Genomic DNA, 72089 nt, shown 5'->3' with positions numbered 1-72089 from the left:
CAGTTTCACAGCAGTGCCCCATTCAAGACAGTGTCTGGAGATTCAAGACAGCGCCTGGAGATTCAAGACAGCGCCTGGAGATTCAAGGCAGCATCTGGAGATTCAAGACAGCGTCTGGAGATTCAAGACAGCGTCTGGAGATTCAAGACAGCATCTGAAGTACAAATTGCCACTCCTACCTCAAACTCACCAGCTATAAATTAGAAGAACTTGTGAACCTCCTTCTCTTTCTCCTCCTCTTCCTCACTTCCTCCTCCTCCAGCTCAATAGCCAGCTACAGGAGCTCAGGACTCATAGCACGTTCTTATAAGACTAACTGTTTATGATAAAGGACAGCTGAGGACAGGGGATACAAGAGTTGGGGGAAGTTGGGAGTAGTATATGCGTGCACAACCTGGACATTCTCTGAGCCATCCTTGGGGCTTTTGGGAAGCATTTATGATGTCTGCATGAGTTGCTATGCCATCCACCAAGTAAGTCAATCCCCGGTCTCCTCCTTCCCAAGGAAAGGATGGTGATGAAAGTCCCATCCCTAATGTCTGGAGCTTTCCAAGAGCTACCCAGTCAACAGAAACTTAGCTAGGGCTGAAAGATGTTACTGTGAGTAACACGATCTGCCTTACCGTTACCCTCCCACCATAAGGCTTGCAGATAACTCGGCTTTTAGGAGTTGAGGGCCAGAGAAACAGACCAAAGGTGTTTGGTGTACGGGCACATGGGTGTGCAGGCACATACATATCTATTGTCATGCAGTTGTGCAGACACAGAGGCACACATCACACACTCAATATGTACACACACAGGCAGGCACCTGTCCCACACACAATATGCATGCACATAGGCACCCATCCTTTATACAGGTGCGCAGGCACACAGCTGTGCAGGTACACAGGTATGCAGGTACACAGGCACACATTCCCTCCACAGTATGCACGCACACAGTCACCCATCCTTTAAACAGGTGTGCAGATACACAGGTGTGCAGGTACACAGGTGTGCAGGTACACAGGTGTGCAGGTACACAGGTGTGCAGGCACACAGGTGTGCAGGTACACAGGTGTGCAGGCACACAGGTGTGCAGGCACACAGGTGTGCAGGCACACAGGCACACATCCCCTCCACAGTATGCATGCACACAGTCACCCATCCTTTATACAGGTGTGCAGATACACAGGTGTGCAGGTACACAGGTGTGCAGGTACACAGGCACACATCCCCCACACAGTACTCATGCACAAAGGCACCAATCCTTTATACATGTGTGTAGGCATACAGCTGTGCAGGCACACAAGTGTGCAGGTAAACAGGTGTGCAGGTACACGGGTGTGCAGGTACACAGGTGTGCAGGTACATGGGTGTGCAGGTACACGGGTGTGCAGGTACACAGGTGTGCAGGTACATGGGTGTGCAGGTATACAGGCACACATCCCCTCCACAGTATGCACGCACACAGTCACCCATCCTTTATACAGGTGTGCAGATACACAGGTGTGCAGGTACACAGGTGTGCAGGTACACAGGCACACATCCCCCACACAGTACTCATGCACAAAGGCACCAATCCTTTATACATGTGTGTAGGCATACAGCTGTGTAGGCACACAAGTGTGCAGGTAAACAGGTGTGCAGGTACACAGGTGTACAGGTACACAGGTGTGCAGGTACATGGGTGTGTAGGTACACAGGCACACATCCCCTCCATAGTATGCATGCACACAGTCACCCATTCTTTATACAGGTGTGCAGATACACAGGTGTGCAGGTACACAGGTGTGCAGGTACACAGACACACATCCCACACACAATATGCATGCACAAAGGCACCAATCCTTTATACATGTGTGTAGGCACACAGCTGTGCAGGCACACAAGTGTGCAGGTACACAGCTGTGCAGGTACACAGCTGTGCAGCTACACAGGTGTGCAGGCACACAGGTGTGCAGATATACGGGTGTCAGGTACACAGACACACATCCCCCACACAGTATGCACCCACAAAGGCACCCATCCTTTATTTGGTGTGCAGGTACACAGGTGTGCAGGCACACACATACCCATTTCTCACACCAGTGTGCAGGCACACAGGTACCCATTCCCCACAGGCAGACCCTATATCTGAAACAGAAGCAGGCTTTCTAAAGGCACACCTTGAGGTTCTCGGCTTGCCTGTCAGTATGACTGTTCTAGCCTTCAGTCATGCCAGGCACATGTCATAGACCATGGAGCTCAGGATCAGAGTTAGACTGCCCACAAACAGATGTGGTGAGTCACATCCAGCACCAGTCATCTGTCATGCCCTTTAAGATCACTTTGTCCCCATGGGGGTTCGAGCTCTGCTGGCTGCTACCACTCGGGTTCATCCCGAGAGTTCTATGCTTCCCAGCTCCTGGGCCTTACCTTTACCTCACACCACCACGACCACACCTGTCAGCTTCCTGAACCTTCCCTAGCACCCTGGCCTCTGACCTCTTCAAACACTTTCCTTCCTTATAACTTCAAATGCTTTTTTTTCGAAGATTAAAATAACACATTCTGACACCTTTTTTTCCCAAATGGGATCCGCAGCCACAAACACTGAGATGTATTTCAACATTTTTCCAACTGTGTGCCATTGTTTAATAGTTAATGCATCTGGCCGTTGCTCCAGAACTTCAAAGTCTTTAAGAATTTTCTGAATGATGGAGAGTTTTTCATTATTCACTAAAAAACCAGCTTTGGTTTCCAAGGGAGGGGCTGGCCAGGATCAGGATGGAAAGTCCGGGGACATGATTAAAGGGTTGGGATGTTCAGCATCACGCCCTGGGCTCTAGGGAGGGAGAGAATAGATCCTGTGACCAGTGATTTCATCCATCCTTCAGTCCTGTCTAGGAAATGAAACCCTCAATAAAAACCCCGAAACCAGACTCCAGGAAGCGCCACAGATGAAGTCATGACGCTCCCTGCCCATCTCCCTCACCTAAGATCTCGGGCCATCCAGCTCTTCAGCCGACTGTTCCCTTAGATCTTGTAGGATAAAAATGCAATTAATGTTTTCTTAGTCCTGAATTATTCAGGGGAATTAGCAAACTTGAGCACGGGCCATGAAAATCCTGCATTGCTCCTTCTTCTGTTACTTTCACAAGATATCCAAGGGTGGACAATTTTATTGAGAATAGAGGTGTATTTGGCTTATGGTTCTGGATGCTAGGAAGACCAAGAGGATGGGATGGAAAGCTTCTAAACACCTGGAGGATGGGACCTTTTACCCAGGCCATATGACATGGCAGAGACACCACTAGATGAGGAGGAACACTTGTGCTATGTCTGACGTCTCTTCTTGCGAAGCCATAAATCCATCATGGCTCACCATCCTGTGATCTCATCTAATTAAAGTTACCTTCAAATAAAAATCTCATGTTAAAATACGAAACTGGAGACTAAGATGCCAACACAGGAACTTCTGAGGGACACATTTTAACCCGGATACAAAGCCAAGTGAGAGGAAAATGAAGTCAGCCTGGAGATATTTGCAGGTAGCATTTCCAGGAAATGATAACCCTGAGGGCACCCTGACCTTCAGTGTGTAGGATGTGACATTAACTCCAGGTAGTCAGTGTGGGCATTGAGCTGATGGACTCTGCCCTTTACTTGCGTTGGGTCTCTACCAGATAGCCGGAGAGGTCAGCGGGATGGTAGGATAGCCAGTCGGTGTCGGCAGAGACTGCAAACCTAATCTCTGGAATACTAGTAATAGATGGAGGTTCGGGTTATAGATCAGATCACGTGGGCCAGGGACTCCTTATTGACAGAGTACCTTAGTGAGACTTGACACCATTAGAATCTGAGAATTCCTGAACTTCTCAAAGCCCCTGTGCCAGGTAGAGGCAAGCACAGATTGAGAAGGGAACCACTCCCCTTCCCATCCCTGGCATCCGCCTGGGCTTCCTCCTGGCATCCCTCATCAATGTCTGGGCTCCGATCTGGTCCATGCCATCCGCTCAGTACCGAGCTCGGCTTTCTCCCTTACTGTCACATACTCTTCGAGAACGCAGAGCCACGTGTTTCTTTGAGCCGCCCATCTCCCCGGGGCGGACTTACGATATCCCCAGTTTGTCGTTGTTATTAATGGCACATTGTGCTGAAAACCTTTGTCTCTGGAGCGCTTACCGGGTTTGTTTTTAATATCCCGAGCTTCCCAGAGGTTAGATCGCTCAGCCTGTCTGCACAGATGGCTGCGGAGCACCAGATGAAGAGCCGGCCTCTGGTTGCCTGAGAGACCACGTTTCTATACCTTCTCTGGCAGTGGTGTTTATTTTTTTAAACTTTGTTAACTTGATAGGTCAAAATGGTATGTAATTATTTTAATTTTATTTATCCCATCCCCAATGTTGCAGGAAATCTGCCCAAGTGTCTGTTTACTAATTGCATTTCCTGTGTGAATTCTTGGCTCATGACCCTCAACCCTTGGGGTTGGAAGAACATGCCATTTTGCTGTGCAATTAACTCCTTGCCTGCAAATTTGCAAAATAAAGAATATATTTTAATCCTTTTACTATAAAACCATGTTATTTTTTATTGTGTCAGTACTTAAAATGATAATCTGGCCAAAATATGGACCACTTTTCTTCCTGGTCATTTATTCAATTATTTTGAAATTTAGAAGGATCATCTCCAGGGACTGGATGCTTGGGGTTTTGTTTTCTTTTGGAGATAGATAATTTAAGATGTCCTTCTTTAAGCCATCTGGGTATATTTTGGTGTGTGGTATGAAGTCATCTAAACAAATTATTTTCCTAAATGTCATTGTTCCAAAATTATCAACTGAAGAAATTTTCCCTTCCTGTCTTCTGTCCTGGGATAGTAGCTCTAGGCACCCTCCGAAGACGATGCCAATGTCAGAATCATCCATGGCCAAGCCTGTGTCCCACAGCTCAGCAGGATGTTCCGGCCTCCCGGAGTTTGTGAACAACCACAACTAGCAACACACAGGAAGAGCTGGGGGAGAGCTCAATGGGAGAGAGCACTTGCTGCTCTAGCCTGAAGGCCCTAGGACCCAAATAAAAGGCTAGGTGTGGCCACATATGTATATGTGACCCCAGGATTGGGAGGACAGAGGGTCACTGGAGCTTACTGGCTTCCACCCTGGTTCCAGGTTTGGTGAGAGACCCTGTCTCAAGGGAACAAGAAAGAGAGCATAGAGCAGGATATCTAGTATTTTTTGCAGCCTTCCATATGTACATGAGCACAGGCACACACATGTATACACACATACATATACATATTCACAGATGTGTATATGCACACACAAAGCATATATATGTATATATACACACACACACATATATATGTATACACACACAGAGAAAATATGCAAGAGCTGGACATAACTGTGTCCTTGTGGTCCCAGCTACTCTGGAAGTTTGTGGTGGGGAGGACACTTGAGATCAGGAGCTCAAGGCTAGCCTGTGCAGCCTAGTTAGACCCATATCTCAAAAACAAAACAAAACAACAAAAATCAAATCAGAAACACCCGGATGCAGAATGAGGTGAGTCTGCAAGGGGCAGCTCCAAACATCCCCAGATCATGGAGAAGAGCCCTGACTAACACACAAGAAAAAACAGAAACCACACTAATCAAGACCAGTCACTAACCCAGCAATAGCCACTACTCACAGAAACAGTGACCATGGCTGTCACCCACAGGTGCTGACATGTCAGGGTCAGGGGCATTGAGGTTTGGTCATTTTGTGCCCATTTTGCAAGTAAGGAAAGTGGTACTCAGAGAATCTACAAAAGCTGACCCAAGTCACACTTCTGTGGGGTGAGTTTCAGTGCTGGAGACTGATGGGGACAATCTCTCCTGTGTGTTGCATCAAAAGCTCAGGTTTTATCTGGAGTTCCTAGGGCTCAGTCTTGGCAGGGTTGGCAAAGTGGTCTCTTTCCAGCCTGTGTAGACCCCTCATCCATCAACCCAGTTGGCTTCTGCCTACCAGGAAATGACCACAAAGCTCTGGTCATCTGAGCTGCTTACTTCAGCATTCTCCTGTCTACATATGTACCAGGTGTCCCAAACCATCATTTGGCCTTATGGTCTCTCATCCGAGGGCTTCCAGAAATCCCTGAGGTAGCCCTCACCCACCCACTTCTACCTCCCAATACCCCTATATTTGATAACCAGCTAGGGAAGCCCCTCCTCAGGAAGCTTGGGACCGTCCACCTCAGATAGGTGTCTTTCCAGCAACTCTATGATCAAGTATATACGTAGCAGTTCATGACCTCCCCTTCTATAGATGGCACCTCCTCACAGACAGAGGCTGTCATGCCTTCTATGTTCCCAACCCTAAAATTTTCTGTAATGATACAAAGAGAATGAATGAATGGATGGATGGATGGATGAATGAATGAATGAGTGAATGCAAAAGGGAAACTGGTTTGAACCACACCTCCTAGGCTTCTACAACCCATGCTCTCCTGATAAGCTTGAAAAGTGTGTGGGTCCTCAGTGCCACCTCGCCGAACACAGGGGTCCTCACTGCATTCTTCTGTGTATGTGGGCACACCCCTGGGACCCTTCTATTCTTTCTTGAACTTAGATCATAGAGTCTGCTCCCCTGAAAGTAAACCGTAAATTATTTCGCTGTCCGGCCATTAAACACAGAACATTTGTGCAAACACCCTCTTCGTCCAAGTCCTCAATGCCTCCAGGGTCTTTGAAACACCGAGACTCTGACAAGTCCTGGGCTAACAACCCGAGCTAGACAAGCAGGAATGCTTGCGTGTAGAGGCTAGGGAACCCATTCAGGAAACGCAAGGAATCCTGGGCATTTGGAGGAGCCTCAGAGGGAGGGAACGCCGAGGGCTCTCGCTCATCTTCCCTGGCGCATGCGTGGGGAAGCTGGAAGTTGTCTGTCATCATGGAAGAGGAGATGAGCATGGGCTCTGTACCTCGCACGTAGGAGGGCAGAGGCCAAGTGCAGCCTCGGGGGGGGGGGGGGGGGGGACCGCAGCCTTTGGAAAGTGCCCACAGAGCTGCTGGCTACGATTTGGGACAGGTGCGAGCATCTTTCCGTCCTGTTAGTCTTAGCAGGGAGACTACACTGGCAGCCTGCGCTTGCCCAGAAAGGGTGGTGGGGCCTCATGTGACAGGAGAAACATGAATTAGTATTGGAGATCTTGACTTTGGAAGGCTGTGAAATGGGCGGGAGAGCCCGTGTGTCCGAGTGGGGAGATACAGTGCATTCTTGGTCAGTGAAGGACAAACTGAAGATCTTGCCTGGGTTCTCTGAGCTTCTCAAAGTGCATTTTTCTCACCAACATGGAGTGCAGTATAATGAGATCAGAAGTGGCCTCTAAGACCCACCACTTTCTTCCATTTGTGGCAATGGAAGGCTTCTAAAAATATCTACCCATTTCACACGAGCTATGTAAAAATAACAGCTTAAGAATGGCCACGCCGATGAACTGAAATTTTCTTGGGGGAAAATCTCATGTGCCAAATATAAATTTAAAAGAGGAATGACCTCAGGCAGGGTCAAGTTAGGGTGTTTTTTTCAGGGCTCTGAGGATAGCGGGTATTTGAAAATGCTACATGCAGGCTCACCTCTTTCCTACCTATGGGTGTTTCTGGTTTTGTTTGCTTTTTGGTTTTGAGATGGGGAATCTCACTAGTTTGCCTGGGTTGGAATGGAACTCTTGGGTTCAGGTGATCCCTGATCTCAGGGCTCCAGACCACAAGCACACACCTGTACCTGACTCTGTGAGTACTGTAAGTGTGTGTGTGCCTGCTTGTGCACACATATCTGTGTTGTATGTATATGTGTGTGCCTGTGCTCATATACATATGGAGGCCTGCAGAGAACACTAGATGTCTTTCGTATCCCTTGAGACAGGGTCTTTCACCAAACCTGGAATCAGACTGGCGGCCAGCAAGTTCCAGTGACTCTCTGTCCCCCCCAGTCCTGGTGTCACGTATGCATATGTGGCCACACCTAGCTTTTAATTTGGGTTCCAGGGCCCTCAGGCTTGAGCAGCAAGTGCTCTCTCCCATTGAGCTCTCCCCCAGCTCTTCCTGTGTGTTGCTAGTTGTGGTTGTTCACAAACTCTGGGAAGCTGGAGCACCCTGGTGATCTGTGGGACACAGGCCAGGCCATGGATGATTCTGCCACCAGACATGGTTTTGGGACAACAAGCAGAAGAACACCCAGAATGCCCACAACCACCCACTATTGTTCTGAATACAGCAGCAGGACTCCACAGAGTGGGAAATCTGACTTCTTGTCAATGCACCTTCGGGAGCCTTGGTAACCACCTGCTGTGTTTTGCCGCCTGAATCCATAAGCCAGTTGTTAGCAAATGCTCCCTTTCCCCTTGGCGCTGAATGTGTGTCCCTACCAACGTCAAGGGCCTTGAGGTCTCAGAGTGGCAGCCTCATTAGCAGCCTTTCCCTGCCAGCTCCCCAATCAAGGACCGTCATTAATTTCCTTTCCAATGTTGAGCTCATGGCCCAGCCAACCTTGCCTCCCATTCTCATCCACAAAGAATTTGATTAAGGACAGATTAGCCCGAGCTCAGCTTCCCTTCGCAGCCCAAGGGGCAGAAAGTTCCTAAGCTCTGCTGCACGACACATCCTGTTGGCACTATGGGAACCTGACGGTCCCTGGAGCTCGGTGCTCACCCGCCGTCCTATTCAGGAAGTTATGCTGTCCTTCCCGGTGCTCTGGCTGGAAATACCATGGAAATTCCATCACCTAAAAACCCCCAATGCCTTCCACCGAGTTTCACTCAGTAGGCAGAACACTCATCTTATCTTGCTTGGAAAATACACTTCACTCTACAGAAAGGTCATGGGAATAAGAGATTGCAGCATTCAAAATATTGAAAGATGGCAGACAACACAGGTTGGAAGGACTTTATTTGAAGACAAGAACTTTTGGATTTCAGAGTGTTTTTTTTTAATTGCACATAAATAGCAAAATAGCTTAGGTATGGAACCAGGTAAAACACAATCCATTTATATTTCCTTTATCTGAAACTATTTCTGTATGCTATGTAAGCCTGCCTTTTAGCTATGACCCAGCTCCCTAGGTTGATCCTGGCAATTTCTGTTAATGCACATCATGTCTGTGCTTGAAGCATTTCCATTTTTTTTTAATTTTAGATTTTGAATTAGGAATGTTCAACGTCTATCTACGGACCAACCCATGACTCCTGATTCCCTGTGGGAAGCCTGGGACAAGTTTCACAGTCCACAAGGACCATTCACAGAGTCAAGATGGACCTCTTCCTCCTTTTCCTCTTGGCTGTAGGTCATCTGGCGAGTTAGACGCATGGCAACCTATTCCCTCTTAGGTCCTCCAATCAGTGTTCCCAAGCATGAAGTCTGGCCTGGTTGCATGCGTAGATAACTACAGCCTTGGGAAAGCAGTGACTGTCCCATCAGGACACGCTTCTTACCGCATTGGTTGCATACTTTGGAAAGTACTGTTTCTTTCCTTCGAATCAGAACAAGGAACGGGGACCAGAGCATCCTGGCTTCTGGCAGGAGCTAAGAAAAGCTGACCCTTTTCTAAATTCACTTGAACAGCAGGCATTACAGGATGCATGACATGTGTCAGACATTTTTTTTATGATGCGTGTGGATTTGAAGAAATGCCTAATAAGAGATGTTTATCGCCCCTGTGATGTCCCTTCCCCACGCTGGCTCCTCTTAGCTCCACTGTCTTGCCTCAGAATAGGACCAGCCACTGGAAAGGACAATTAAACAGCAAACCTCGTGAAAGCTTTAATTCTGAAACCGATGTCATTCCCTTGGGTCCTGGGAAGCTGGACATAGACACATAGACGTAAGTGACATTCTGTGTGCACACTTCATTGCCCAATCTTTCCCCAGCAGGCTTGCTCTGGACCTTGGTTCTGCCTTGAGCATGCTGAGGTCTTGGGAGTGAACTCATTCTTACCCTGGTCTCCAAAGGCAGTGTCCACGATGACTCCGTCATGCAGTCTGCTATCACCTAGCTGATCTCCTCCAGGTGTCAATGATGGTGCCACTCAGCCACTCAACGCGGACATTCCATATACTGTCCTTTGGCTTCCGGATAAAGCCCTGAGTGGCCCAGCCCCCCACCCCCTCTCTGTTCAGGCCTAAACAGAAGGCCTGATCCAAGTCCATCCTGGCAGTGAACTCAGTTGCTGGATCTATGGAGCAGGTGGTAACCTAGGAGGTCACAAGGGAGCACTGTATGGGAGATGCTGACAGCGTGCAGCAGGTGATTGTCATGGGTGGGGACGGAACAGGAGACAAGAACTAGAGATGCCCCGAGAGTCTGAAATGAGGCTTAGGCGGCAACTGGAACCTGGGGACAGAAAGGAAGGGTCTTCGTGACTCTGAGCAGGGTGGTGAGGGGCCACCCACTACAGCCACATAAGCGTGACCTGAGACATTAGCAGCACCTCCATATCCCAACCTAACTGTAGGTGTCAGGTAGCTCTCTGGCCATCACCTGCCAGCTTACTGGGTTAGGAAGGAGCCACTGTGGAGATCTGGAACTGAGCAGCAGAGAGACTTTAAGGCAAGTCGTCATCCTAAAGCGCAGCGTAACTCCGAGTCAGCCTTTCCAGCCACCCAGTCAGTTGGTCTTATTTTACTGTGAGCTATAACTTATACGTGAAGGCACCGAAAGGAAAATTTGCTAAGACATCTACTCAAAGATGCAGGGCCACTATCCTTGACGGTCCCGGATGCAACAGGGAATCTTTGGCAGATCTGACCCATGCTGATCTTGAGAAGAGGGGAAAATGATGAAGATGAACGTGCCATGAAGGGGGGGGGGGGGAAGTCAACAGTCTTTGCATAGTGAAGACAACTGGCTGCTTAAGAAACCCGACACTAAACTGACTGGACAGCTGCTTGCTAAAGTAACAGGTCACACTGCAGAGGTCAAGGCCTGGGGCCCGACCTTTCAGTGACACCGGCAAGCTATGCTGGGAGACGAAAACGCTGTCTGTCTGTGTACTTGAAGGGGGTGTTGAGGGGGTTGGTGACGACTAACTTCGTCACTTACCCAGTTACGAAACTGTTACAGGGTTATGGACCCATCCGTGCAAACTTCAACACCGTTTGTCATACATTGGACCTAGGAATAGACAGAAACAAGAATCAGAGCAATGAAAGACAGGATCCGTTCAGAGTCAGCCCCGGCAGCTCGAACCCATTCTCTTTGTTATAGTTTTTACAAAGTCACATGAAATTACTATGATGCTAAGATCAGTTACTGAAAGCCCTCTTCCACCATCCCAGCGAATTTAATCCTTTTGACAACTCCTTTCACTTGAACTCATGTGTGTAAACACACAGTTCTGGTGTAGTGGGACACCCATGGTTTGGTAACAACACTAGACACCAAACAGGACATTCCCCTGGTGCAGTGGGACACCCAGGATTTGGAAACAACACTAGACACCAAAAGGAACTTCTATGACACTGGGTGGAAGTCGCAGTTGCAAGATTCTACTGGCACAAGGGTCCACAGAGTGACTCCATCTTCTCTTGCTTGCCTCTCTGACAAATGTATTCATTTTCTCATACAAATGTACAGCCCTGGCCTGATGCCTTCCCAGAGCAATTCTGCTCTTTAAAATCATAGAGTAGTGCTACTAAATCAGAAAGTTCGTGGTTGGTAAAGCTATGTTGCCTTACAAAAATATTCCTTCTAAGTTCCATAGTAACAAAGTAAGCCGGGTGTGTCTTTTCACCACAACTATAGTGTAGGGTTTTTAGTTCTTTGTTGTTTTCCTGACATGATAGAGGTCAAGCACTATCTATTGATCCGAGCTTGTTCCTAAAAGAATTATAAAATATCAAAGTACAAGAAGAACAAGACAGAAGCCATTTGGGACGCCATGATCAGACCCTTCCAGACTTATCTCTGCACCTACTTGCAGCGATTAAGTAGGACTTGCTCATGGAAGCAGGCTTGCAGCTTTCTCAAGACCCTATCATAGACATCTTTTTACTTAGCCCCTCGGGAGCATGCTCAGAAACCGTCAGGAACTTTATCCTCCATTCCTGAGGGGCTTTTTATATAACACTCTCAACCTTCGTGTTCACTGTCCTAAGACTTGCGCCTCAGCCTTTGGCCAGCATTCCTGGTTGTTTTCTCAGTGTGGATGGCTGCAGAATGATTTTAGGTCCAAAGTTTTGCCACTTCGCTGATATGACACATTTGCCCTGGGAAGTAGTCTATCATTCCATGAGGGCTGTGTTTCTCAGACTTCATGGAGGCTGGGTACAATACATGTTCTCAACTTTCTCCAGTGTAAGAGGTAAAGACCAGAGGAGGAGCTGGAGTAATGGCTCAGCGGTTAAGAGCAAGATTCGGGTTTCCAAACCCATCATGGGCAGATCCCAATTCTCTGTAACTCCAGCTTCAGGGGATCCAAAGCCTCTGGCCTCTGCGGGCACCTGTGGTTACGTGCACAGCACAGTCATACAGATAGGATTTAAAGAAAAAGAGGACTGTCTTCTGAGTTTGTATGTCTCTGGTTTTTGGAAGAAATCAGTACTTTAATGTTTACTAGCTATGTTAATTCATTATTTTATGAATACCTTATTTTTCAAAATTCCTCGATATTTCGAGAAAGTCCCTGTTATTTATTCTAATTGCTGTCATACAGGCTGAAAGTTTCCACAAGGCACACTTACTTCTCATTTTCCACCAATCAGCTTAGCATCTAGCTGCTTCTAGTTTTTGTAGTTTAAAAAAGCACTGATAACTGTCCCCTGGTAAATTCCAACCATGGTATCATGTTTGCAAACATCACATTTAGAGGCAAATCTGTTTTACTATTAAAATGCTGTTTGAAAACGTTTCACTGTGTTATGGTTTCATTTCAAAAGCATCTTTCTGTCATTAATCCAGTGGGACTACATCTGGCTCGTCAGCTAAGGAGCTAGTCCACCAGCTAACCAGTGACTTCATCGCCATTTCGGATAACGCATTCAGCAATTATTTAAATATTACTAAGACAGATGGAGAGATAGGCTCGAATTTACTTGGGGTGACGTGACTAGTGCCTTCAAATATTTTGCCTTTTCTCTTGTGGAAGAGCAGTTAGCGAAGTCTGCCTGGCCCTTGAGAGCAGAACTTGGAGTTCAGGCATGGAAGGAAGTGACACCAAGAATCATGAAAAACTGACCCATTTGTGGAGAGGACAGTAAGAGACCCCCACGTGGACTCCAGACAGTCACCTTGGCAGGGTTGTCTCCACCCCAAAGCGGACCTATGAGAGCTCCCCTGGCCTTCCAAGGGAAGGCAGCTAACTAGCAGTGACGTCATTGCACTGGTGATAGATGTGTCTGGTTCATCGTGGGCACCCTGACCCCAACTCTGCCCCATGTGAGAAGACAGCCCAGACCCTGGTGGCAGCTGTCCGTTCTCTCATGGCTGGGAATCTGGGAAAGTATTTGCTCTGTTTATTTTGGGCCAGCAAAGTCGCATCTTGTTTGTGCGTAGATGTTTAGCAACAGAGAGATGGGGAAGTCTAAATTTAATAAATACTAAAAATACCGTTGTTCCAATGTGAAATACGATTGGCATTTTCCCACCTGGTGGACTGCTGGGGACATGCATCCCCGGATCCCACAACATGAAGACTGGCGTGAGTTTTTTCATCTCAGGAATTTTTCTCTGGTCTGGAGCCTGGCATTTCTTCCATGAGTCCAGTATGCTCAGTGATCTCATCTATTTAAGGGTATGACACTGTGTCCCTAGAATTTCAAATATAGACAAAATGCCCCTGGTTGATGTTCTCAGCAAATCCAAGAGAACTAGTTAATACTGCCCTGACAAAGAAGTTATGGCAGCCCAGGCCTTTCTCGCAGCTCAGGACCCCTTGTGGCTCCCACTGAGATCCTAGGAGCTCAGTTGGGCCTCAGACATGATCTCCATGCCCGTGGAAACATCTCCCTACAGTCAGGAAAGAGGGAAGGGAGAAGAGCTTGAATAGTCTACAGTAAGGGGGAAGGGAATGAAGTGTGGATGGGGTGGGAATGAAAGACCTGATCCCGTGGCCCACTTGACCATTAAATAGGTTGATTTGTTGTAATTAGCTATGATCAACATCCCCCCAGGTGGCCAAGGAGCTTCCTCGGGCAGGTGAGCAAGCCTTTTGGGCCACCGTTTTGACTTTCCTCACCTGGAACCAGGGAATGATAGAGAGGGGGTCACTGTGAGAAGTAAATGTCTCTGTTTCTCCTGCACACGCACACACACGTGTGCAGTGTTTTTGTTTGGTTCGCATTCAGACTTATCCAGAATACAGAACAGCTGTGTATGGGTAGGTGAAGAATGGCTGGGACACTCTTCTCAAAGCCCCACCTCTTCGGTTTATTTGGGTTTACATCTTCAGAGGTTTTTACTTGGCCTGTTGCTCTTGGGCTTGCAGCAAGTTATCACATCCAGGATCCCGGTGGGAGGACTTGGTGGAGTAAGCAGTCAGAATGTGAAAAGAGAGTGGAAGACTAGGGGTCCTGGGGTCCCAACACCTCTTCAAGGACTCTTTGCCATTGTTCTAGCCTCTTCCCACTAGAACGTACTTTAACATTTCTTCTTATTCCTGTTGGACTCGGAATCACACCTTTAAACAGGGCACCATGTTAGAACTGCTGATCCAACCATGGTACTTCTGGAACATGAGCAGCACAAGGAACAGCAGAGACATCAGAGCAAAGCCAGTGCTGGTGTGGAGCACCAGAGAGAAGCAGTGTGGAGCACTAGGGAGAAGCAGTGTGAAGCATCAGAGAGCAGCGGTGTGGAGCACCAGGGAGCAGCAGTGTGGAGCACCAGAGAGAAGCGGTGTGGAGCACCAGGGAGCAGTGGTGTGGAGCACCAGGGAGCAGCGGTGAGGAGCATCAGGGAGCAGCGGTGTGGAGCTCCAGAGAGAAGCAGTGTGGAACACCAGGAAACAGTGGTGTGGAGGACCAGAGAGAAGCAGTGTGGAGCACCAAGGAGCAGTGGTGTGGAGCACCAGGGTGCAGTGGTGTGGAGCACCAGGGAGCAGCCATATAGAGCACCAGAGAGAAGTAGTGTGGAGCATCAGGGAGCAGCGGTGCAGAACTTCAGGGAAGAATAGAGACTCTGGGCCTAGGCTTTCCTGGATTTTTATCTGAGATTTTTGCCCCTTGATATCAGAGGAAATAGGGGCTGAGACCAGACCACAAATGGCACTATGTAACTGTTTTCCTGTTGGAAACATTTGTGTGCTATAGTGATGGATGGGAGGAAAGCATGGAGGGGCTAGGGCCAACTGCAGGACGAGGCTCTATGTTTACCTAAGCCAGATGCAGGCCAGACAGAACTACATCTCTCACAGGAATGACTGCCCTGCATCTATATGTCTTTTTCCTAGGCTGTGTCCATATCTTCTCTGTGACCCCAGGTACATTCCTGTTCAGATTCATCAGGTCACCTCAGGCCTGAGCAGGAAGCCTGACTCTGTAACCCATGAGGCTGACTCTCCTGTTGTACCAGACGGTTTGTCCTGGTCCCATATCTCTCGTGCCAGACCCACACCCACTTCCATCTGAGCTCCATTCCCAGCCTGGCTTCTTGCCCTGCTTCCCTTCCTCTGAACTTGGCTGTTTGCATCTGACCTCTTGGCAAGGTCAGTGGCTGGAACCCACACAACCCTCTTCCAGGGCTGCTGGTGAAGTCAGTCAGGATGGCCTGGTTAAATTTCAATTGAGCTTGAAGAAAACCTGAGTCACACTTTGACTGGAAGTCTCTCCTGCTTATCTGAAATTTTGATTTACCTGGGTAGCCTGGATCCATATTATCCAACTCTGCCGTGTTCTCATTCTGGGTTCGATGAAACTACGTACCTGCACTGGACACAGCTCCCAGCCCCTGAATTCCCAAGAATGGACTTCATGAAAGATAGCTGCACCCCCTCATCCTTGTTTTCGAAGGACCGTCACCCTGTTATATCAACCTGCCAAAGTGGAGGTTGGTCCGTCTCTGCCTCCCAATCTTCCTCCCATTCAGCATGGATGGAGCTGGCTCTGGCCCCAGTAACTGACACATGCCCATTAGAAATGTCCAGGGTTCCAGGTGGACACCAGTCTCCGGTGGCCTCATGTCTGGAAGTTCACAGGATCCCATCAGAGCCAGAGACTCAGCACCTTCGTGTTTCTCGAGAACTGCCGGGACCCATTTTCATCTCCTAGACGGGAGCTTGCCTCAAAGGTAGGATGTTCCCACAGAGCTGTGTAGAGTGGGAACCTGTGGGCGGAAGAAGAAACGCAGCTCATGCTCCGCTCGACCTCTGAAGGCTGCAGGAGGCTACAACGGTGGAGAGGAGAGACTTAAGAAAGAGTGTTCACCCAAGGCCAACTCTGGGACCATGAGCCATGTGTATTACGATGGGGGTACTGGATGAATGGAAATGTAACCGAGCATTCATGCCTGGGTCCCACGCCGCAGGTGAGAAGGATGCAGCTTCTGGAAGTTTGTCAGGGGGACTTAAGAGTTCACGCTTCACCCGTGGCTTATGCTTAGACCAGCACGCGAAATGCAGATTTGGGCCAGGCACGTAGAAGCAGGCCAGACCTGGAAATTGGGTGTGCTTTAGCCATATAAATTTTCCTGACAGCCACAGGGAGTGTGCTGACACAATCCACAGCTGTGGGCCTCTGATGGGTGGCCTTATTTCTCCTGGAAGGGACAGTAAGGCCGTGGCAGAGGAGAAAAGTCAACACTAGTGAAAGGGGGCACCAAGGTTTGTCACAGCTGCTTCCCAGGCCTGGCCACCCGGCATGGGCACTCCTGAAGGTCTGCAGAACTGGCAGTCTTTGGTGTTAAAAATCTCAGCAAACTGATCTGCATGACTCTGAACCCATGACATCTCCTTCTTTCCAGTGAGATCACAGATGTTACTCTAAGCCCACGACCATGCCGAGCAACTGAGGATGAATTCAGAGAAGCATCCTTCCAGTGGTTATATTGCAGATAGACAAAACAAACAAACACTCATATAAGCAAATAGCAGCAACAACCAGGCCTGCGGGGGTCCTTGCTGCCAGGCTTATGTGGAAGATGCAGGCTTGCTGGTTGCCTGCTTCTAGTTGTCCGTCCCTGCCTCAGTACCATTGAATTAAACTCGAGGTTAGCTGGAGTTGACAGTAATAATGAGTCAGAACATCCCTGTCGCCATTTTAACACTATGCTGGACAGCCTCATCCCAAAATACCATCCGTAGAACAGAAGAATCCTATGGGACACACCCAGTGGCTGAAGGAGAATGTGTGTTGGGGGTGGTGCCCATGGCCTGGAAACCAGAGAGTGAAAAGGAAAGGTCAGCTCCAGGGAGGTCTGCAGTCTCCATGGTGACATCTCAAGTGACACAGAGGTCACGGAAGGTTGCACTTAAGAGCCACAAAGCAGGGCGGCCAGAGTCTCTGGGAGAAGGTCAAAGGAGGTAACCGAGCAGGAAAATCAGCCGGGGCACAGTCTGGGAAGGGACCGCAGCCAAATGAGCTCCCAACCTTGCCCTTCTTTTCTATGGGAATCTGTGTTTGGGAATCTGTTTCCCCATGACATCTTCGCTCTGGAGGGCTTGCTTACCCAGACCCTTTGGCCTAAATGTAGGCATGGCCCTTTGTCACAGTTCTGTCTGAAAGTAGCCCCATTGCTTTCAGTTGGTGGCTTCCCTGGGATCTTTTGTGGCATCCACAGTAGCCACGCCCACTCTGTGTTTCAAAGGAAAGGGGCCAAGCTGACAGGAACAGCCTGTATCTTTGCACACTCCTCCCTGAGTACATAATTGAGCCCTCAGGCTACAATTATAAGAGGTGTTTGCTGCTTCCTTTGCTGTGGGTTGCATGTGATTTGTCCCCAGAGGGTCACGTCTTTAAAGGTGGTGGGACCTTGAAGAGACAAGCCTAGAGGAAGAGAGTGAGGTCATGGAAGCTTTGCTCTCTGAAAAGATTAGCTTGGGTCTCATGGGCCTAACTAGTTCCCACTATTGTGCGACCACAAGGCTCTCAATGGGACAGAGCGGGCATGAGATTCAGGTTCTTGAGACTGCACAACAAGACATTATTACTTATTATTTTTTAACATTGACTGAATGATTGTATGTATATATGCATGCTTGCCCAGAGTGGTAGAATCACACCATTAAGTGGGTTCTGGGGATGGAACTCAGGTGGTCAGGCATGGCAGCAAGTACGTCAATAGCTGAGCCATCTCGCTGGCCCTATTATTATTTTTTAAATATTTATTATATTTTTTATGTATGTGCTTGAGTGTGTGTGTGTGTGTGTGTGTGTGTGTGTGTACTCTGTGTATGTGCTGGTGTCCGTGGAGGCTAAAGTAGGGCACTGGATTCCTGGGAGCTGGAGTTAGAAGCATTTAGGAGCCTCTCGATATGGGTGCTAGGATCCGAGTTCTGGTCCTCTGAAAGAGCAGGAAGTGGTGGTCAGAAAGTGTTCTAGGACTGTGAAGAGACACCAAGACCATGGCAACTCTTAAGAAAGAAAGTATTTAATTGGGTCTCACTCACAGTCTCAGAGGGTCAGTTCATTATCATCATTGCAAGGAGCGGCACACAGGACGTGGTATGGAGAAGTGGCACACTTGACATGGTACAGAGAGGTAGCACACATGGAGAAAGAACACACATGATGTGCTATGGAGAAGCAGCTGAGAGCTCTACATCTGATCCATAGGCAGCAGGAAAAAAAGAGGGAACCTCTGTTGCTGGGTGGCCCCCTTGAAACCTCAAAGCCCACCCCCAATGACATGCTTCCTCTATTAAGGCCACACCTACCCCAACAAGGCCACATCTCCTAATCCATTTCCTGCTGACCAAGCATTTAAATATATGAGCCTGTGAGGGTCATTCTTATTCAAGCCACCACATGATTTTTACCATTTAGGCATCCCTTTAACCCTTATAACTGAGCATAAGTGAACTTATTTTGAAAGTGCTCACCTTGAAGGTTTGAGAGAGGTTGCCTGCATCTGCCTCTTCCTGTCTTCCCCCTTCAAAGTATGGAATATATACATATTAGAGTACTACTCAGCAGTAAAAAACAACGACTTCTTGAGTTTTGCATGCAAATGGACGGAAATAGAAAACACTATCCTGAGTGAGGTAAGCCAGACCCAAAAAGAGGAACATGGGATGTACTCACTCATATTTGGTTTCTAGCCATAAATAAAGGACATTGAGCCTATAATTTGTGATCCTAGAGAAGCTAAATAAGAAGTTGAACCCAAAGAAAAACATATAGGCATCCTCCTGAATATTAACCTTCATCAGGTGATGAAAGGAGACAGAGACAGAGACCCACATTGGAGCACCGGACTGAAATCTCAAGATCCAAATCAGGAGCAGAAGGAGAGAGAGCACGAGCAAGGAACTCAGGACCGCGAGGGGTGCACCCACACACTGAGACAATGGGGATGTTCTACTGGGAACTCACCAAGACCAGCTGGCCTGGGTTTGGAAAAGCCTGGGATAAAACCGGACTCTCTGAACATAGTGGACAATGAGGACTACTGAGAACTCAAGAACAATGGCAGTGGGTTTTTGATCCTACTGCACGTACTGGCTTTGTGGGAGCCTAGGCAGTTTGGATGCTCACCTTACTAGACCTGGATGGAGGTGGGTGGTCCTTGAACTTCCCACAGGGCAGGGAACCCTGATTGCTCTTCGGGCTGACGAGGGAGGGGGACTTGATTGGGGGAGGGGGAGGGAAATGGGAGGCGGTGGTGGGGAAGAGACAGAAATCTTTAATAAATAAATAAATAAGACAATAATGACTGGTTCTCTCTGTCTCTCTGTCTGTCTGTCTGTCTGTCTGTCTCTCTCTCTCTCTCTCTCTCACACACACACACACACACACACACACACACACACACACACACACACACGGCACTGTTCTGACCTCTGCTCTCACCTCTCACTACCATACTTCCTTCCCTAACTCACTGCCCCGCCAACATCTAATTAGGGACCCCTTGAGTCCCTTGGACTCACCTGGTTGATCCAGGATAATCTCTTATTCTCAAAGCCCTTACTTTACCCTGTGCCTGGTTGGAATCACAGTCACAGGTTTGGGAACTAATGTGTGGGTATCTCTGGGAGAAGGTGATGGCGCTGCTGCTGATGTACCTCCTCATCGTCCTTGTCTTGCTCCTACTGGGAGCAAGAACGGCTCATTTTCATACCCCCACTTACCTAATCCTGGGTCTTTTTCATTGCTGAGACCAAATACCAACAGGAAGCAGCTAAAGGGAGGAAGCTTTCATTCTGACCTCATTTAGGAAAGGGTACACAGTCTGTTATGGTAGGGAAGTCACGGCAGCCAGAGTGTGAGTTGGCTGGCTGGTTACATTGCAATCAGGAAACAGGGCCAGGCTCTATCAAACCCTCAAGGTCCACCCCTCGTAATCTGCTTTTCCCAGCACTGCTCTGTCTCTGAAGGCTCCACAACCTCTCAAAGCAGCAGCGCTGACTGTGAATATTTCACAAGCAAACTACCATGGGAACTGTCATAAACTTCCGAGAAGTCGAGTCCCCCTGCTATTTGGGTTGTACTCTGTCATGCTCCTGAAGTGCAGGGAATGAAAGACTGACCTCAGGTGACCTCTTCCTACCCCACCCCCCAGGGCGGGCAAACCAGAACCTCTAGAGATCAGACCCTTTCAGGCTAAGAGAAGAGGATTGATAGGACCTGAGATGGATGCTCTCGTCCATATGCTGCCCTGGTTCCTCAGGATGCAGGAGGAAGAGCCTCGGGCAAATTTAACCCCCCTGGAGCAGACCCCAGACTGATCATTTCGTGTTCTAGATTCTGTGTTGATGCCCAGCTACTCTAAGGTCCACATCACAGACCACACCACAGGGTAAGAGGTGGGACTGGGCTAGATCCCAGTATCTAGAGGAGATGGCTCTGAAAGGCAGAACTACCCGAAAGGTAAGTGCTCTGGTTGCAACAATAGCTCAGGATTCTGTGCACATTTCCAAAGCTTTTGGTCCGGCCAGCATCTCTCTGAGGGCCGTAGTTCCGGGTGGGTATTGCCACACTTTCTCTCAGTACCACCCCCTTTCCACTCTGCTCTCTGATCTGTCTGTATTTAGTCCTGCTGGTTCCAACCACAAGGTAGGCATTTTGTTGTTGTTCTTGAGACTGGGTCTCACTATGTAGCATTGGGCTGGCCCACAGTTTGCTATGTAGATGAGGCTGACCCCAAACTCAGAGATTTGCCTGCCTCTGCCTCCTGAGTGCTGGGACTGAAGGTGTGTACCACCGCCACCAACTAAAATGGTAGTTTTTAAAAGAACTAAGCTGAGAGAGAATGGGATTTTAGTCCACATCGAAAAGTGCCCACAGGTAAAAAGCAGAATTCAAATGCAGCCACCAGAGCACAGGAAATCAACTCTGCAGACTTATAGGCCAGCTGGAGGTGTAGGGGACAGGGTTCCATTAGAGGCCCAGTACCCTCCTGGGCATCATGCTGATCCCCCCACACCCCAGTCCCTTTCTCTCTCTTGCTGGTCTTGCTCCTTGTGAGGTCCCTGGAGTTTTAAGTTGGAGAAACAGGAGACCCAGCCCCCCACCCCTTTTTTCATAGACAGATGATACAAGTTAAGCACACACAAGCCCAAGTCTGTAATTATCTGTCTCCTAGGGTCTCCTGCCACACTCCTGGGGAAAAAAAAGTTCCTACATCCTCCCTCACTGAGCCTTAGACTACACTGGGAGCTTCTAAGGACCTCAAATTGCAGCTTCCCTGAGCTGCCCTGCTTTGTGATGGAGGGAAAACAGAAAGCAACCACCTCAAAACCGAGTTCAGTATAATAACAGGCAAGCCTAACAGCAGGAAGATCTGTGGCACATTCAGCTCCTTGACTCCACAGAGCTTGGCTCAGCCTGGGCATCTGCTCCGAATCAGGGTCCCGGCCTTCTCAACCCCAGCTATCACTCCACTCAGTCACTGTCCCCCGAGGCTGCCAGAGACAGTACGTAGACCCATGAGCATCGCTGAGGTCCCCAAATATTTACATAAACAAGTGACTGTGGGATTTGGCCTGGGGATAGGAGCTTATGGATTCCCGTTCTAATTTGTGAAACAAGAATCAAGAAGGTGTCTAGCACAAAGGAATGTTGAGAAAAGTTAAAACATCCCCCTCCCCGCCCCAGGGCTGTGCAGAAAAACTGGCGAAGGGAGTGTGATAGATGCTTGTCCTTTGCAGGGTGTGTCAGAAAGCTGGGCCAGCTGCTCTGGATGGCTCCTAGGCCAATGTCGCTGCAGATCCTGGTATCCCCTTCATCTGCCTGGGGCACTGCATATGTAGAATGAGATGGTGGCAGGAATGAGTGTTGGTCACCAAAATCAGGTTCCCTTAAAGACTCCCCAAATACCTTGTGTATCCCTAACCATATGGAGGGCAAAGGGGAAGGAAGGAAAGCCCGCAGGGCCTGTAACTGCACCTTGAACTCCTTATGGGTTGTCTGTCTGTTCTTATCTTTCCGACTCAATCACACATTGTGCTCTCCCCTCGTCTACTTCGTCTACCGCTGGGTACATCTGTCTGCTGGGCAAGCCCAGCAGGGTTCCACATCACCTTGATGTCTCTTCCCTGGAGCAGACACCTGACAGAAAGGAACGTTTGGCTCACAGTTCCATCCTGCTGGGGTTCTGGCTGCCTTGGTGGGAGCTGGTTGTGCTTCCACCAGTCAGGAAACAAACCTGACTCTACTGAACATGGCTAGTCTACATGACCCCACCCCAGGCCGCAGTAACCTACTTCTACCAGCTACGCCACACCTCTCTAGGGTTCTATGAGTTCCCAAGCAACACCACCAGCTGGGAGCCTTGCAAGGGTCACTTCTCATTCAAGCTATAGCAGGCTGCTTCCCCATTGAAGATGATCAGTGTCTCTACCCCAGTGGTTGTCAACATTCCTAATGCTGTGACCCTTTGGTGCAGTTCCTTATGTGGTGATGACCTCCAACCATAAAATGATTTTGGTTGCTACTTCATAAAGACTTTTGTTACTGTTATGAATCATAAGATAAATATCTGGTTGGTCACCCCCATGGGGGGCACGACCCACAGTTTGAGAACTGATGTGGGAGTGTCATATATCAATCTGTTGATTTCATTGGTTAAGCAATAAAGAAACTGCTTGGTCCTCATAGGTTAACACATAGGTGGGAGGAGTAAATAGAACAGAATGCTGGGAGAAAGAAACTGAGTCAGGGAGTCGCCATGATTCTCCCACTCCAGGCAGATGCAGGTTAAGATCATTCCTGGTAAGCCAGCTCATGGGCTACACAGATTATAAGAAATGGGCTAGTCCAGGTGCGAGAGTTAGCCGAGAAAAGGCTAGATATAAGGGGCCAAGCAGTGTTTAAAAGAATACAGTTTCCGTGTAATTATTTCGGGGCATAAGCTAAAGCTAGCCGTGCAGGCGGCGGGGGTGCTGGGGACGCAGCCCCGCCGCTCCTATTTCAACAGAGAACCACTGAAGGTTGTGTGCCACAACCCCAGCTGGCTGTCCCTGTTGGAGTGAAGACAAAAGGGGGTTACATGTGGTGTTTTCTGTATGCCTGTTTCCCGAATGTGTAAACCATGCTGTTTTATTTTTCTATTGCTGTCTGCCAATCATTGTTAAACTGAGTGCCTTGCAGCAATAAACATCTTTGCCTACAGTGTCTGTGCACAGGGAAATCCTGAGACGCTTAGCCAGAAGGCTCTTGCCTGAGGCTGAAGGCAAGATGTTAGCATCTGAAGACTTGAATGGGCTTCCTCTCCCATGGGACACTTGGCAGGCAGTGCCATTCCTTGTGGCTGTTTGCTGGGGGCCTCAGTTTCTTGGCATTGGATGGTTCCATCCAGTCTCATAAGCAACTTTATGCTAGCAACTGGCTTCCCCAAAAGAGGACTCAAGAAAAAGCGAGGACCACACTTGGATGCCTGGGACAACCTGTCCTTGGGAGCCAAACGTCTCACTTCCGTTAAATTCTATTCAGGAGTAGGAAGAGGCATAAAGCACACCCCACATTCAGGGGGAGGGAGATCAAGCTAGATTCAACCATGCCCTGGCTTTGCAACCAGCAGACTGATGTATGGAGCCACATAGACTAAGAATCCACTGTGCCCCTTTGCTTTCTTGATCTCCAAGCTTCAGCTTTATCCGTAGAGAATGATAAGGGTCCTGGTGTTGTACCACACAGCTCTAACCTCAGCACTTGGCAATGGAGGCAGGAGGATCAGGAGTTCAAGGCCAGCTTCTGCTACACAGTGAACTTGCTTAGAAAACAAACAACAAAAGAGTTGTGAACAATAACAGCAGCAGAAGGAGGAACTGGGAGGGGAGAAGAAACAGAAAGGGAGAAAGAAGGAAGGGAGGGAAAGGAGGATAAGTGGGAGGGTGAGGAGGGAGAGGAGAAGGAGGAGGGAGAAAGAAAAGCTAAGGTAGGACAGTAGCTACGGTACAGCACCAGCACTGAGGGTTCTAATCTGCAGGTAGGTGGAGCAATTGCATCTAGAGCAGAGATACTGTGTCCTCCAAAACATGCGCAGATGCTATTCTTGGTGTTTTCTAAAGAATCCAGCATAGCAATGACTTGCACAGTGTCTAATGTGTTGCGTATTTGGAGTTGTATGCGGATCATCTGAAGTGCACAGGAGGGTGTGTTTTGGTTATATGTGGATGGGGGGTCTTTTGGAGACCCTAGAACCAACCTCCCTGGAGGCTCGGGCATCGCTGTACATTATCTAAGGCTTCCACCAAAGACCTCTTTATTGACATGTGATGGACATTGGGGCTTTGACTGAATCTCTAATCACCAAGTTTCCTCATTGATTTTAACCTCCTAGTCCTTTGGTGCTAGGAGGGGCTGGCAACGTAGCTGTAGCGCATTTGAAAACCCTCTGTTCTTGTCAGCACAAGACAGTTGGAGCTAGCAGCCTCTGCTGTTGGACATTCAGCCTTTACTCCCTCAGGCATTCTCCCCTTGCAGTATGCAAGGGAGGAGGCCATGACAACACCAGGGGCCCAGGCCTCTCTCTGGGAGGTCTTCCCATACGGACACTCAGCTATTGTCACTCTGGATTCTCCCAACTGTAAGGTCACCAACCATTGTCCAGGGGACATTGTGGGTTGGCAGGGGCTGTGCCCAAATATTCAGAACGCTGAATTTCAAATGCACCAAAGCTTCCTGTAGACACATTCCTTGTGCCCTTATTAAAGACAGAAAGATGCTTCCATTGCTTCAAATTCTTGCTGAAACAAATCGCTGCCTGATGCAACAAGAACGCCTGCCTGGCACAGTCGAATTTACAGAGTCGCAAAAGGAGGTGGGGCAGGGAGCAGAAAGCCCGTGCACACTTCGCTGAGAGCATCGTGTGGCTGTGAGTTGCAGGCACGTGGGAGCAATTAACATTCTTCTCTGAGCAGAAGGCAGCCCTGCGGTTGGTACCCCTTGGCGCCTGTTGCCATGAGTCAGGCTCCCCCCGAGTGTCTGCAGCCCATTTCCTGGTGACTGTGCCCTGTGCCCATCACCAACCATCCAAGTCTAACCTTTGCCACCTGGAGATAGCATGGACATGGCATTAGTGGTTCATGCTGGGTCCTCTGCGGTTTCTAAACTTGGATGCCTGCCCCAGAATCCTATGCACCCCTCCTAGCCCTGATTTTCTGAATGCCTCCTGGATCCTGAATTTTCCAGAAGTTGACATGAAAGCAGGAACCTGCCACCCTTGAGAAGCTCCTTAAAGAACTGGCAAAATTTTTCTCAGCTCAAAGAAAGATGAAGGGCTGCAGCGGTCATGCTAAATACATACAGGGCGAGGTCTCTTTCCAAGTTTACCACTAGTGATAACTTAGTACTAGCTGAGAGGATTACCCCCAAATATTTCAACATCAATCACATGATGTTTCTATGACATGGTGGAAGGTACTTGCTTCTCCCCCAAGGAGTGGCTTTTGCTGTAACACCGCAGAGAAAAACCCCAGGTTCTGACCCCTCAAAGAATCTGTAAAAGACAGAGCCACATTCTTAATGAGGGAACTCCTGTGCCTGTGTTCTTTAGTTGGGTATCTAGGCCTGGCCCGACCTCCAAACTTGGGATTCCCCTCTGTATGCTATGAATACCATTGGTTAATAAAGAAGCTGCTTTGGGCCTATTGCAGCACAGAATAGGGCAAGGGGGGAATTCAAGCAGATAAAAGAGGAGAGAGTAGGTGGAGTCAGAGAGAAGCCATGTAGCTGCCTCAGGAAACAGATGTGCCCAAAACTGTATCAGTAAACCACGAGCCTCGCGGTAAAATATAAAATAATAAAAATAGGTTAATTTAAGATGTAAGAGGTAGCTAGAAATATATGTAAACTAATAGGCCAAGCAGTGCTTTAATTAATACAGTTTCGGTGTGATTATTTTGGGTCTGGGTGGCTGGAAATAAATGAGCAGCCTCTAGCTATAAACTAGAACTTGGCAGAGCCTAGAACCCTGTCAAGCCATGGTCCAGGTTGGGTCTGAACCCCAGTCTGGTCTAGTCACGTTCATTAGGAAAGTAGTGATGGACAGTTTGACCATTCGTGTTCCATGGGCTATGTTAGCCATATTAGTGGAAATTAACTTGACCTGCCTAAGGAAAACCAAGAAGGCTGCCAAACTTTATTTCTACCTGTGTATGAGCAGTTGTCATAGGGAGACACTAACCCTGGAAATCAATGAGCTGGAAAGAATGTCTTTCCTTACCAGTGTGAGCTGGCTCCACCCAATCCTGTATGAGCCTGAGTGGGGCAGTCTCAAAAATTGTCAATTGGTGGGTGCCAATTGTCAACCTGGCAGAATCTAGAATCATATGGAAAAAAGGATCATGGGCATACATGTGGGTGATTATCTTGATTGTATTAACTGAAGTAGGAAGACCTGTCCACTATGGGCGGCACCATTCCATAGCACAAGGGAAAGGGAGCTGAGTGGCAGGATAAACCTGCTACTCCTGATGGTGCAATGTGGTTAGCTGCTTCAAACATGGCTTCCTCCCCATGGTAGAGTCAATCCTTGAGCTGTGGCCCCAAATATATTCTTCCTCCCTGAAGTTGCCTTTGATATGATAATTTATTAGAGCTACAGGTAAGGGAACTGAGACACAGGGTGAGTGCCCCTGCATTCATCTACTCTTGGACATCTGCATGCTGGCTCTGACCTTTGAACTCCCTAGATTTACACCATAATCCATTCACTTCTCAGGCTTTTGGACTTAGACTGAATAAAAGACCCAAGGAGTGTTACAAGGAGAGAGTCCCTTGTTTGTTCCGGCTGCCCAGCTATCTTACAAGTGAAATAACCACACAGAAACTTCAGTAATTAAATTACTGATTGCCCATTAGCTCTAACTTCTTATTGGCTAACTCTTACGTCTTGATTTATCCCATTTCTATTAATCTATGTATCACCATGTGGCTGTGGCTTACTAGCAAGATTCTAACCAGTGTCCGTCTCAAGCGGAGGATCCATGGCTTCTCTGACTCTGCCCTTCTTCCTCCCAGCATTCAGTTCTGTTTTCTCTGCCTACCTAAGTTCTGCCCTATCAACTAGTCAAAGGCAGTTTTTTTATTCATTAGCCAATGAAAGCAACACACAAACAGAAGGAACTCCTACACCATTCAGAGTTTCTGTCTCATATCGGAAGCCATCTGGCATGGGACAGAAGGAAGACTTTAGGAGATATTTACTTTCTTCATGCCTATCTTGTCTAGATCATGTTCTTCATTGCATATATGTTTGTATGAATGATGTTTAAGTTTTCCATGATGAACAATAGATTTTCCTACAGATCCTTTCCCTGCAGTAATCTTTGAAGTTTTCAGGAAGAAGGTGGGGCCCCACAGCAACCACTCCACCTAATTGAGATGACATAGTGATGTAGACAGTGCTATTATAAGACTGTTTTGGGTACCAGCTGCTGAAATGGTGCACCTTCTCATATTCTGACCAGAACTCCAAATGAGAACTTTGAAAAAAAAACCTATTGACTGATTGGAAATTGTTTGCAAATATATTAGACAGTAACTTTGGAACTTAACCACCACTTAATTTTTGCAGGATCCCATTAAGAGAACATCGCCCCCATGACAGCGGGAGGCAATTCTAGAAGATGACGCCCCCATCCCAAAAAAGTTTGTCCATAGGGTTAGGAACATTGTTTAGGGGTTGTTGATATTTACTTGTACTAGATAGAGGATTTGGGAAAAAACTATGTTTGTTCAAAAAAAGGGGAAGGGGGATAGTAATAGTGGGTAATAGAGTGAATACTTGTGAGCTGTTATTTATGGATAATTTATATTGGTATAGTTTTTGCATATTGATACAAGTTCAAATTATATTAGTTACTTTTGTTTACATTATTTGTACACCTATGCAAAGTTATTTTGTCAGATTATATATATGCATGTTTCTACCTCAGTTTAAGACATTTTTGTATATTGATACAACTTTTAGGGTATATTTCAATATTATTATAGGTCAATATTGTTCATGTTTGTTGTACATACAGTCAGATAAATTAGGTTCTTTAGACACATAGAGATTGTATTCTGTCTAGATAGGTATACTTCAACCATTTCAAGGATCTGTGGAATATGGCATTTAAATAACTTAGGGTTCTGTTGACATGAGATACGATTGCTTCTGACAGCACCAATCTATTCCTGAGAGGATGTTGAGCACCAAAGACACTCCACTTGGAGCTTGTTTTCTTCTTGGCAAAAAAGAAAACTGGCCTTTGGGCAAGGAACTGACAATGCCTCAACCACTGACAAGTTACAAGATATCAGGAAACGGGGAAGCAGGACTGTCAGATCTTGCCAAGACAGGGTAAAATGGTTCTGAAAATTTTCCTGCCTCTGAAAATGGTCTGTCAGTTACACTAGGCCTTAACCAAATTTGGTTGCTTCAGTGTTGCAAAATGAGACTTTGGGTGATTGCTCAGGTAGCTAATTGTCTCTGTCATATTTTGCTCGCTTTGCAAGCTACTTGATTGTACTTCCTGCCTGCTCAAGTAATATTATCTCCTTTCTCAGGCCTTTGATTGGGTTGAAGATTAGATAGTTGTAGTTACTATACTCTTATGATCTAGCCAAGCCATTTCCTATACAAGATTTAGACTCCATAGGTTAGAATGCTAATTAAAACATTTAGCATATGTTCCTTGCTTAATATTGTTTATGATGGTTGTAATTCTAATCTTATACTTGATATCTGTTCCTAGTGTATATAGTTTTGTATCGGGTTTGGAACTCTCTTACTTAAACAAAAGGGGGAGGTGCTGCGGGAGTTCCTTCTGCTCCTTCAGCCAATAGCCTTTAAGATACCAGCCCACTGGGGCGTGGTCTCTTATACTTGAAAAAGGAGCGGGAACCGTGTGTGCTCTCTCTCTCTTGCTACTGGCTCCTGTTCTGGCTGCTAGACTCTCTGTTTCCTGTTTGCGACGAGAGGGCTGTTGTCCCATGATCAGCTCCAAGGACTCTGTTGCATCTATGAGATAAAGTCAGGCCAATGGGCCTATAACACGGTGACAGCAGCTACCACCCGTGAACCATTTGTTGTGCTTCACATATCACACCCCAACTAGAACTGTGATTCTATGTGCCTCCCTCCTTTAAACTTCCCAGCAGTCTTTGAGGGAGTTGTTTGGCTGATTTCTGCTTAGCAAAGAGTGTTCTGTGTTGGTACTTACTGGTTCACTCTTCTCTACCCTGGCTGCTGGCCACACACACACACACACACACACTCAACATTTTCTCTTCCTTTACTCCCATGGAAGCTCCATGGTGCCTTCCCACTTCACAGGTAGAAACACTGGGAGAGTGAAAAAGACCAAAGACCACCACGGTTCATAAGCATGAAAGTTGAAGAACCCACCCCAGGCAGTGCTCCTCAGAGCACCTCCATAGCCACCCAAGTTCCTTGTGGGGTTCTCCCTCTGAAGGGCTCTGCTCTGATGAGCTCTCTGAAGGGGCCTGCTAACCATCATGAAGGGTTTCACCTGTGCAGGACATCAAATCAGTTCTCCTAGCTAGACTTGGTGGGAGTGCAGTGACCCCAGCCCAACTCTCCCTAGTGAACCAGTGTTGGTGTGTAGACTTAAGGAGAAGACTCGCCTCGCTTTATAGGGAGGGGGCTGGCTGATGGCTGACACAGAAAACTCTGAAGAATGACTGTATTTTAAACAGAGATTAAGCTCAATCCACAGGAGGGATGAGGGAGTGGGGGTCAGAGTGATACTGGGGACATCTGACATAATCACAACCTTATGTCCTGTGAGAATAGGAATAGTTTCCTTTTTTTTTACACAAGAACCCTGGAAACTGCTTCGGGGAATCGGCTTCAAACCCTGATTAAGTTAAACTCAATGTGTCAGAGGCAAAGGGAGCAAAAATGTGCCTCTGAGCATTGTGCGGCTCCCAGCATTCCTGGCCGTTAACCGTATTATATCGCCAAGAGATACTGTACGTAGAAAAAGAAAATTTCAGAGTCTCTTGGGTGAAACTAAATCCCCTAAAGATCATGGCATTCATGTTTCTTACGGTTTTCTAGGTAGGCTTGCAACCTGATCTCACACTGAGTGGATCACTGAAAGAACAAACCACTAAGAAGGAGGATGCATCCTTTTGCAGGCATTTGGTCTCAATTTTAACTGCGGAGTTTAGCAATGCTGAAACAGCTCTTTGCCCACCTTGTGCACAAGGCCTCATTCCCAGCGCCATTTTCAACACTCGCTAATAAGAGCTGTAATTTGGGTCTCATAAAAACCCCCTGCTCGTGCAATTGGACTTGGAAATGAACAACGACTGTATTGACATCGGCCTCCGGTCCTGTGACTGTTTCATGCACTTCCAACTTCCCAAGCATTTCTTTGTCAACTGGCATTGGATAATCGGCATGCAGAGTAGCCAGGAAATGACTCCATTTTTTTTTAACCTCATTATTCTGATCAGCATGGAATGGTACCTTTCCAGCTTCATCCTACAGCCTGAGTCACCGAAACACTGGCTCTCTCTGGAGGCTCTTCCACCTTCTAAACTATAGCCTCTGCATGAACGACTCCTCCTCAGGACGGGAAACAGTTGCTGAAGAGGACAAAGGCAATTCCAGGGAGCGACTGCACCTAGACTCCAAACAAAATGCTTAATAATGACATCACTAGCAAAAGGTCCTTGGGAAGCCAAGAATCATGACCCAGGATTGCCAGAATTAGCTTTTAAACCTCGAGGGTGAAAGCTGATTCGCTCTTGCTTTCTGAGGGGTCTGAGGGAACCTGAGCAGGCCTCTCATCTGTGGGCACGAGGTTTCAGTGGGCTTTCAAAGGAGCCCTGCCCCTCCCAGGAAGGCCCGAACCCTGGTAGAGGCTTTTATTTCCACGTCTTAGATGATTTACCAAGTGCCAGCTGCTTTTCCTAAATGAGGCCCAGCTGTAAACACACCCCCATGGTTTCGGAGGTGCCTGTGTCTCTTGTTCTGTCTGAGCCCCCGTGCCCCTCCCAGCAGCATTCTGCCCCACAAAGCGGAGCTCTTTCTGTTTCTCACACATAGCCGGACTGAAATCTGAGGTGCCCCTCACCTGCCACTTTCAATTGTCTTTGTGTATGTTCACGTGACCTACCTCCTTTTGTCTGGGCTTTCAACTTCCTTTGCTCATGGAACATAGCTGCCGCATCCCTGGGATAAAGAATGAGGTTCTGTACATGAGCCCCGTGCAGGTTCAGGCAGGAGAGCTGGGACTTGGGCTATCAAAATCACCCCAGCAAAGGAGAACAGGCCTTCTGCTCCTGCGGTGGAAAGGCGGAAAGGCACCCTGGCAGAGCAAAGCTTACGGCATTCCAACTCGGCTGACTTACAGATAACGGCAGCCTTATTTGTGAAACTAGTATAGGCAGACAGTTAGCTGTTTCTCCTTAATTAATGACTTGAAGTCTGAAGATAGGCAGTAATCAGTACAGGGACCTATATTTTAGCCATAAATGTCACGTTAACTGGACACTCCTCTGCTGCCCAAGCCATTCAGAGCTAATGCCTAGATTACCCACGCTCGTGGCAGCATGAACTTCCTCTTCCTCTGCCTCCATGTAATCTCTGATACCGGGTTTTGCACTTCGGCAGGCATGCCCGGTCAACACTAACGCTAAAGAACCTGGCCATGTTGCTTAAATGTTCGAGGAGAGCGTGAGTCCGGGTACATTGCCTGGGCACCGCCTTAGGTGTTATCCGGGGCTGAAGTCTTTTCTAAGTTCATGACTTGTTCAGTCATTGCCTGGCCTTACAGAGACCCTTTACAGTCGTGGTACACAAACAGACAGACCACTGTCTTGTTTGCTTAGCGTAGGTCATCCTAAGACACTGAAGTTCATTGAAAGTAGATTCCTGCCCAAGACAGGACTAGAGTTCATACCTGTATGCCATCTCCACTCCATCCCTCAGGCTGTGTAGGGGCCTTGGGCAGTCACGTAGGTGTCCGTGTCGATGTGTTATATCTATGTGTATGCTTGTGCACATGACTGCACGTGTGTGTGTGTGTGTGTGTGTGTGTATGTGTTGTGCAGGTCGGTGGTCAACCTCATGTGTCATTCCTCAGCAACCCTCTCCCTTGTTATTTTAAGACAGGGTCTCACAACGAAGTCTTGACTGTCCTGGGAATTACTACGTAGACCAGGCTACCCTCAAACTCTCAGCGATTTGTTCCTCTCTGCCCCTCCAGAGTGCTTGAATTAAAGGTATGTGCTACTATGCCTGACTATGTTCATGCCTTTGATGTGAGCGCTGGGAATCCAATCACAGGTCTTCATGTTTGTGTAGCATGCTTATTCCTGACTCAGCTCCCTGCCCCACCACACTAGATCTTGATGTCACTTAGGTTGGGGTAATGTTTTATGCCTTTAAAGCTCTGCTAGAGTCCAGTCAAGTACCCACAATGCCTTGTGAAGTGCTAGTGAGTGACTGCAGATGCGTGAGAAGCATAGCAAGCCCTGTTTAGCAAGACAAGTGAATAGTCCCAGCATTGGGTATAACAGTTAACACTGTTACCGGATATAACAGTGACCCCCCAGGTCTTCCCAGCCTCCAGCAGAAGACCTCAGGGGATTCTGATGGAATCTTTAATGTCTGGTTAAATAGCCAAGAACTTTGAACCCCAGTCTCTAATAATTAATGTCTAAAGCATGCCCTAAGTGCCAGAGGCTGACGTATATTTTTCAGTCTTGGTTCCCTGAAGAGTGAGAAAACAATTCTTTACAACTGTCCAGCACGGCTCTTTCCTCCAGGCTGGGCGCTCCGAGTCCTTCGCTCACTCAACAAAGCAAAACACGGTTGCCCCATTTGTCTTGGTTTCTAAACATTTGTCCATTTTGTTAGCCTCCCTCTGAACCAACTTTTTCACAGTGACCTTCATTTTGAGGGCCAGAACAGGACATGGTTTATGATAACCAAACTGCTGCCAAATATCATTAAGATGGTTGTTATGCTAAACCATGGTGGTGCTTTTTACTTCTCCCCAGAACACACTCCCATTTCTGTTCCTCAGATATGCGTGTATGACTTGTTCATCCCCGGACCCTGCTTACTACTTTAGTGAGTCATACTACGTCAAATTCTGATTGTGTTGCTTCCTGTTTAGGGGGGAAAAAACGTAGAACTTTCTGGAAAATCCATTTCCTTTTTCTTGTGCAATCTTTTTACCTATGTCTCCAGGCAGTGTGGGTACAGGGATGCTGCAGTGTAAGCTGGGAGAAGCCAAGTGATTCGCCAGAAGGTGCGGGGAAACTGGAGGGCTGGTATCAGCCCTGGAATGAAGCATAGGAAAGACTGACGGCTTCTCTGGTTGATGCATGACGTCACCTTTTCTAGGACACTTCCGCTCAGGTCAGGAGCTTCCCAGAAGTTCTTTGTAAGTGGCTATCTCCATGACGCATGTGGGGTGAGTTCACCGAGATGGTTCTTTCTTGTATTATCTTTCATGGTGAGCTAGGGATTTAATAATGTGTCTTAGATGGTGAGAGAACAAAGACTTCTTATACTTCAACATTGACATGGAGGCCTATTAATTCATTAATTCATTCATTCACTCACTTATTCACACCCTCCCTCATTCATTCATTCATCCGTCCTGCATACTGTTGTGTGTAAGATCTAAAGTAAGGTACCCCAACCAGAAGCTCATGATGGAGTGTCCCCAGCGACCTTGCTTCAAGTACATATGTCTTGGATCTGGATTCGCCATTATTCTTGGCTACATTAGCTTAGACTGCCTGATCACATGTAGGAAAGAGATACCCGGTGTGTCTCTGTGGCTATGTGTCTGCGTGTGATGTGCACACATGCACAAAGGGGCCAGAGGAGCACATTGGATGCCCTACGCCAGCATTTTCCATCTTATTCCCCTCAGATAGAGTCTCTCATTGAACCTGGAGCGAGGCTGGCAGTGGCAAGCCTCGAGTCTCCACTCCCACAGAGTTGGTGCTACAGGCACAAGAGCAGCCATGCCTGACTTTTCAGCAAGCATCTTGGGAATCTGAGCTCAGGTCATCGTGTTTGTATAGCAAGCACCGTCTCCCACCAAGCCATCTCCCCAGGCATTACCTGATTTTTTAAATGACCCTTTCTATTGAAAACAAAGCAGGCCACAAAATAAAACACTTTACTATTTAATTTGGAGCCAGATTTCTGCACAAAATGATGCTTTAAAATCAGTTACTATGACTATTATATAAAGCTTTGAATGAGAACTGGGTAACTGAAATTATAGTTTTGTGTGAACACAATTGAAGTGGGGGATTAAAGAAATGCAGGAACTTTCTCGGGGTATACACGGGGGACATCCTCATTCTCCATGGTTATTGAATCCAGATCGGGTAGGTAGAGGTTTTTGGTGGTGGAAGAGTCTGCTGTCACACCCTTGGTTTATAATAAAAGACCATGGCTAGTGATGCCGGGTCAGTGTGGGTCAGTACACTTGAAGCAATTTCTTCTGGATCAACATCTTGGAGTCCCAGGCTTGACTCATGAAATCATACTGAAAGCCGTGCGCCGGGAGTGCAGTTGTTAAAAGGGGGTGTGTGGACACAGTGGTTAAAGCATTTCTTTTTCTTTTTTAATTTCCTCAAAATAAGGATCTGGGAATAAAAAAGAAAACATCGGAGCAGCCATGAATCCTGAGATCGGTCAAGGAGCAAAGGACCTTCCACCTCCTATTTATGTGGGGTGCATGGCTGTTGGCACTTGACAGCTGTCGGGAGATCACGGTGTAATGGGATCCAAGGCTGGGGGCGTTGCTAGGAACAGGTGCAAAAGCAGTGTATGCTTATTGCATTTTGCAAGGCATGCACAGCCCCAGCGACTAGGGGTCTGCAAGTCGAAATCATTAGGGAGCTCTGGGGAATAAATTCCTTAATCTATCCTCTGTCTCTCCTTCTGTCTTCTCTCCTGATCCTTTTCTCTTTTCTCTTCTTCCCTTCCCACTTTCCCTCATTCCTTTTCCCCATCCATCCATCCATCCATCCATCCATCCATCCATCCATCATGTCATTCAGAAAAGAACCCCCACTATACTTCTTACGTATGTGGAGAATTTTACATAATTTACATTATGTGGAGATTGCAGAATGTTAACCTCTCTCTCTCTCTCTCTGTTGTGTGTGTGTGTGTGTGTGTGTGTGTACATATACCCACGTGTACTCACACTCCCGTGTACGATCAAAGAAAGGAGACCTTCTAGCTGGAATGAGACAATGGAAGACTAAAGATGTTTTCAGTTTGGTTCAGAGCAAGGATAAAAGGCCCTGGTGACTAGAGATGTAACGTGATATTAAAATCAACACAGAAAGAAAAACTCCTTAGCGTCAGGCGGGTTTCTGCATTCTTTGCAAAGTGAAAGATTATACCCGGCCCTTCTCAAGAATGCGGACGGAACACCAGTTTTTATTCTTGACTCGTTACTCGGCTCCTGTGCCACAGGCTAACCTGGTGAGCCTGGTATTTCAGTGTGTGTGTGTGTGTGTGTGTGTGTGTGTGTGTGTGTGTGTGTGGTTTCCAAAGAGCTTTTAAGCTTGTCTTTTCCTATGAATCTCAGTGCCTGGGTTGCTGTAGTATCCCTGCGTACTGACCATTCTAGTTGGACTTTGTGGGAAACCCACGCGCCACACGGTACTATTTTTCCTAAAGAGACGGTTTGCCACAAGGGAGAGCTGTCCGTAAGCATGGCCCGCTTTTGCCTGAGGTCACAAACTCTATGTTTTTCATACCAACCGTCCTTTCCCCTGAAATGTGTCAAGTGGAAACAAGACCCGCTCATTATTCCTCGGAGCTCACCTAAGGGATCTAACCCCGAGGTCTGGTCTGAGCAACCAGGGTCACATGTGGCCAAACGTAATCGAAAGGGCCCGTTGCATAAACACGCTCAGACTAGAGACTGCTGACAGCCACTGCTGACGGACCCTGAAATTAGTCAAGGTCAGTTCCAGCTCCCGGCTTCTGAAGCTCCCTGACTACCTGGAGGAGCTGCCTCAGGAATGCACTGACAGCCAAGGATGTGACCCCGTCTGCCACTCAGCTGCCTTTTCAAACAAACAAGTTCTTCCCGCTGTAGCTGCCCGTGTCTTCTGCCCTATCCTTTGAACCCATCACCATAAGCTGTCGCCCCAGAGGAAGTCACCCACTGGGGCTTCTCATTCCACTGGCGTGCGCAGATTTGCTCCTTCCAGGATGGAAGAGCAAATATTGGGAGTCCTTGCTGGACAAAGCAGGCAAGCCGCTGGGCCTTTGTCCTTGGACCTCGGGCAACAGAGCAGTGCTCCCTGTGAGAGGCACTGATGTCACAGTCATCCAAGTCTTCTGATTGTGTCTTGTCAGGGGGTGGAGCACAGAATGCCTCTGCTCTCAACTTCCCTTTCCTCTGAACCAATGGGGAGAAGCTCGACTCATCTGCCAAACACTTGGTTGGGCTAATGAGACTTAAGTGGAGAGTGTATGTTGACAACAGGAGAGCTGATTGCCTGTCTCATAGGAGCTGGGGACCTGATACCTAGGACAAGGCCATCACATGGGGCCAGAATCTGAGGGACAGGAAGGGCCCTGCAGACCTGGGGAAAAACAAGATGCAGAAAGACCAGGGCAAGATTCCAGGGTAACACCTGGGAGACAGAGGCTGCAGAAGGGAAAGCTATGTGCATGCGCGCATGAGCGTGTGCATGCTTGTGTATGTATATGTGTGTCTTTGTGTGTATGTATGTATTTGTGCCTCTGTGTGTGAACATGTGTGCATATATGTGTATGCATGTCTCTCTCTGTATATGTAAGCACGTATGTATGTCTCTGTGTGTTTACATGTAGCGGTTATGTGTGCTCTCTGTGTATGTGTATGTATGTGTGTGTCTGTGTGTGTATGTATGTCTCTGTGTATGTCTATGTTTTTATAACCGTGTATGCCTGTATATGTGTCTTTGTGTGTACGTATGTATGTCTCTATGTGTGTTTGTGTGTGTGTATGTGTTTCTCTGGCTATGTAAGTATGTCTGTGTGTGTGCATGCACACGTGTGCCCATGCACATGCATGCACATGCAATCACACTCGGTACAGATATTCTCTGATCACAACTCAGCTTTCCAGACTTCAGGCCCTGCTGAGCTATGAAGAGTTGCTTCCAATGAGATGTTTTAAGAATTTTGTTGTTGCTGTTGTGGCAATCCTCAGGATTGAACCCAAAGCCTCCTGGGTGTTAGGCAAGGGTTCTCCTACCACAGAGCACAGATGTTCTCAGAGCCATCATCATTGTCACCATCATCATCATCAAAGTTGTCCTTCGGCAATTCTGTACCCACATGAGGTGCATGTTCTGGTTACTGCCCCCATCCTCTCTTATTCCCTTCCTTCTCCTGTCTGCATCCCCTCCTCCCTGTTTGTCCTTTCCTCAGATTCCAGCCCTTTCTTTCAAACATATTTGAGATCCAGTCTTACTGTGGTCTTAAACTCACTCTGTCACCAGGCTGTCATTGAATTTTCAATCTTCCTGCCTCCGCCTCCCAAACAACGAGGATTACAGGCCAACAGCAATACCCCTGGACCTCAGAGGCTGCTTTGACTAAGGAATGTTCTACCGCTCCTACTCTTCCTACCTGAGCAACCTCAGGTCACGATGAACCATCTGTCCGGGTTCTTGAGCCACAGCAGTGTGAGCCTCTGACTGGATAGACGCCATTCTCTCTAGCTGCCAAAATGCTTCCAGATACCAAACGAGAGACTCATTTCCCCCCGAACGCACTGTCCAGAACTGCCAGGAAAGGGCTGCTGGGGAGCAGGAGCCCCGGGGCGATCACAGCAGACAGACACCTGTGCTCTATCAGGAAGCCCCTAGCCACCGGAGGGGAAATTCAGTCTGCTGGCCTGTCTGGTTGTACCTTCCAGTCACCTGCTGAGGAGGATGCCAGAAGTAGAAAGAATAATGATGTGTGTGAAGAAGGTCGAGGGCTCGCTGGCTTGCAGATGCTTCTGCAACCTCTGCGTGAAGGGGCGGTGTGTGTCTGGCGGCATGCGGCTGGAGCTGACCCAGGCTGCCCTGAGCTGTCTGCATCTGAGTCTCTCCTTCTAAGTGCATCTGTCTTCGTCATTGTGTGCTCTGAGTCTGAGAGCCTCAGAGGTTCTGGGGCTCCTTTGTTAGCCCATGGGGACATTCTTATCCCCCAACCATTACAAATGGGTTTTAAGTACTGACAAACGCTTTCCTATATTACTTATATTAAAGTATAGTTACTTTAAAGTTCCGTTAATATAATACCTTTTCTTTGATTATTTTTATTCCCTGCATAAAATTATGCCATCATGATATTTAATCACGGGATATTTTTTTTCTAATATATCTTAGAGAATTTAGGATCCAGAGGCCACAGGTGTGGTGGTATACACCTGCAATCCCAGCACTTGGGAGGTTGAGACCAGAGGGTCAGGAGTTCAAGCCAGCATGGGCTACATGAGACCCTGACTCAAATGACAAAAAGAAGGGGGCTGGAGATAGCTCGGCAGTTAAGAGTGCTCTCTGCTCCTGCAGAGGATCTGAGTTTGGTACCCAACACCCACATGGCAGCTCACAACCAACTATAACTCCGTTCCTTGGAAATCCGATGCCTTCTTAGGATCTCTATGGATACCAAGAAAACATGTGGTACACAGACGTTTATACGAGCAAACATTCACACGTACAAAATAAAAAAAAAAGATCTTTAAAACAAAACAAAACAAAAACCAAGGAATTAATAGAGGGCTTAAGGTACATGACAGGCTTGAGTCTGGAACTCTCTCTGTAATAGGCTTACTGGACTTTGACATTGGTTAATGCTGGCTTCATAAAGTGATTTGGAGATGTCCCTTCCTCCTCCTACTTCCTGAATGGCTGTGTAGGATTGCCATTACTACTCTAAATGTTATTTATATTTCTTTGAGATAAGGTCTCCCTTTGTAACCCCAACTGTTCTAAAATGTGCTAGATAGATCAGGTTGGCCTCAAACTCAAAGGGATCTACCTGTTTCTGCCTTCTGACTGCTGGAATTAAAGATGTGAGCCGCTCTGTCCAGCAAACTATGTTTCTTCATTAATTTCTACTTTAATTTGATCGTGGTTAAGCAATACATGACTTCAAATCTTTTGAAATGTTCTGGAACTTATTTTAACAGCAAACCCATAGCCCTTTGTGGAGAACGCTACAGTATGTCTGAATGGCAAGTGTCTTCCGTGGCTTTCTATAAGAGGCCATCACTGTCCACATTTAATGTGTCCAAACAACTTCTTATTTGAGCTTTATTTGCTGAAGGGTGAGTGGTCATATCTCCCAGTATGATTATGCCTATGTCTATTCATGGCTTTGGTTATCATAACTTTGGGCTGTGCACCATTGCAGATTCGGCCCCTTTCAGCCTTTTCTCCCCGCTCATGGTGTCCTGCTCTAGAGAATCCGCTCACCTGTGTCATTAGATTTAAAATGATCTTATTGTCTCTCCCTTTCCCTTTCATCTCCAGACACCTTATATCTGGTTCTTGCTTTCTCATGTCATCTGAAACCTCTTTTGTGTTCATGTGCTTAGCCCAGCGCTGTCTACCCGGGCATTCAAAGAGCTTTCAGTGGCAATGCTAATGTTCCCCGTCTAGACTGCCCAGGGTGGCAGCCACGAGCACAGGTCACTACCGAACACCGCTCATGATTCTAATTTGCCTGAGGCCTGGATTTAAATTTAAATATCAATGGATACAAATGTCTAACGACTACCACATGGAACAATGAAAGTTTAGATTAGTTACATTCCATGGACTTATTGATGCATTTGGGTTTAAGATTACCTTATCAATGTAAAATAATGACAGTTAAAATTTTAATATAATATGCTTAATGTAGATCATAAATACTACATTTTTATTTGTCTTCTGTTTGTTCATTTTTTCCCATTCCTGTCTTTTTCTCTTTGCCTTTTGTGATTCCATTTTATATGCATTCTTTTAGGATTAAAAAATATGTTTGGCAGGCCAGAGAAATGGCTGGATAGATGAAGACACTTGCTGTCAAGCCTGATGATTTGAATGATTTGAGGCTCGATGCCGAGTTCTACTCGGAAAGAAAGAACCGATTCCTGCAAGTTGTCCTTTGCCCTCCACACATGCCATGCACTGTGGCTAGTGTGTGCTCCCCAAACCACACAAAATAGATACATAAATAGAAAAAAAAGTTTGCTTCTGGGTAATATGTCACCTAAAGACAGACAGCTGTGCACCCAGCCTTTTGAGAATGTCCATTGCACGCAATGTTTATAAGTCACACAAACAAATGTCCTTATTTTTGTGACAAATGTTCAAATGTTGACAAAAGAAATATAAAGCAAAAAATTCAATCTCGATGTTTTGCATATATTTAAAGAGTTCTGGTGCTCTTCACTTCCAGTCCAAGTTGAAGTTGGTCCTTCATTGCTGGGTGGGGGGTGTAGGGGAAACACTCTCATCTCGATGGAAAGGAAGCGCTCCTGTCTTGATGGACACTAAGTGCTTACATCTGATAGAAAGGGAGAACTCTCATCTTGATTGACAGGAAATGCTTACATCTTGATGGACAGGGAGTGGTGGAGAAGAAGCAGGAAGGGGTCAGGGTAGGGCACAGCCCCTGATTTTGAACAGACTGTCAGAAGGGATGGACGGTGGGCTGGACAGGAGGAAGCAGGTCCCAAAGAGAAGGTTTGAAGGACGACTGTCGCCTTGGTCCCTTCATCCTGTTTCTACTCTCTGTTGTCTACCCCCCCCCTCCATGGTTTGAGCTGACCCACATCTCCTCCCCACCATGGCAGACTGATTCTCTGAAACAGTGAGAAAAGTGACCTTTTCTGCTCCACACAGAAGTCACCACTGTGATAACGGTCTGGAGAGTACAACCTAGCATTCCCCTCTCACAATAAGGCTTGCTAAGGCAGTGAAGGAAAGTGTTCCGCCCAGCAGGATGAACAGCTTCCTGTTTGTAGGAGGTACACTCGGGACACAGCACGCTGGGTCTACTTTTCCTCGCTACCGGTTTTTGACTTTCACCACCCACCCTCAGCTCCTTCTAGGTTATGATACTTTGCACAAATACACTGAACCCAGAAGGTACTTGACAGATATTTGCACATAAAACATGGAGGGAGGGAGGCAATCCAGCACCCAGTCTGGAGTTAGCAGAGCAGTGACAGGAATTTTCTCAACAGCAGATGACAAGGCTGATAATGACTGCTCTTCTGTGTCACATATCATGGTCTTTGGAGGGCAGCTAGTCTTCTCAAAAGTTTCTTTAAAGATGTGTTTATTTTATTTTGTGCACATGAGTGTTTTGCCTGCATGTATACGTGTGTGTGTGTGTGTGTGTGTATGTGTGTGTGTGTGTGCATGCACCACACACAGAGGTCAAAAGAGTCAGATTCCCTGGAACTGAGGTTATAGATAGTTGTGAGCCACCGTGTGGGTGCTGGGGATCGAACCCGGGTCCGTGGTAAAAGCAGCAATTGCTCCTAACTGCTGAGCCACCTCTCCACCCCAAGCCCTGTCATCTGATGCAGTCCTTCCCTTGCCCACAGACAGAATCACAAAGGAGCCCAGGCCCTGTTGATAAAGAGATCCCATTGCTGGGGAAGCCAGAAGTGACTGTCCAAGCCCTGGGCTCCTTGTAAGAGTTTCTACTCCCTGAGCTTGCTCCTCTGTGAGAAGTTTATAAAGCAACTATATTTCACATGGCAAGGCTCAGACTTCATGGGGCATAGCCATTTCCTTGGCCAATGAACATTTTCTGGATCAACAAATAAAGCAAAACTCACGAGGGAATGGAGGCCCTTCCTAGGCCACTGAGGTTTTCCTTCTGCAGCGACCGTGCCTGGACTCACGCGCAGGTTACAGGGAGTAAGACACAATAGAGCCAGCTCTGCTTCAGTTCTCCGTGAAGCATCTGACAGGGCTGAGCTAACCAGACAGGCATTTTTACTGGCTCTCCCCCCGCCCCCCCCCCCGCCTCCACCATGTTGAATTTTTTTTCAAATTGTTTGCGGGAATTGGCTGCATGAATTAAACAGCTTTCTCAGTGGCATGGTTTATGTTTTCTGGAGCCTGGGATTCTTCGGGCACTATTTTCACTCGCTGAGAGTAAACTATAGGCTGGAGACCAAAAGGCCTTTTCATTTTATCACCAAACTTGGAGAACCAGTCCTTGTCCCTCCTCCATTTATATCTGGTCTTAAGACGAAGTAATCGGGAAGAAATTTGAGGTGGTTTCAGGACACGACAAGGAGAATTTGTTCTAGCTTTCTAGACCATAATGAGAAGTCCAGGAAAATAACCGGCGGCTAGAACCCTGCGGGGACACAGAAACCCTTTCTCCTATGTCAGGAGGTGGGCTTCCAACGACTCCTCACCCCTAAATTCATGGACCCTCTCCCAGACAAAAGACAGTGTGTGCCAGGGTCAGGCAAGACCCCACCAGGACGCTGGTAGTTACGTGTCCACATGGTTCCTAAGTACCAGATTCAACCAGACCACGTGGACATTCCGTCATAGCTTTCTACTCAAAAATGTTTATCTTATGTTAAAAATGGCACTCAGGATTTTGCTAGAGAATGCATGCTGCAGTTTTTCTTTATATTTTTTATTTCCCTGTGGCCTTTAATAGTCCGTGAGAATGGATTCTGTATGGATTCATAATGTTCCACAGTCCGACTCTGTTGTGACTTACTTGGCATTTGTGCCAATTTTACTTTTCTTATTGTTAAAAACAGAAATATCAAGTGTCTTTGTACAAAAATCTTGGGCTGTAATCTTTTCTATATGTCTTTGGAAAGACATATCTCAAGAGATGCAGAATCAATTTCTTTTTTTTTTTTTTTTTTTTTTTTTTTTTTTTTTTGGTTTTTCGAGACAGGGTTTCTCTGTGGCTTTGGAGCCTGTCCTGGAACTAGCTCTGTAGACCAGGCTGGTCTCGAACTCACAGAGATCGCCTGCCTCTGCCTCCCGAGTGCTGGGATTAAAGGCGTGCGCCACCATCGCCCGGCTATGCAGAATCAATTTCATTAACTCTTTCAGCATATTGAAAAGTAATGCTAAAAAAAATGTGGAGACACACACCCAAGCAGCATGTCTTCCAAAGATTTATTTTTATTTGTGAGTGTGTGAGTCTCTCTGTACTGTCAGAGACGGGCTCCCCTGGAACTGGAGTTAGAGATGATTGTGAGCCTCCTGGCATGGGGGCTGGGGAATGAACCCAGGTCCTCTGCAAGATCAGCAATTGCCCTTAACCTCTGAACCATCTCTTCAGCTCCAAGTCAGCGTGTTAATTTACCAAGAAAAAAAAATCATCCAGTTTCTAGTGTAGCTCTCCAGAATCCAGTCTTCTGAAGTGTCTGCTTAAAGCCATAAACCACATTTCTCCTTGAAATTATCTCGAAGAAACAAAGTTTGCCCCAGAAACAGAAGGGATCCATCCACCCTCAAGTTGCCTGTTTACAAAAACACGCTTTAGCATGCTAAGCTGCATCGTGCACGGGGTCTCTGTGTGAGTATGACAGGATGGCCGCAGATGTCCAGGTCCTTCAGGCAAGCCTTTCCATGCACACAGGCCTCCAGGACATCTAAGCAGCTTTTGCTTTTGTTAGCGGTCTTAGACACGCCGCTGTCCGCTCACATTGCGATGGAGAAAAGAGTGCGTGCGGTTTCTGTTGTACTAACCCGAGGTAATCACTGGCTATGCAGGACGCGGCTTCCTATCTGGCTCGATCTTCCAGAGAAAGCAGAGGGCTCCAACAACAAGGAACTTGCTGGCTTCCCTGGGATAGGTTTGTTCTCTTGGCCTTGAAATTCCTCCTTCTTTATGTAATTTCCTTGCTAATGAAGACAAAAAAATAAATAAATACTTGTGAAGAAAGGAAGAGAGACAAGAGCAAATGACACTCATGCCCTTGGCAAGAGCTCTTGATTACAGTCAGGAAAGCCCGGGCTGACATTCCTGAAGAACCGGTGCCATGTGGCTGTCTTAGCAGTCTGGTTCTTTTCCGAAGAGGCATTTGAATGCAGGCATTTATGTGCTAGCAACCACAGTGTCAGAGGAAGAGCCACCTGTTTCTGTGACTCAACTGGAGTCAGACTTCAGACTTAAGGCAGTGGGGTAGCCACTTTTAGGCCTCCCCTTAATCCCATCCTCCCACACCCTATGATGCTGGGGCCACCCACTGTCAATCAGCAGGGATTGCCTACTCTTTAGAGCCCCCCACCACACACATACCACACACACACACACACACACACCACACAGACACACCACACAGACACACACATACACACACACACCACACAGACACACACACACCACATACACACCATACACCACCCACAGACACACACATACACACCACACACACCACACACACACACACCCACAAACACACCACACAACACACACACAAACACACCATACACACACCACACACAACACACACACATAACACACCACACACATACCACACATACCACACACACACACAACACACAGCACACATGCCACACATACACTACACACACACCACACACACACTCCACACCATACACACACACACACACACACACACACACACACACACACACTCCCCAGCAGCAAGCATTAGCATAGAGATATACAAAAGTTTCTGCTGGGACCTGGACTTCTGTCTGGGGTTGAGGGGCAAATTAAGCCAAACTCATGGCCTTATTTATCTCCCACCTGTCCTAGTGGTCTCCAGGGAAGAGGTCAGACGCGTTTGTCGCAATAAGCCAGTGCCGTGTTGTGCTTTGAATGCAGATATGAGAAAGCCTGCCAAGCTCTGCCTCCTGGTGTTTGCATTCTACAGGGAAGCACACAGAAAACATTTAACCATTTAACGAGGGAAACGTGGGGCTGGTTCCATAAGTCATGGGGTGAAATGAGCTACCTAGGACTATAGCAGAATGTGAACAGTCGGCCGGACATAGCTGCAAGATTGATGAACAAGGACTCGCTCGTGGGGTCATCTGGGACATGCGTGTTTTTCACACGGCCCTTCACAGGCCAGCACCCTGGCTATGTGGAGTCAAGGAGCACCAATAGGAGACAGTTAGGTAAAGATGGACTTAGGATTCGGGGTGGCTGTGGACTTGTTGTAAAGACTTGAGCAGCTCTTTGGAGGTTTGGAGCCCAGTAACCCTCATGGCCGTTTCCAGACCCCACAGAGGAGACTGGTGCTCAGTAGTGAGCTCCAGGCTGCCTGCGGGTCTCACTGTGGGAACCTCAGAGCCGAAAGCCTCTGGAACCCAAGCTCACCACTCGCAGGCCTACTGGATAGGTGGAAGTGGAGTGGCTCGGGGCTTCTAGGGGATTGGAACCTGATTCAAGCTTTGAGAAGAAGTCAAGGCTCCAGTCCCAAGGCTGTGAGACAGTGGCAGATACTGCTTGGTTAGAGTATAGGGATAGCCTAGGCTCACTGTCCAGACCACCTCACGTGGCCCATCTCCTTCCTAGCCTTGGCAACCACCTGCACTGAAAACAGCCAGTTTTAGGTTCAAAATGTTATTCCCAAACTCTGCGTTAGTCTCTCCACCAGAGGAAAAGGTGTGCAGCTACTTTGCTTTGTTTTATAGCTCTTTAGTGTTTCGGGTTTTCTATCTCCAGGGATGAAACAGTACCAGCTTCACGATTCTAGAAAATTCTACTTCTTGCAAATATCCCCCAGGAACAGAGACAAATAGAGCATATGCTGGTGCCACCGTGCATGGTTTATTTCCTATATAAACATGGCCGTCTGGTTCCCTCTGAGAGTGAGAACCCAGTGTGTCACCGCCATGCCAGGGCTGAGCTTCCTGGGCAGACAGGCAAGGTTAACAAGTTAACAAAATTTTATTTATCAGATGTCCAAGTCCGTTTCCTCTTCCCTGGCTCATAGTTATAATTATTCTTTATGAATGTTGGGCATTCCTTTAGATCCGACTTTCTCCTTCTCCTCTCCTATTTCCGGAAGCGATGCCACGGAAGGCGGGAAAGAGGGGCGTTCCCTGGAGATGGAGTTATTATCCGGGCCGTCAGGATTTTGACGCATGCGCAGGCAGCCCATGGGTGCTTCTGCTTTCAAGCCAAGGTGGCTGAGAAAGCCTGGCAGCCCCTGCCAGCCCAACCATGCCATCTGTAAGCTGGGCGCCTGAACCACTCCTGACCTCCGTGAAATGCCCTCGTCCCACCTGAGAAAATGGAGCAGCTTCTCTAAAGTCTCCTTTTTATGACAATCGATTGCAATAATACACGTGAAAGGTCTTTAAAACAGCCCGAACATAGCGGTGGCAAAGCAAGACACGAATCGATCTTCACGTTATCAACGACATGCCCTGGAAAGATGGGGAACGGCGGCTACACAAGCCAGACGCAGGGTGGAGCTCCATTTATCAGGCTCCCTGACTATTAGCGTGGGAGACTCAGAGTCTGGCCTGTGATGACGGAAGGCAGGGTGAGAGCGGAGCCTGTCTCTGAGCAGAACACGCTGCAGTGTGGGTGCCTGACGGGGGTGAATGAGGCTCTAGGGTGTCTAGAGTGACCTCCCTGTGATGAGACACCCAGAGCGATGCCCCCAGGCTCAGCCTTCCTCAGAGAGCGTCCCCCAAAGTTAGCATGCAGCCCATGCCTCTTATTGATAATCTTTCACTCCTATAGGTACCTGTGTTAACTCACCCGAGTTTTAAACTTTAGTCCAAAGAGGTGCAAAGAATTTAAATATGATGCCAGTTTTATAGTGTGTGAGTGTGTGTATATGTGTGAGTGTCTAAGCGAGCGTATGTGTGTACGTGATTGTGTGTCCAGGTATATATGTGACCGTGTGACTATGTGTGTGTGTGTGTGAATTTAAGTGAGTGTGGATGTAAGTGGCTGTGAATGTGTACACATGTGTAGTCCCAAATGTATAGCTGTGAGTGTGCCAATGCAGTTCGATAAGAAGTGGGGAGAACTGTCTATCTAAAAGTACAAAATAATCTCCTAAAAATATTACAACTGATAGATCTCCGAGAGTTGTATGGTCTAAATATGCAAAAACTCAACCATTTTCTCTTATTTGAAAAAATGAGCAATTGCAGAATAACACAGAAGGAGAATCAGTAACACAGAAGAAGAACAGTAACAATAACTCCGGAAGAGCGAGTGATAAATCTGATAAAGCAACGGCGGGGTCCGTGTGAGGCGAGTGTTTTATTCTGCTGAGAGAAGGAGCTACTGGGGGACGTTTTCTGTGAGTAAATGAGATAACATATCTTATTCTTGGAAGGGGAGACCCGGCTGTGTGAAGAAATAAATTACCCTAGATTGGGCTATCTATTCCATGAAGGATTAAGTAAGGCAGCAATGCGATCCTCTGGAATTTCTCGGCGTGGTGCTAAATCACACGTGGGAAAGTAAGTGTCCGAGCACAATCAGAGGGATAAGACTAATGAGGGTGAAGCTTCCCAGATACCACAATGCTGAGCGGTTCCAGAAAGATCGCTTCGCACCGGAACATGCACAGACGGGATCAGCGAGCTGCACACGCAAGCCAGAAAGAGGCTGCTCTGCCTGTGGGACCTCCGTAGGCTCTGGGCAGGGAGGCAGACGTTCCCAGAGAGGGCAAGGACTGGGAAAGCCAGTTGCAGAGCCGGAGGACCTCATCCAGCGGGGATGCCATTGTGCAGAGAGAGCAGCTGGGGACTTGGGGGAGGATGGATAAGCATTTGATGACAAGGATTAAATGTTTGCAAGGAGGAGGGGGCTGTGAGGGGGACTTTTTCTGAGCTTTGGAGGGGGGAATGGCTTGAGTGTTTTGAAAATGAAGAGACAAATATCTTTGTATACATGACCCAAACAAAAGCAAAAGCAAAAAGAAAGAGAGAGAGATTGATAGTGCAAAATTCCAAAAGCACTAGAACAGATCAATGTACTGCCAGGCGGGGGGAAATGGCTTTATAGATTGGATCAGCATATGCTTTATGTACATGCGTGAACATGTCGTAATGAAAGTCTTTACAATGTATAATTAATATGTGCTTACAAAAACATTTAAAATTTATATTATATTATAAATGGCATTAATCAAAGATGCATTAATTTATAGAAAACAGATGATTCTTAGGCTAGTTTTCTTTTTGTTCCTTCTTCACAAGGAAAAAAAATGACTTCGGAAAGACTTGTAGAAAATTAATGAAAAAAATAACAATAATAAGCACCAATTGCTGTTTCGACTTCTCCCAGTCCCTGGTAACCTCCTGCTCTCACTGCCTGAACTCAGAGTCCCTCATCCGGTTCACCTGTGTGTCAGGCTTGAGTGACCCTGCCATCGCTTGCTCCTCTGAAAGTTTTGTGCTGTCTATGATTGGACACAACAGACTTGTAGCGATCGTTGCCAGAACCGCTCCGTCCTGGCTCCGTATTCATTTACTCTGTTTGCCAATAGTAAATATTCCAGGGCTTGAATTGCTTATTTAGATTCATTGTCTGGTTATCTGCCATTTGCAGCGGTGGCTGGGGAGCTGCCGAAGATCCCAGTGCCTCTGGGTTTATTAAGGCTGTGGGTGGGTTGCCTTCAGAGAACTATGCGTCTGCATGGAAAGGACTGAATTGGGGGCCACTTTTCCTTGGCCTGGAGAGTTCTGGTGGCCCTCGCCATGAGAATATTGGGACAGGGAAGAGGAAACCTTCATGGTCACCTCACTTGATAGCAACTCTTGGCTTGGGGTACATATACATTTTCTATGTGGTTCCTTATCATTATATGGAGTTCATAAAACCACAGGGACACACACATGCGTGCGCACACGCACACACACACACGCACTACTGACTAAAGGCTACTCAATGTGACTATTATTATCCTTATTCTTTTTACTCTTGCAATTCAATGGCTTCATCAGGCTATGCCCTCACTGAATCTTCTCCTGAATGCAGGCATTGGTCTCACACGCAGATTCCACAGTACTTCTATTTGCAGACATTCTTTAATTATATTGTTAGCTCTCTGGAGTGTGTTGGTGTCTGTCCCATTCTCTGACTCTCCTGTGCTTTATTCAAATCCGCAAGCCAGCCAGGCACGGTCTCGAGAGTTTACTTGGGAGGTTTTCCTCCGTGCTATCTTCTTGTCTGTCTTGTGGAAATGAGTCACAATGGCTTCTGTAATTTGAAGGACATGTGCACCCAACAAACGCACATGCACAGGGGGCCTAAGGGAAGAGGGAGGTCACACAGGGCAGCGTGTGAGTGTTAGTCCAACACTACTCGTCACAAAAGAAAACCTGTGATATTTTCCGAGAACCCAAAAGGCCTCATTTTTGAGCCCAGTAACGTTATTTTTCACCTGTAAGTTCATCAAAGTCCTCAAAAATGCAATGGGAACTTCTGGGATAAAGTGACAGATTAGAAGCTAGCTCCATGTGACCCCGTGAATGAGAAGGGTCCAGGCAGCAGGCTCTGTCTGTTGAGTGTGCACGGTTGGGCCACCAGCCTGGTTTATGTGGAAAGGAACCCAGGACTTCATGCAATGCCAGGCAGATGCTCTAGCAACTGAGCTGCATCTCCAGCCCCAGATGCTTTTTTTGAAGACACGATGAGCATTTGTGGGACAGCTGAAACTCACACAGAAGCAGAAGGCTGTGGAAGTAGCGCCAGCCGAAGTCTTCTCCAGAGGTGAGCCATGCAGCCTGGTGAAAACAGACTCAAAGTCCTGTCCTCAAAACAAACCACATTCTCATGAACCCTAAATCCAGCCAGGGGCTGGTGTGATGCTTTCTGCTTGGAGGTCAGCGTTGGAGAAACACAATATCCGTTTTGCAATTCCCCATATCCTGGTGGTATTTAGCCAGGCATCATCTAGAAAGGTACCCTGTTGTAGGAGACTGAGCTCTTCTGGGGACCTAAAATCAAGGAGCAATTTTATCAAAGAGCCTGGGGACACCCTACCTCATTGCCTGGGTTGGAGGTGCAGTAAGAGACATTCAAAAAGAGGGGGAACCCTGAGCTCAGACATATTGCTAAGGCAGGCAGCGGGTGCTAGGGGTGTGCAGGATGAGGTGGCTGCTGACCCTGGTGGTTGGTGACCCTGCGTCTAGGTTAGTAGCTGAGGTTGCCATCAGATGGGGTCTGCTGTGGACTGCTCGGCTTCCAGATGTGATGCACGCCATGTTCTCTTCACTGCTGGAGGGACCAAAGGCTCTGAGCTCAGCTTCAGCCAGCACTCGACCTCTACGGCCTCCTTCCTCTGACAGAACATTCAGAGCTGGGCAGGTTCTGCAAGTGAACACTGAGAGCCACTGGCATTGCTGGGTCTCTCAGTTCTTGCCCTCCTGTATTGGAAGCTAGCAGTAAAGGTAAGCGACGGCGTGGCCACGCCTATCGGATACTGTGAAAGCCAACTTTTTGCAAGAATAAAAATTGTTCTAAGAGTTTTAAATCTATAACGCGGGAAGACAAAAGCTGGAGCTTACTATGAAGCGGCTGCCTAGCATCTCTTTGTCTTTGGCACAAGGCCGACTTTATTCTCAAAATTTTGTTTCTGGGATTAAAAAGAAAAAGAAAAGAAACACAATGACTCCTACCTGTGTTATCAAAAGCTATAAAATAAATCAACAGGGAAATGATGACAAATTATGAAGTTCTTAAATGATCATAAGATGAAGAAAGAAAAATAAACATGTAAAATGAAGCAAACAAAGCCAACTGTTGTCCCAAGCAGGAAGAAAGTTGCAGGAACAACTCTGTGCAGGAACAACTCTGTGTCCCCACATTCACGAAGGGGTCATAGGATTATCTCAGGAGAGGTCAAGTTCATGTGTGATGGAAAACAACAGAGAAAATGGTGAGAAAAACAACGATCTTTTTTACTCGTTCTTTGAGAGTTTCACATAATTAGTTTCAATCATATTCACTGCCCCCAGACTCCCCTCCCCAACAACATTCTTAACTCGTTTACTGATAGGTCATCCAGAAACATTGCATTTGCATAGCAGAATATGAGATGAGCTTCCTTGAATAAAAGGCAGAAAGTCATATGGGTTCATTGCTTCTGCAGCAGAACCCAGAACTCCAAGGCAAGGACACTTCCTCCTCGTTCCCACCCAAAACTCAAATAAATAAATAATAAGTCATAAGAAGAAAAGACTTCAAAACACCATTAGGATGATTTCCCAGCAACAATCAAGTTTTAGAAACTCACTTGTAAAATTCCTGCCAATAATACAGCAAAGCTTGCAAGAATCTGCGAATAAATCTCACAAAACATGACGAGGACTTTTATGGAGAAATTCTAACAGGATTTTTTTTTAAAAAATAACAACTAAACAAATGGAAATGCGGTGTGGGCTTACAAGTGGGACGGCCTTATAGAGATATCAAACTGCCGGAGGTTGACTTATGAAGTCCATGAAATTCCAGTCAAAACCCCATATGGTATTAAGTGAATCTTATTAGCTTTTATCATAAAATCCATATGGAAGAATAAAGGGCCAAGAAGAGTAGGGACATGGTCTGAAGAAAGAGGGAGGGGACTGACTATGGATCCCCGTTTTGTGACATCGTACTCAGAACGGGATGGCACCCGCACAGAGATGAGCAGAGACATCGCAGCCATCCTAGAGAGGCCTCTGCTGCAGCCTCAGTGCATGCGTCCCACCAGAGGCTCCCAGAGCAAACTGGATGTCAGCACAGCGGCACAAAGAGATGATTTGACTTTGGTATAGAGCCTTAAGAATCTTATCAGAGAAACAAAGTCAAACACACTCCCAACACCTTTCCCACGGTACACTGCAACAAGTTCACAGAGACACGTGAGCTATAAAAGTTCAAGATGTGTAGAAGGAAGAGCAGAACAATGGCCAAGTCTTTGAAGCTGTGTAGATAGGTGATCCTTCCCCCCAGCATGAGTGTCTCCAGAGTCACGTGGCCTCTTCTGTGACGTTAGTGCTGGCACTTCCTGCACTGCTGGCATTTCCCTGGCATGAGGTATGTTCTACAGAAAGCCTCACCGGGTTAGCCATGTCTTGCAGCAGCGTTTGTCAAAGGAGTATTTAGAAAACAGTGAGATAAGCATATGTGAAGTGATTTGCACACTTGTGCCATAGACTGCCACACACAGGGCTCCAAAGGTCTTAGCACTAGCCTGTCCATGGGAAGGGAGCGGGGGATGGAGACAGAAATGTCCAAATAGAAGAGTCAGATCGCTGAAAACCAATACCTGAGGAAAATTAGGAAATGCTATTGAATGGCATAGACTACGATGCTGGCAACTGGATCCAGGTTCATCCCCCAGAGAAATCTGTCTCATTTGTTGTGCTTTGGATGTAAAATTTCCCCCATAAGCTCACATTTTTAACACTCTGTTCCCAGCTGACTGTTGGAGACGGCTGGAAGATCTTAGGATGTGGAACCTTGCCGGAGGAAGGGAGTCAAGGGAGGGTGGGTCTTCTGCTTTCGTACTCCAGCCCTCCTTCCTGTCCACTCTCTGCTTCGTGACTCTGGATGCAGTGTGACCAGCCCACCTCCTACTTCCGCTCACGCCTTCCTTGCCTGTCGCCATGCTCTCCTTCCATGATGGACCATGTCCCTCTGGAACTGTGAGTCAAAGTAAGCCCTTCCTCCTGCAAACTGCTTTTGACAGATTTTTTTCTTACTACTACAGAAATGTAACCAAGACCCGCGTAAGTTCCATGCCATAGTCAACAATGAACTGTGGAGCAATCCCTAGCACCTTGTGATAGTAAGCTTCTATTCGTTTAGGTCAGTGAAGCTGAATGTTGAATATTCTGCTTTGTAAAATGTGTGTATGTATGTGTGTCTGTGCACATTCACATATGTTCCTGTGTGTGGTCAAAGGTCAACTTTGAATGTTACTCCTCCAGCCTTACTTTCCTTTTTGAGACAGCATGTCTCACTAAGACCTGGGACTAGCTTTTTGGGTTAGGCTGGCTCGCCGTCAAATTCTAGGGACCCATCTGGCGGCAATGGGATTACAAGCACACAGCACCATTCCAAGCTTTGTATGTGGGTTCTAGGAATCTAACATAAGTTCTCATCCTTGCATGACTAACACCTTACTGACTGTCATATTTAGTTTTAGGTGTCAGCTTGACAATAACAGTAGTGACCTGGGAAGAAGAAATATTAGCTGAAGAATTGTGGATTGGCCTAGAGCTGTGTCTGTTAAGCAATAGATGATTGACGTGAGAGGGTCCAACCCACTGTGAGTAGTTCCATCAGAAGGCAGCTGGGCCTGCAGGTTCCTGCCTCCGAGCTACCGCCTCAGGGTTCCTGCCTCCAGGCTCCTGCCTCCAGGATCCTGCCTCGGCTTTCCTTCACAGCGTACTGTAAGCTGTAAGCCACTTTCCTCCCCAATTTAGTTTTTGACAGTGTTTTGTTACAGCAACAAGAACCAAACTAAAACCATGATTGGGTCACCTCCCCCTACATCCAAGATGCTAATATCTGTAGTAATATGGGCGCTGCGGCGGGGCTGTGTTGCGTCCCCAAATCCCCAGCCACCTGGCTCGGCTAGCTTATGCCCCAAATAATTACACGGACACTGTATTCTTTTAAACACTGCTCTGGCCCATTTCTCATCATCTGTGTAGCGCCCCTAGGTGCGCTTACCGGGAAGATTCTAGCCTAAGTCCATCCTGGGTCGGAGCTGGGGCATGGTGTGCGTCTTCCCTGGAGCAGGTAGCATGGCGTCTCTCTTGCGTCTGCTCCGGAGAGGAGAGCTGTCGAGTCTGAGCTCGCTTCCTCTTCCTCCCGGCATTCTGTTCTGTTTACTCCACCCACCTAAGGGTGGGCCTATCCAATGGGCCTAGCAGTTTCTTTATTGCTTAGCTAATGAAATCAACAGATTGATATATGACACTCCCACATCAAATATCTATACATGTCATACTTGACAGATATTGCCTTTGTGATTAAAAACCATCATTATTAAGAAGCCTCGCTTTACTAAGAAGCAATACATGCAAATCACAGTGCTGAGAAATGTGAGCCAATGAGTCAAACATGTGATTAACATGGCAAGACTCCTCATTGGTGTGCTCCCCGCTCCTGCAGCAGAAGGCAAAAGAGTGCAGATGATCTGGATGGAGGCCGACAGAGTCCATAAATCTAAAGTCACTTGGCCCCATGGAACTGCTCGGTAGGATTTACACCAAAGGAGGAGGGATGTTTCCCAGTCAGAAAAGTAGAAATCAGAAGGTCTCTGTGTGCCTAAAGACAGAAATGTACTGAAACGGCAGAACCCCGCAGCGTGTGGCGGATGCTGAACTAAGTTAATTCTGATGGAAAATGTTTGGGATTTGTGGTTAGGCTGGAAAAGTGAATTTCGGTGCGGCTCAGCGGCCCAGATCATCTGGTGTGCGTGTGAATATGTCCTGTGCGCTCATCCACAGTGTGAGAGGGGCTCTAGATGAACAGAAAATGTCAAGTCAGCTAATGGTTCTGATACTTAACAGTTCCTGTATTTTCCCTTCTTTCTGCAATGCACCTACATTAGTTTGACAATGATTTAATTCTGTTTTCACGTATTTATTTGTGCCAAGAAATGTGTATGTGTGCACGTGTGTCTGTGCACATGTCTCTGTGTATGTACATGTTGTGTGTGTGTGCGCAAGTGTCTGGTGTGTGCTTGTGTGTGCATGTGACTGTGTGTATGTGCATGCAAGCACACACATTTTTCTCACTCTGTGTGTGTGCGTACCTGTGTGTATGTATGTGCATGTGTCTCTCTCTGTGTGTAGAACACCTTGCAGGAGTAGATTCTCCACTTCTTGTGGACTGAACTCAGGTCATCGCTCTTGTCAGAAATTTGCTTTATCCGGGGAACTGTACCAGGTCAAGATTGAATGCAGGAAGAAAGAGACTAGGTCTGCAGGTGGCTGACTATTTTTGGGGAGCCCTGCCCATCTCTGGAAATGTAAGCTGCTAGTACCCACCTGAGATCACATGACTGCGCCTGGTGACATCACATGACTGAGCCTGGTGGAATAATTTCCTCTGGCACATGCTACTTCTATTGACTCAGATGCTAAATGCCAGAGATAAGAGAATTCATTTCCAGAATCCATTTTTCTTATTGGACAAAAATATAGAAGAAAGGAAAAGAAAATGCGATTGTAAGGTATACAGGTGTGTATGAAAGAGTGAGTGAGTGAGTGTGTGTGTGTGTGTGTGCGCGTGCGCGCGCATATGTGTGTGAGAACTGCAATCCCAGCTGGACATGAACCACACATGAACTACTAGGGAGTAGCACCATTTCTATTATGAAAATAAAGGCACTAATTTGATAAGGGGATTGTGGAAGTGAGATGAAGGAATGGGGGTGCGGTTTCCTGGCCTGAAATTGACCACTGTTAATAGGATCCATGCATCACTCCTAGCCGCTGCCTCTGCCTATGAAAACAACAGAGGAGATGACGAGGGCCAGAGGGCTTAGCCTTCCAGGACATTCTTGTGACTTTTAAGGAGTGTGCAGCTTTGGAATTTATTGTTAGCAAAGAGCAAAGGGTTTTTACAAATACAGAATTTGTTGTGCACAGGTGTCTGTACAAACACCCAAGGCTAATACCCAGAGTGTTTATAGAAAGAGTCATCCCTGCACAAAGACCTCAGAACCTTTCTCAGTTCATGAGTACGTACTTACCAGCCGGCAGCTGGCAAACTCCCGACTTGACTGGGCACCTGTGCCACTCCATTCTACCGTGTTAGATTCTCAGGACTAAATTACAGGAGGGTTCTTCATTTCTCTAGAAAATGCGAGGGAGGAGGGGGTCATCTATTGTCAAATGACTGGCCCGATAAAGAATGTTTTCGTAGGTTAAAAATTAATCCTTTCAACACATTTTAGAATCTGCTCTCTTCTGACCTCTGATAGGCGTTTGGCTAGAGACCTAATTTAGTCTCGGGACCCACCGGTGGGGAGGGTATGTCTACGGGGAGTAGAGTTCCATGTGTGATCATGGTGAGTGGGCACCGAGAGAAAGACCTCTTCTAGGTGCTAGCTCTGCCTCAGGACATCATGGGTAAGGTGCTTTTAAGAGCTGTTCAGGGAAGCTCCCTCACAGACTCCGTACAGCCACATCTCCCTTCTCCCATCTGATCCGGAATGAGCTAGTGACTTGGCTGTGAGCGATGATCAAGATATATGTGACCTCGGCCCAGATCCTGAGAGATAAAATGCAGACAGGTCCAATTCTGACCACAGGGGACATGAATGGGAATGAGAAGCAACTCTCTACTGCGTGAGCCTCTAAGGTATAGGGGCTGTTGGTAACTCCAGCCTAGCCCAGTCCTGCTGTCTGATTTAGGGAGTAACCTGTGGGCTTCGATTTAGAGGGCATGGGGGCTTCAAAGTTCCAAAGACTCGAAGCTGCCTTCCTTAGACATGGAGGCTCTCCTCTGTGTTCACCCTCTTGGTGACTGTCTCTGCTCTTCCTCCACCACCTGTCAAGCACGGTGTGCGTCTCAGCCACTCACTCATCTCCTATCCAAATCATACCGACATTTTAGGAAAGGAACAAGAAAAGCTCTTATAAAAACAAACAGACAGACAGAACGTTGGAAGACCATGACATTTCAGTAGACAAGAGGCATCAACACACTCTGTGATGACAGCGGGCAGGTAGAAGAGACTTGGTCTAAAGGAACCTGGAGTAGCATTCGTTATTACACAGAATTTTCCAGAAGCTCTGCATCACAGGATGGAGATGGGAAAGGAAAAGAGAATTGTGCGAAGGCCCAACAGGGCAGTCGTCAGACCCACAGCTCCCTTCCCCCTCTAAGCATAGGCCTGCACCTCCAGCCTCCTGGGAGATGGAGATTCTGAGACCCCCGGGGGCCTCAGACACCTGCCAGACTAGACATGGAGCCTCATAGAAGCCTGGAGTCCCCTTTCTTGGATGCATAACAACAGGGGAGCCCGACTATCTGTGGATTGAATCAGCCACCTCATGGGTCATAAGCCCCCAGCTCGGATTCCCCAATGGTTTGCTCAGTTCTGGCAGACGCTGAATATAAGTTTACAAAATCGTTATGAATATGAGTTATTTCGGTGTGTGTTATTTCCTCTGGTCCTTTTCCTATATTTTTATCTAGTTTGTTAAACAAAGCTTCGGTGTGTATGTTCATCACTTATGTTAAAGTATCTTTTTAAAATAAGTTGCACAAGCTGCATCCTGAGTCATCTCATCTCTTCACATCCCTAGGTGGAAGGTTCAGAGTTCAAGTTCCTTCAAGCCACTGGGAACGCTGCTCTCAAGGGGACAGGGACTGAAAGGGGCGGGGCAGAAGTTTACCCGAGTTCCCAGGTTGACTGAGCATCCCCTTACTCAGAATACCCCCTAGATGTCCTTCTGCTGGGGTTACAGAGGACCGAAGTCCATTATTAGACCTAGGGTTCCTTCCATCTCAGAGTCCACCCCATGGACATGGTGTCTGTGAACCGCCTGATTTCTCTCAAAAGAAAAGCCACAGGAATTATTTCGTTGAAGGTGGGAACATATCATAACTGAGTCTTATTTTCCCTACACCCAAACTGATCCTTCCATGGTCCTTCAGTGGCCTGGATTTGAGGATTCCTCATGGGTAAAGTGCTGGAAGACAGACATATACCACACAGCTCTATACTGGACATATGGAAGCGTCGAGGTCCTCTTGATAGAACCTGGTGCTGTTATCCGTTCTGGAGATGGGCACCCCTTGATTTTAAGTGCTCACCTGGTCTCTGTGTCCTCTTCCACTCCCTTTTGCCTCCCATCTCTTTCCTTCTCTCTGTCTTTCTTCCCCTTTCTCCATCCATTCCCTCCCTCTTCTGAAGAAGATTTTGAGAGGTGGGTGTGAGAGGTTCAGTTTGGTGTCTGTCATCAGTGACTTTGGATGGCCCTGGAGGCCTCCCTAGGGTCCCAAGGAAGGGTGTGTGATCTCCACAGTAACCTGATTAGGGCGAGCACAAAAGCCTCAATACAATTGGTATTTAATACACAAGCAGGTCGAATGCCAATGCCAGCACAGGCAGAGGAAAATCCACATAGCATCAGTCTCAGGGGTTTGAGGAGAGCGAGAACTTTCTGCTCAGTGTTTAAAATGATGTGCTTTTTCAATACACTGGCTTCAACATTTTCTGCATAAACCATGTCATTTTGGCAGTGTGAGTCTGAATTGTCTTTTTTTTTAAAAGTACTTGTCTCTATAACCACAGGCAGACCTGGGATAAACAGAGCTTATGTCTTTGTTTTACACAGACGACATGGTCCACCCAGGTGCTTTAACCTGGAGTCCTGTCTCTCTAGCATCTGCTCAGGATCAACCAACCGAAGAAAACTCTAAGCGTGGGTGGCTTGGAGCTCTCGGCACCAGACAGGAACTTTAGCGACTATTTTCCCAGGCCACCGCCAGCTGCTTAAAACACATAAATTGACTGGTGGCTTGGGGTTACATAGACAGTCTTGAAAATTGGATTCAGTTTGTGCAATCGACCACATGGCTGCTTCATCTCCCCGTCTCTCTGCACAATGCCCCCTTTTTCTTTCCATTCTTCACACCATTGGAAATGGGCGGGTGTGAAGGTTAGAACATGAGTGTGGGCCTCGTGGGGCCCCCGGACTAGGACCAGCTGGGAGATTTTCCGGGGCTGTGATCTGGGCAAGGCACAGCCCCTAGAGGCCAAGTGGAGACAGTGTCAGTCCTGACCTCACAGGGTCATGGGGAAGAGCAGAGTAGGAGCTGATTGAGACCCTGGGGACATTCAAAAGTCCATGCGTTTCCATGTCCTCCTCATCGCTGCCCTGCAAACCTGCCAGAAGTCTTAGCTAGGTGACTAGACTTGGTCATTTTCATCCCTGAGCAGAGCTGGTCTATATAGGTTTGTTGACTCAGTTGTCAGTTTAGGAAATGTACGGGCTACCTGACTCGGCAGACAGAACACTAACCAAAGTATTTCACTTAAAGATTTAATGATTTTTACCATTATAATTATGTGTATGTGCATATGTCTGTATTTGGATATGTGTACCTGGGTGCAGACTCCCATAGAGGTCTGAGGTCTCAGATCCTCACTAGATACTGGGAACTGGACTCTGATCATCCAGAGGAGCAGGAGATATCCTTAACAACTGAGCCATCCCACGAGCCCCTCGCCCCAGAACCTAAAGCATCCATGTACTGGTGCCTCTTCCCTTATCTATTTACCTCGCTGAGATCCTTCCCTGTCCCCTAGAGTAGAAAGTCCCAAGAAGAACACCTAGAATACAAGAGGCATCTAAAAACTCTCTGTTGAATCGACAAGTTGGCAGATGCTGCCATTTTTCCGCCCAGTTTCAGGCCAGAATAAGCGACTTTGCTCAGGCCACTGAAGGACACATGGTAGTGGGCAGGTTGTGTTTCAGAGCTTGTAACTGACACCCAAGTTGGGTCACAAGTCTAATGTCCAGCCTGGAGTACAGCCCAAGATCCAACCTGTGCAGCTTAGTGAAAATGTATCTTCTCCAAGATGCCTATTGTTAACCACACCCCTCTTTACAGGGCTTTACCTGGGGAGGGGGGAGATACTCCCCAGATATATTTGATACAAAGCAACATGAAGTGAGCAATGACATAGCACTCCTCGTATTTGTCAGGGAAAGGCTAAAGGAAGACACACGAGTGTTCACCAAATGCAGGGAACTAGAACCTCACAGGAAAGAGGAGGGTTCGTTGGTCAGTTTTAAGAGGGGATTTGACAATTGGTATTCCCACTTGGACATTTCAACCTGGAAATATTTTGGTTCCAAAGTTCTACTTTTCGAAATTTGTTCTACAGGTTGAACAGTGTTCATGGTGAGAAGATTCTGATCCCAGGGGTGGGGCTTACATTAAACAGCCTGAGTTCACACACTCACCACTGTGAAAACCCAGCTTAGGGACCTAGCGTGTTCTCTCGGGGACTTGCAGTGGGTGGCTGGGAGCCTGGGTGCTGTTTCCCCTGATTCGCAGTTGCTGTCGTTTTCACAAGAGCCCCTTTAAGAGGGAAAGTAAGATGGATGTATCAAAGGAGCTTACTCAAGACTCCCAGCGGAAGTAATGATAATGATTATGATAAAGACAGCAGTGATTGTTAGGTCTCAATCCCTAGACAAAAGGCTGAGGTGCCTATTTAATATATCAAAGCAGACATGGCGGCCAGGTTCTCCCAGCATCCCTCAGTCCCTACCTGTTACCAGGTATGGTACCTGACCTTCTAGCCTGAATTCTCCAGCTCAGGATCTGCCCTTCCTTATAGCCCCAATTATTTTGGTTACCTGGTCTTTACATCTTTACCCTCAGACCCTCTTGCTCTGGCTCAACCCTCTTCTCACCCCCCTCTCCTCACATGGCCCAGCTCAGGGTCATGTCTACTCTGGACTCTCCCAGATGCCTCTGTCTTTGACTACACTCTACCTTTTATCTGCAGTGAATCTTCTCCATCATACCTAGAAGCAGTCATGGCCTTCCTTATTATTTTTGTTTTCAGGGATGATGGTGATTGTGGTAGTGTGGTGAGGATGATGGTGAAGGTGATGAAGAAGACAACCATGATGGTGATGATGACAAGCCGGTGAGGGTTATGATGGTGATGATGATAATGACGGTGTGGTGACCATGACGATGATGATAGCAGTGATCATAAGGACTGTGATTATGATAGTGACAGCAATAGGGATGGTGCGATGTTGGTAATGATGACTATGATGCTGATGGTGATGGTGGTGATGATGATAGTGACGATGATGTTAAGGACTACGATGATGATGGTGATAGTGATGTTGATCATGACTGTGATGGTGATACTGACTGTGTGACGCTGATGATGGCAATGGTGACCATGATGGCAATGACTATGACAGTAGTTATGATGATAACTGTGGTGATAATGATGGTAACTATGGTAATGCTGCTGATGGTGATGATGGTGACTATGATGGCAATGACTGTGAGGGTGATGATGGTAACGATGATGACAGTGACTATGATGATGATAACTATGGTAGAGATTATAATAATTATTATGATGGTGATGATGGTGACTATGTAGGTGATGATGGCTATGGTGACTGTGATGGCAGTAACTATGGTGATGATAACTATGGTGATGAATATGATAACTATGGTGATGATAACTAGGTGATGAAGATGATAACTATGGAAATGGTGATGATAACTATCATGATGATGATAACAACTAGGTAGTGATGATAATAACTATGATGATGATGATGATGATGATGATGATGGTGACCATGATGGCAGTAACTATGGTGATAATACCTGTGGTGATAATGATGATAACCATGGTGATGATAACTATGATAATGATGATGATAGCCATGGTGATGGTGACTATGGTGATGATGATGATAATAACCATGGTGATGATAACCATAGTGAGGATAACTATGGTGTTAATGATGATAACTATTGTAGAGATGATAATAACTATGATGATGATGGTGTTGTTGGTGACTGTTGGCGACTGCTAACTATGATGATGACAGTAATAGTGACTGTGATGATGTTGGTGATGGTGACTATGATGGTAATATAGGCTAGCATGGTGATATACAGATACAGTGATAGTTAATGTCGATGCTGAGAGTAATTCAGGTCCTGTCTGCTCAAAATGACACCGATAATCTCAGCATCATTACCAAGGACGCCTCTTTCCCCTCCTGGCATCCTGTTACCCTCCTATGTTCAATGGTTCTAAGGCCATCCTCTCACAAGTCTTAACACATATATGCCATATCACCTGGCACATTGACTCCAGACAGATGATGCCATGACTCCTGAGGAATGGGAAGGGCAGCAAGTCAAGGTGAGAGCCTTCTCTTGGTGGCAGACATAGTTCATCTTGACCCCAGTGACCTCAGCCCACAGTGCAACTCTGCCTTGGCCTGTGGGTGAACTTGGGTGAGGTCTGAGATTCCCAGTATTATGTACAAGTCCCAAAGATGAGACCATAGAAAATAAGAAGTAAGAGAACAATTTAGAACCTCTTCCAGCCCTTTTCAACTGGGGTTTGTTACCCGCCTTTGCAACATGTATCCTATATCCAGATTATGGGCTGTTCTGGGAAAGCTAGCAAGGAGCAAAGCCAGTTGCAAGTTTAACTCTGTCTCCCCTGTATTGTGGCAAAGTCTGACGAAGCCATCTGTTATAGACAACTTTGTTGAGCCCACAATCAAGATGGCTCATACTTCTTCTCCCTAAATAATTTCAACTGTGAGAGATGAGTCTGGAGGAATGTTCTTCAGGTGGAGAAGCTATCTGACAAGGAAGGGCACTGATTTTAAAGCATGCACCCGGGAATACTGAGTCCTGTGGTACCATGCCAGTGTCTGGGGAAAGCCGTTCCTGAATGAGATGCCCAAAGACTCGGCTGAGGGGACTTTCTCCTCAGAACAACTATCCCCTGTTCAAAACTGTTCCCTGTGACGTAGCTCAGTCTGCTCTGCTTCTCCCAGAGGAGACTGAGTTGGAGTTTATAGTGGACACCAGTGCGGGTTTTCTAAGCCCTAGAATTTGTCTCCTCTTCGACTCCTGGGGCAGAAGGGAATTTCTTCCATAGCCATTGTCTATTCATTCATGCTGCACAATGGGAGTGAGTCGCGTGTGTGCTCAGCTGTTAAAGAAAGGGGGGATCAGATTACTACCACTAATGAACATGGATGCCCTGACACACTCAGTGGCAGCAAGAAGGAAGAGGGCATCCTCTTGTGGTTTTCTTAATAACCAAGATATGAGTGGATAAAGAAAGCGTGACATATATTCATGGTTGCATACTATTCCACCCTAAAAAAGAATGAACCCTCCCCCGGAGATAGTCACGGTAAGTGAAATAAAGACACGAAAACAAATACAAAACACCACACAACCTCACATATTTGTGGAATCTAAAACTGCTGATCTTCTAGAAGGTACTGATAGAGTGGTGGTTATGGGAGACTGAGTGGATGATGTGGGAGTGTCATATATCAATCTGTTGATTTCATTGGTTAAGCAATAAAGAAACTGCTTGGCTGGCCCTCATAGGTTAAAACATTGGTAGGCGGAGTAAACAGAACAGAAGGCTGGGAGAAAGAAGCTGAGTCAGGAGTCGTCATGATTCTCCCACTCCAGACAGATGCAGGTTAAGATCATTCCTGGTAAGCCAGCTCGTGGGCTACACAGGTTATAAGAAATGGGCTAGTCCAGGTGCGAGAGTTAGCTGAGAAAAGGCTAGATATAATGGGCCAAGTGGTGTTTAAAAGAATACAGTTTCCGTGTAATTATTTCAGGTAAAGCTAGCCGTGGGGGTGGCCGGGTACCAGGGATGCAGCCCCGCCGCTCCTATTTCAACAAGTGGAGATGGGGGAAAGTTGGCCAGTGCATAAAGAGTTCTATATACTGTAGGGTAACCCTACTTTGTAATAGTTGGTTATGTTCTTCCAAGGAATTTCATGAGAAAAAAAAAGTGAATGTTCTAACTAGAAAGTAACAAAAAAAAAATGTTGGCCAAGATGAAAGTGTGAATGGCCTGACGGTTCATTTTACATTGATGTGTGTGTTAAAACAGCACACCACGTCTCACACGCCTGAAAAATTATATGTCAATTAAAAATCAGAAACATAAAACTAAGTAAGGAAGAGGTTTGCATAAAGACATACCACATGTTTGTGGTTTGCAGGGAACACACCTTTTACCCCAGCTTCCAATTGAGAGAGCTCGGTTGTCCTGGCTGGTATGTATGATGCCTTAATTCTGGCAGCCCTGTCATGGCCCTTTCCCCTGCTGGGGTCCATAGCTGTGCTTTCTATTCATCTCTTTGGACTTTCAGCTTACCTCCAGCTGCAAACATGTCCAAAACACCCCTTCCCACCAGCAACACGGAGGACTCCTGCAGAAAGAAGGAAAGCTAGACTCTAGTTTGACCAGGTACACACCACACCGCGGAACTCCGTAAGGAACCCAATCCCGCCAGCTTTGGGCAGCCTCGTTGCCTCTCCAGGTTGTGGAGACTACAAGAGAAACCAGCCCTCTGATTCCTCTTGTTGGTCACGAGGCAGCTCACTTTTCCTTCTTAGGGCCAGCCTTCTCCCTGGCCCTGGAAAAGCTTCTCACCGAGCTGTGCCTTGACTGAGGGACGCAGCTTCTCTCTGCCTGTAGATGCTCTGTCTTTCTCTGGCATGGGCTCGGCCCATGGGCAACTGGGCACTCAGACAAAAATGACCCTGTACCCTGGGAATCCAATGCTCAGTGATACAGAATCCCCATTTCCTACCTTTCATTTGTCTTCATATTCCTTAACCCTAAAAGTTCACTAACCCAACCTGGGATTCTGCCCCCAGGAACCCCCAACCCCTTTTTTACCACACCAGCCCTCTCTCCCACCTCACTGCCCCAGGATGCAGTTCTTCCTCTGCTGCACCTGTGTCTGCCGCCAAGAATTCTGCTGCGCACCCCTCCCCTAACACCCTCCGGCCCACACATCTTTGAACTTTTATGGAATTTGCATCTGTGACAAATTACTTGGTCTTTAATTATCTTCTGTCACATTATTCCTGTTGAACTTGGCTGAGAAGCATGCTCTCCTCGAAGGCAGACACGTCTTTGTTGTGCTTTGCACAGACTCGGACGGCTAAACCCAGAGAACTGCAGAGAGCCCCCGAACTGAGGTCATCCGAGCACCTCCCAGCCTGTGCATGTGGGTAACTCCTATGTTTTCCCAAGTCAATCTTTTTTTATTTTCCCACTTAAATGAATTCATTGTTTAAGGAACTTTTTATCACCTCCTGAAATGGAACACTGGTGCTGTTTGCCCTCGGTAGAACTGGGCTATAAAAATAAATTTCGTGTAAACAGAGCAACGTTGTTGAATTCCACCTCTGAATATCCATGCCCTGCATCTGCCTTGCTTGGACTTGGATGCTCCAAGTGTTACGGATATATTCAAGATTGACTAAGAGTGAAAGAAAAACCCTGGCTCTTTCCAGAAGGCTTGGAAAATAATCGTAAAGGAACCCACTCCTCTGCTCTGAGTTCCAATCCATTCATTAGAGTCTAGAGATGCCCTACAACCATTCTTCAGCCTGGCATCAGGCCCTTCAGAGGCCCTGTTGACCGTGTGATTTCACTTAAATGAATTAAATGGTCTCCAAGTAATACGTTCCACACATCATCTCATGAGAGCCATGCCAAATTCCTCAGGGCAGACTTGGTTGTGACCCTATGCAATGGTTTGGAAGTGGGATGTCCCCCCACAGGATCATGAGTTTGAACGCTTGGTGCCCAGAAGGTGGTACTGAGATGGTACTTGCCTTTTCTGCTGGCCTGACTTTCTGGGCTCCTGGTCTTCTGCTTTGTGGGGAGCCTCTACCACAGCTTCCTGCAAGCATAGAGATCCCCCACCCCAACACACACATAAACGTATGCACACACACACACACATACACACACACACCTTCTGCACCACAGTGGTCTTCTCTCTCTGAAAAAGGAGTGAAAACCAACCCTTCCTCCATACCGTTGCTTCCGTCAGGCATTTTGGTCACAAGGATGAGAAAAGAAACTGCTTTTTCCTACTTCCCAGCCGAGAGAACAGAACTACAGGACAAAGTGGCCCCCAAAATGTAGTGACAGGGCATCTGGATAGGATCCAGTGAGGAGCAACAGTTCTCCAAAGTTCTGAGGAAGATAACGGTTAATTAAGAAGATGTCTCAGGTTAGGAGAATGGAAAAGCCCGACAGACATAGGGCATCAAGGCAGCCTTAGTGACCACAGCATCAGAAGGCCGTTGACACCCTTGGGAGGATAGGAAGAGGCTGAAATCTGGGTCCAGGAATCAGATAGCCCACTAAGAAACAGGAACAAGGGTGGGCTTGCATGGAAAGAACCGCACTATTGAAGAAAGGAGATGCCGTTGCTGTGAGCTACCCCACAGGCCAGGTTTCCCATGGATCTCAGCAGCAGAGGCCAAACCACATCTGCAGGCTCAAGATGCAGAGCAGAGAAATGTGGGCGAGAAAGAAGAGCGGCGTCTCAGACCACCAGGCACAGCACCTCCAGGTGGCCCGACTCTGGGCTCTTCTAGCCACACACAGCATAGCTGTGGTTGATGCTATATTTTACAGGAAACCCGAATTTGCGTGGTTTTGGTCCATTCTGAGAATGGGTTGCTCTTTCTGCTTCCCTGGATCTACCAAAGGTGATCTCGCCACCTCTTTCATTGCCGTTGGAGAATAAGGCCAAATGATTCAGGGAGGGAAGATAGAAGGATACCATATTTTCTTTGTTATGGATAGAGAATAGGTCAAAGGCTTGTGGCCTGGGATCAAGGTCCCTGCTTCATTCCTGTTCGCATTCTTAGGAACGGGCCAGAACATCTACTAGGTATATAAGAGGTTGGGGGTCCCAGAATTGGACCCTCCTTTTTGGCCACGGTTTCCAGATTCATAGAGCACAAGGCAGAGAGCCACAGGACCACACAGGAGATGGATTGGATATCACAGGCTGTTTTCTCGATGGGGGTGGGTTACGTGTAAGCCCAGGAGCATGGGGGCGGGGGGAGATAGGAGCGGGGCTCAATTCTCTGCAGTGTGGTGGGTAAGCCAGAGGAGGCAGAGGCAGACGAATTTGAAGGAAATTAAAACAGGCTGTTTCTGCTGTGGACTGAGGTTTTGAGCCACCAGGTGATAAAGGATACCAGGTAGTCACAAGGTTGGTTCCCCATCCCAGCCAGTCCAGGGTCCTGGCTGAATCTCATGGCAACAGTTTGAAAAGGGAATCTCATCTAACTCTCTGAGACCTGGAACCTGGGCTGGCTGGCTGCAGGCACGGTGGATGTCTGGGAGGGAACCTGTCTGTAGTAGGGAGCGGGATTGGAGGGGCTTGTTTGTCCCGGCCACCCCGCTAGCTTACACCTGAAATAATCATACAGAAATTGTATTAATTAAATTACTGCTTGGCCTATAAGCTCTAGCCTCTTATTGGCTAACTCTCACATATTATTTTAACCCATCTCCATTAATGTGCATCACCACTTGACTGTGGCTTACCAGCATGAGTCTAACCAGCATCCATCTCAGGCAGGAGAACCATGGCATCCACCACTCTGCCCTTCTTTCCATCATTCTGTTCTGTCTACTCCACCTACCTAAGTGCTGCCCTATCAAAAGGTCAGCGCAGTTTCCGTATTCAACCAATGAAAGTAGCACATAGACAGAAGAGCCTCCTACACCACCCGTCCCTTGTGACCCATGTGACAAGGGGTAGTGGCTGAGGTTGTAGGACAGACCAAGAGCAATAAAGCCAGTGTGGCCCCAGTGTTCCCCTAGGAGGGGGAGCCAGGCCAAAGCCTCCTCACTCCTTGAGCATAGGAAGCAATGAGAGCCTCTGCCTTCCCTGCCTAGGGGGGGACGTGACATGTACGATGACCTCTAGCTAAAACCCCAATGCAGGGAGAGGACTGGAAAGATGGCCCTTGCAGAGGGCTCAGGTTTGGTTTCCAGGACCAACATGGAGAGGATTAGAAGCAGCTGCAACTCCAGTTGTGGGGACCCAAAGCCGTCTTCTGACTCCACAAGACCTGCACTCATGGACACGTACCCATACACACATATATTTAAAAACAAAATACATCATTTAAATATCCCCAAAGGTGCTTCTCTTTCCTTCTCCTTGTTGGCATTTGTAACCAGCTTTGGGCAGAGGACAGGGCTGTGTCTGGGCCTTTTGTATTCAACTGCCATAGATTTCCTCAGGTCAGGGATGTACACATTCCTTATATTGAAAATCCTACCTGCACAATTTGCAAAGGAAAAGACATCAGTAGAGAATAAGGCCTCCTGAGACTTTGCTTCCTGCTTCCCTGGCAATGAAATGTATCGTGTGCTTGTGTTTCCTTCCAGGCCAAAGACTACTTTTCACTGGTTTTTCTGGGTCTTCTGGACAGCGGTATGCCACAAAAAGTTCCCAGGACCAGTGCCGGGTCCCCAAGGGCCTCTAAAGTGATTCTAGCCCCTAAGGACGTTGGTCCCTGGCTGTGGTTGCTGTCAGTGCTCTGTTCTGTTTGACACTGTGAGCAAACCTACCCTAAACTGTATTGCATGAATCGCCCTGGGTTCTTCCACCTTGGAGAAACAGAAGGGGCTTAGAGTTTCATTATTAAGTTGTGGGCAATGGCCATCCTATCTCCTGGGTAGAATTCTAAGACCCTCATAACACAAAAAAGTGCTAAAGAATCATGAAACCACCAGTGTTTAGACTTGCATGGCCCATTAGATATGGCGTCACTCTTGTGAGTCACTGGGGAATTTCCTGGAAACATCCGAGTTCTTGGGAACTCTGGGACGTTTATTATGCTTACAAAGCTGATATAAAGAAATGAGTGGGAATCTCAGGCCTCCGTGGAAAAAAAAACGGATTGAGAACATTTCGGGGGCCCCAGATGATGATGCCTGCGAAAGCAGAGAAACCTCTGGAATTTGCTTTTTCTGCTGATCTTCATCCTGGCAAAGACCATTGAACAAAATGTGTGCCTTGCACTTTAAAACCGAGTTGATTTCTGTGTCCGGGGAGAGGAAAGGCAGTTTCAGGGCAGGAATAATTCCCACTGTCTCCCAGGCCCAAGGAACAAAGGAAGGCCATTTGCAATTTGAACAGGGGCTATGAAAGGATGTCATTTAGACTCTGCGATTTGAGGGGCTCCTACACTCTTGGACTGCCCCTCCATTTGCATTTTAACTGGGTTTTCTTTGGCAAGGCCATTGTGGATAGGAAAGCCTCTGCCCTTGCACACGGTGCCTGGGCAGCTGGACTCCCGGTCCCATTGTGGGCAGGTGTTCCTCGGGGACATCCTCCTCTCTGTGCTCTTGTTTCGGTTGTTTCTGCTGTGTCCACATCCTCCTCGCCTTTGAAAGCACCGTGTATCCTAATTTTCTGAGAAATCGCCATGCTGATTTCCAAAGCGGCTGTACCAATTTGCACTCCCACCAGCAAAGGAGTGTTCCTTTTACCCCCACGTCCTCCCCGATGTAAGCTGTCATCAGTGTTTTTGATCCTGGCCATTCTGACAGGTGTGAGATGGAATCTCAGAGTTATTTTGATTTGCAATTCTCTGATGACTGAGAGGGTAGAAGGGGAGGAGGAAGGAAGGAAGGGGAGCAGAAAAAATATATAACTCAATAAAAATAATAAATAAATATTAATTTAAAAAATTAAAAAATACACAATTTAAAAAAAAACACAAAAAGAACGTGTATATTAGATCATGAAATAGAAAGCAGAATGCCCTACCATGCCCTGACTTATTCAAGATGTATGGGGAAGTGAAATCAGGGCATCTGTTCTGCGATATCTCTTATAAAGAGTAAACTAAGGCATGAGATAGCTTTGACATCCCCTATAGGGCAGGCCCTGCAAATGCCACATAATGACAGCAAGCATCATAGATCCGAGCAAGTGTTCTCGACAACAGTCCCCAGTGATGCTGAATCAGGGGTCCACCAACATTGTTCCATCTGCATGGAGCTGAAGGAAGAAGGCTGAGCAGCACGCAGACTCTCACCATGCAGGGATCCCACCTCATTAACAATCCACACATATGAGACCTAAGTTCAGTCTCCAAGACCCATGTGATGACAGCAAGCCACAGCGTGTGCAACCTGCAGTCCCAGTGCTGGGAAGCCAAAGACAGAGGGATTTCTGGTGCTCCTTGACCAGCCAGCCTGAATGAGTCAGCAAGTTCTTGGTCAATGAGAGACCCCATTTTAAAGCCCAAAATGGGTAGCATCTAAAAAAAGATATACATACACACACACATACACACATATTTATAAAATCACATATACACACATCCACACATATGTACATATGCATATATGCATCCACAGACATACACACAAATACACACGCATATACATGCATAGACAAAAACATACATACACATGTTTATAATATATAAATATACACATATGAATATAAATATACACATATGAATGCGTATACATTCATAGACACATATGCACACACACATACATAGATAGCACATGTGCACACACAAATTCACATACCCAAATATATGCATAGACACATTTGAGCTTGTACACACACACACACACACCACAGAAGCAATAGCTAGAGCTTAGAAAAGAGGCAGGAAATGACTTCATGGTCTTTCAATGCCACCCTGAAGCTGTCAGACAATCTGACAAGGCCATCTAAGGCCCATCTGAAGTGCTAAGAGAATTTTTTAAAAATTTGATTTAATAGAAGCAGCGTGGGGTCAGCCCTTGTAGCTGAGTGATAAGTCACAAAGCATTGCCGTCCAGTAGAAATGCTAATCAAGCCCACATGTTACTAATGAAATGATTAGCTTTTGGTCCCAGGCCATTGCTAATTTTGTTCCTGGCTGCCTGAACCCAGCATTCTTTCTCCCACTATCACACCCTCACCTCTTCTTTGACCTAGGCTCTAGCTGCCGCGAACAGGCTGAGCACATCCTCAGAACACACACACTGCATATTTATGAGCTCTACTTCATGAAGCCTAGAACATTCTACCGTGAAATCCGTCTGGTAGCATTTTTAGAAAAATAGTGATTGTCTGCGTGCAAGATTTACAGCCACAGAGAAAGGCCTCTCGTATATATGCCAAGTGTCCTGTGATGTGGAAAACAAGGGGGTGGAGGCATAACCCCAGACCCAGGGATTTTGAAACGTTAGCCATGATTGGCCAGCTACTCCCTCATGCTGGAGCCTTCACAGCATGAACACTGCCTACCTCATACCCAAAGGCATTTTGCAGACAGCGGTCTCATTTCTTCAATAGCCCTGAAGTCATAGATGGTCCCCTCATCCTTCACGGGGTCACACACCAAGGCCCCTGCCATCCTGTGTCCCAGAGTTGTGTTATTCTAGAAGCAAACCAGACGGTGAGAAGAAAGAGGGCTCATTGAGCAGCCTTCTGCAGACACTGCCTCCCTATAACAACTGACTTTTCTTCTTTGGGGAAAATTCAGCTGGGTTGCAGAGGCAAGCATGAGCAGGGGCTTCTGGGAAATACTTGCTTTAAAAAATGGACTTTAAGTGCAGTTTTCTCTCTGGCACGAAGGGCCTTAACAACCTCCTGGGCTGCTTGGTTTGCCGGCCGCATTGTTACGTATAGGGCCAAGGAAAGTCAAGGTGCTCATGGGTCAAGCTGAGCCTCCTAAATGCAGACTTTCTAAGGCTCCCCTGGAGATATCTGGAATGTTCTCTGTACAAAGCATTAGCTATTTCCCAGTACGTGAGTCTTGTGATAATAAAGGCTACTTCTCCCTCTTAACTACCTTAGAAGACAAGGATGGGGGCAGGATCCACAGCCTCCCCGGAGATGGATGTTGACTCCAGCCAGTCTAGGTAGTGAGACAGACAGTGAATAGTGAATTGCCTGTCTGACCGGCCAGTGTGTCCCAAACATGTCAAACCCAAGTGCCACATACCAGGAAGTACCTGACTCTCAAGAAATATCTTCAGATGAA

The sequence above is a fragment of the Microtus pennsylvanicus genome, chromosome 17 (assembly GCF_037038515.1).
Source record: "Microtus pennsylvanicus isolate mMicPen1 chromosome 17, mMicPen1.hap1, whole genome shotgun sequence".
Taxonomy (NCBI): domain Eukaryota; kingdom Metazoa; phylum Chordata; class Mammalia; order Rodentia; family Cricetidae; genus Microtus; species Microtus pennsylvanicus.
This window is presented reverse-complemented; position numbering follows the sequence as displayed.